General features: G+C 35.1%; 4 protein-coding genes across 6 annotated transcripts in view; 2 read left to right on the top strand and 2 right to left on the bottom strand.

Annotated features, from left to right (window-relative positions):
- LOC141395157 (uncharacterized) overlaps positions 1-18,580 on the top strand; it is a 25,171-nt gene extending 6,591 nt beyond the window's left edge. The window contains exons 1-3 of one of the 2 annotated variants that reach the window (XM_073970645.1): positions 13,633-14,068; positions 17,755-17,882; positions 18,206-18,580. In XM_073970645.1, coding sequence (XP_073826746.1) covers positions 13,958-14,068; positions 17,755-17,882; positions 18,206-18,284 — 318 coding nt within the window. In that variant the 5' untranslated portion in view covers positions 13,633-13,957 and the 3' untranslated portion in view covers positions 18,285-18,580. Of the gene's footprint in view, positions 1-13,632; positions 14,069-17,754; positions 17,883-18,205 lie in introns of those variants that run through there. The other variant, XM_073970646.1, reaches the window with a different exon arrangement.
- Positions 1-29,261, bottom strand: part of l(2)05287 (WD repeat-containing protein l(2)05287) — a 55,863-nt gene extending 26,602 nt beyond the window's left edge. The window contains exons 1-10 of one of the 2 annotated variants that reach the window (XM_073970643.1): positions 29,162-29,199; positions 28,854-29,098; positions 28,400-28,783; positions 28,221-28,328; positions 27,533-27,665; positions 27,047-27,457; positions 26,801-26,979; positions 25,577-26,730; positions 25,351-25,511; positions 25,079-25,282 (exon numbers count right to left, since the gene is read on the bottom strand). In XM_073970643.1, coding sequence (XP_073826744.1) covers positions 25,079-25,282; positions 25,351-25,511; positions 25,577-26,730; positions 26,801-26,979; positions 27,047-27,457; positions 27,533-27,665; positions 28,221-28,328; positions 28,400-28,783; positions 28,854-28,945 — 2,826 coding nt within the window. In that variant the 5' untranslated portion in view covers positions 28,946-29,098; positions 29,162-29,199. Of the gene's footprint in view, positions 1-25,078; positions 25,283-25,350; positions 25,512-25,576; positions 26,731-26,800; positions 26,980-27,046; positions 27,458-27,532; positions 27,666-28,220; positions 28,332-28,399; positions 28,784-28,853 lie in introns of both variants that reach the window. The other variant, XM_073970642.1, reaches the window with a different exon arrangement.
- Positions 29,262-36,521: 7,260 nt separating this feature from the next.
- LOC141395154 (malectin-A) lies at positions 36,522-41,704 on the top strand. The gene is made up of 2 exons (XM_073970641.1): positions 36,522-37,275; positions 40,462-41,704. Exons 1-2 carry the CDS (start codon positions 36,874-36,876, stop codon positions 41,071-41,073), a joined length of 1,014 nt encoding a protein of 337 aa, XP_073826742.1. The 5' UTR covers positions 36,522-36,873; the 3' UTR covers positions 41,074-41,704.
- A 4,563-nt stretch (positions 41,705-46,267) lies between these two features.
- Lrr47 (Leucine-rich repeat 47) lies at positions 46,268-48,147 on the bottom strand. The gene is made up of 2 exons (XM_073966281.1): positions 47,334-48,147; positions 46,268-47,270 (listed from the first exon to the last, which is right to left on the bottom strand). Exons 1-2 carry the CDS (start codon positions 47,904-47,906, stop codon positions 46,554-46,556), a joined length of 1,290 nt encoding a protein of 429 aa, XP_073822382.1. The 5' UTR covers positions 47,907-48,147; the 3' UTR covers positions 46,268-46,553.
- Positions 48,148-72,089: the final 23,942 nt, after the last annotated feature.

The raw sequence follows: 72,089 nt of genomic DNA, 5'->3' as shown, positions 1-72,089 counted from the left end.
GATGATTATAATGACAATAAAACAATTCTTTTAAAATTAATTGTAATTTACATACGGGGTCATCAATGGGGTCTGGTCGGTCGATCACACTACACTTACAGAATGGCCTGTAAACGTCCGGCGGCCACAAAAACAAAGTGTTTTCATCAGTCAGTCACAAAGTCGGGCAGTCTGTCATTAAAAGTAATTAAATCAAACAACAACATGTGTTACAATTACTCACTTTTAATTTTAAGAAATCTACTACAACAACAACAATATGAAACAATATGTTCTTGTACTGAACTAAATTCAACGGGAAATTAGTGGTCTTGAGAGAGTCAGTCTGTCACATGGATGGATGGATAGATGGATGGCGGGTTGGCTGTCTGAATGGCTGCCTGACTAGATGTTTCGGGTTGAGTAAAAATACATCACTGCTTTAACAAGCCGAATGTGGTTTTAACAGGTTTTCATTGAACACGAAAGAACGACGACGACAATGACGCTCAAAACAACAACTACTAAAATTTTGAATAATTCTTGAAACAAAAATTAATAATAATTGTTATTTTTCATGGAGCCCGCTTGTTTTTAATTTTTTTTTATTTTCAAGTAAACACTGGACAATTTCTGTTGCTGTTGTTGTTATTTTTGTTTATATTATTTGTTGATAAGTGGAAATTTTATTTTCGAAACACAGTCGGGTAGTCTGGCTTGGCATTTTCTTCATATCTCTCTCATCAATGTTGTTGCGAGTCAATCAATAATGATGTCCGCATTGATGATGTAGCCGATCTTAATTATTTTTTTATATTAAAACGGAAATGATTTGCATGCAAGAGTTGCCTTAACTTTTATTTCCTACACCCCCTAGCAAATGATTTGCCTACTTATCGTATCACCCACCGAATACTGACCACCTTCACAAGAGGTCATCTAATAATACAAAGAGAGAGCATATGCGCTATCACATCTGTTTATAAAGCTCAATTGGCAAATTTTAAGTTGTCTGTCTAAAAATAAATTGTCGATTTGGAAAGACTAGCCGAAACAAACAATGAGATACATTCACACCCCCAAAATCACCTCATGAGGTCAGACCTACATTCTATTGAATTTTTGTTTTTTTTTACATTGAATTTTTAGCAACTTTGCGTATTGTTGTTATTGTTATTAAATATCCACCAAGTGAAAGTTCTTTTCTTTATCACATTTCCTTGTGCGTTTCCCCAGTAGCTGAACCGACAATGTGACGGTTCACTCAACTCATTAATTGTGATTACGTTTGAAGATTACTCTGATCTTGAAATACAATCAACAACACATGACAAAAAAATTCCCATGGAAATCATTGAGGCTGTTTGAGGAATTTTCCAATGCAAATTCGTACGAATTGAGTAAAACAAAAATAAACAACAGGTGACTTCAATTGACAAATGGTCCAATGGACCTATTTAAAATATTGACCAATATTCAATTTTCCATTCCAATGACCAAATATCTTGGATTTTTTAAATAACATTTTTGGGGAGATCTTTCAGACTAATAATCAATAATGCATTGACCAATGGTCAATTATCCATTCATCAATGGTAATCAGTTATTTAATGGTTTATTAATCCATTAGTCAATTACTAATAGTCAATTGTCTATTGACAAATAGTCAATTATCCATTGGCCAATAGACAATTATCCATTGATATTATTTTAAAAATCCACGATTATTGCCCTGAAAGTCCCTCAAAAATATTATTTAAAAAATCCACGATTATTGCCCTGAAAGTCCCTCAAAAATATTATTTAAAAAATCCACGATTATTGCCCTGAAAGTCCCTCAAAAATATTATTTAAAAAATCCACGATTATTGCCCTGAAAGTCCCTCAAAAATATTATTTAAAAAATCCACGATTATTGCCCTGAAAGTCCCTCAAAAATATTATTTAAAAAATCCACGATTATTGCCCTGAAAGTCCCTCAAAAATATTATTTAAAAAATCCACGATTATTGCCCTGAAAGTCCCTCAAAAATATTATTTAAAAAATCCACGATTATTGCCCTGAAAGTCCCTCAAAAATATTATTTAAAAAATCCACGATTATTGCCCTGAAAGTCCCTCAAAAATATTATTTAAAAAATCCACGATTATTGCCCTGAAAGTCCCTCAAAAATATTATTTAAAAAATCCACGATTATTGCCCTGAAAGTCCCTCAAAAATATTATTTAAAAAATCCACGATTATTGCCCTGAAAGTCCCTCAAAAATATTATTTAAAAAATCCACGATTATTGCCCTGAAAGTCCCTCAAAAATATTATTTTAAAAATCCACGATTATTGCCCTGAAAGTCCCTCAAAAATATTATTTAAAAAATCCACGATTATTGCCCTGAAAGTCCCTCAAAAATATTATTTAAAAAATCCACGATTATTGCCCTGAAAGTCCCTCAAAAATATTATTTAAAAAATCCACGATTATTGCCCTGAAAGTCCCTCAAAAATATTATTTAAAAAATCCACGATTATTGCCCTGAAAGTCCCTCAAAAATATTATTTAAAAAATCCACGATTATTGCCCTGAAAGTCCCTCAAAAATATTACTTAAAAAATCCACGATTATTGCCCTGAAAGTCCCTCAAAAATATTATTTAAAAAATCCACGATTATTGCCCTGAAAGTCCCTCAAAAATATTATTTAAAAAATCCACGATTATTGCCCTGAAAGTCCCTCAAAAATATTATTTAAAAAATCCACGATTATTGCCCTGAAAGTCCCTCAAAAATATTATTTAAAAAATCCACGATTATTGCCCTGAAAGTCCCTCAAAAATATTATTTAAAAAATCCACGATTATTGCCCTGAAAGTCCCTCAAAAATATTATTTAAAAAATCCACGATTATTGCCCTGAAAGTCCCTCAAAAATATTATTTAAAAAATCCACGATTATTGCCCTGAAAGTCCCTCAAAAATATTATTTAAAAAATCCACGATTATTGCCCTGAAAGTCCCTCAAAAATATTATTTAAAAAATCCACGATTATTGCCCTGAAAGTCCCTCAAAAATATTATTTAAAAAATCCACGATTATTGCCCTGAAAGTCCCTCAAAAATATTATTTAAAAAATCCACGATTATTGCCCTGAAAGTCCCTCAAAAATATTATTTAAAAAATCCACGACTATTGCCCTGAAAGTCCCTCAAAAATATTATTTAAAAAATCCACGATTATTGCCCTGAAAGTCCCTCAAAAATATTATTTAAAAAATCCACGATTATTGTCCTGAAAGTCCCTCAAAAATATTATTTAAAAAATCCACGATTATTGCCCTGTAAGTCCCTCAAAAATATTATTTAAAAAATCCACGATAATTGCCCTGAAAGTCCCTCAAAAATATTATTTAAAAAATCCACGATTATTGCCCTGAAAGTCCCTCAAAAATATTATTTAAAAAATCCACGATTATTGCCCTGAAAGTCCCTCAAAAATATTATTTAAAAAATCCACGACTATTGCCCTGAAAGTCCCTCAAAAATATTATTTAAAAAATTCACGATTATTGCCCTGAAAGTCCCTCAAAAATATTATTTAAAAAATCCACGATTATTGTCCTGAAAGTCCCTCAAAAATATTATTTAAAAAATCCACGATTATTGCCCTGAAAGTCCCTCAAAAATATTATTTAAAAAATCCACGATTATTGCCCTGAAAGTCCCTCAAAAATATTATTTAAAAAATCCACGATTATTGCCCTGAAAGTCCCTCAAAAATATTATTTAAAAAATCCACGATTATTGCCCTGAAAGTCCCTCAAAAATATTATTTAAAAAATCCACGATTATTGCCCTGAAAGTCCCTCAAAAATATTATTTAAAAAATCCACGATTATTGCCCTGAAAGTCCCTCAAAAATATTATTTAAAAAATCCACGATTATTGCCCTGAAAGTCCCTCAAAAATATTATTTAAAAAATCCACGATTATTGCCCTGAAAGTCCCTCAAAAATATTATTTAAAAAATCCACGATTATTGCCCTGAAAGTCCCTCAAAAATATTATTTAAAAAATCCACGATTATTGCCCTGAAAGTCCCTCAAAAATATTATTTAAAAAATCCACGATTATTGCCCTGAAAGTCCCTCAAAAATATTATTTAAAAAATCCACGACTATTGCCCTGAAAGTCCCTCAAAAATATTATTTAAAAAATCCACGATTATTGCCCTGAAAGTCCCTCAAAAATATTATTTAAAAAATCCACGATTATTGCCCTGAAAGTCCCTCAAAAATATTATTTAAAAAATCCACGATTATTGCCCTGAAAGTCCCTCAAAAATATTATTTAAAAAATCCACGATTATTGCCCTGAAAGTCCCTCAAAAATATTATTTAAAAAATCCACGATTATTGCCCTGAAAGTCCCTCAAAAATATTATTTAAAAAATCCACGATTATTGCCCTGAAAGTCCCTCAAAAATATTATTTAAAAAATCCACGATTATTGCCCTGAAAGTCCCTCAAAAATATTATTTAAAAAATCCACGATTATTGCCCTGAAAGTCCCTCAAAAATATTATTTAAAAAATCCACGATTATTGCCCTGAAAGTCCCTCAAAAATATTATTTAAAAAATCCACGATTATTGCCCTGAAAGTCCCTCAAAAATATTATTTAAAAAATCCACGATTATTGCCCTGAAAGTCCCTCAAAAATATTATTTAAAAAATCCACGATTATTGCCCTGAAAGTCCCTCAAAAATATTATTTAAAAAATCCACGATTATTGCCCTGAAAGTCCCTCAAAAATATTATTTAAAAAATCCACGATTATTGCCCTGAAAGTCCCTCAAAAATATTATTTAAAAAATCCACGATTATTGTCCTGAAAGTCCCTCAAAAATATTATTTAAAAAATCCACGATTATTGCCCTGAAAGTCCCTCAAAAATATTATTTAAAAAATCCACGATTATTGCCCTGAAAGTCCCTCAAAAATATTATTTAAAAAATCCACGATTATTGCCCTGAAAGTCCCTCAAAAATATTATTTAAAAAATCCACGATTATTGCCCTGAAAGTCCCTCAAAAATATTATTTAAAAAATCCACGATTATTGCCCTGAAAGTCCCTCAAAAATATTATTTAAAAAATCCACGATTATTGCCCTGAAAGTCCCTCAAAAATATTATTTAAAAAATCCACGATTATTGCCCTGAAAGTCCCTCAAAAATATTATTTAAAAAATCCACGATTATTGCCCTGAAAGTCCCTCAAAAATATTATTTAAAAAATCCACGATTATTGCCCTGAAAGTCCCTCAAAAATATTATTTAAAAAATCCACGATTATTGCCCTGAAAGTCCCTCAAAAATATTATTTAAAAAATCCACGATTATTGCCCTGAAAGTCCCTCAAAAATATTATTTAAAAAATCCACGATTATTGCCCTGAAAGTCCCTCAAAAATATTATTTAAAAAATCCACGATTATTGCCCTGAAAGTCCCTCAAAAATATTATTTAAAAAATCCACGATTATTGCCCTGAAAGTCCCTCAAAAATATTATTTAAAAAATCCACGATTATTGCCCTGAAAGTCCCTCAAAAATATTATTTAAAAAATCCACGATTATTGCCCTGAAAGTCCCTCAAAAATATTATTTAAAAAATCCACGATTATTGCCCTGAAAGTCCCTCAAAAATATTATTTAAAAAATCCACGATTATTGCCCTGAAAGTCCCTCAAAAATATTATTTAAAAAATCCACGACTATTGCCCTGAAAGTCCCTCAAAAATATTATTTAAAAAATCCACGATTATTGTCCTGAAAGTCCCTCAAAAATATTATTTAAAAAATCCACGATTATTGCCCTGAAAGTCCCTCAAAAATATTATTTAAAAAATCCACGATTATTGCCCTGAAAGTCCCTCAAAAATATTATTTAAAAAATCCACGATTATTGCCCTGAAAGTCCCTCAAAAATATTATTTAAAAAATCCACGATTATTGCCCTGAAAGTCCCTCAAAAATATTATTTAAAAAATCCACGATTATTGCCCTGAAAGTCCCTCAAAAATATTATTTAAAAAATCCACGATTATTGCCCTGAAAGTCCCTCAAAAATATTATTTAAAAAATCCACGATTATTGCCCTGAAAGTCCCTCAAAAATATTATTTAAAAAATCCACGATTATTGCCCTGAAAGTCCCTCAAAAATATTATTTAAAAAATCCACGATTATTGCCCTGAAAGTCCCTCAAAAATATTATTTAAAAAATCCACGATTATTGCCCTGAAAGTCCCTCAAAAATATTATTTAAAAAATCCACGATTATTGCCCTGAAAGTCCCTCAAAAATATTATTTAAAAAATCCACGATTATTGCCCTGAAAGTCCCTCAAAAATATTATTTAAAAAATCCACGATTATTGCCCTGAAAGTCCCTCAAAAATATTATTTAAAAAATCCACGATTATTGCCCTGAAAGTCCCTCAAAAATATTATTTAAAAAATCCACGATTATTGCCCTGAAATTCCCTCAAAAATATTATTTAAAAAATCCACGATTATTGCCCTGAAAGTCCCTCAAAAATATTATTTAAAAAATCCACGATTATTGCCCTGAAAGTCCCTCAAAAATATTATTTAAAAAATCCACGATTATTGATTTTAAAAATCCACGATTATTGCCCTAAAAGTCCCTCAAAAATATTATTTAAAAAATCCACGATTATTGATTTTAAAAATCCACGATTATTGCCCTAAAAGTCCCTCAAAAATATTATTTTAAAAATCCACGATTATTGCCCTAAAAGTCCTCCAACAATATTATTTTAAAAATCCACCATTATTGCCCTGAAAGTCCCTCAAAAATATTATTTAAAAAATCCACGATTATTGCCCTGAAAGTCCCTCAAAAATATTATTTTAAAAATCCACGATTATTGCCCTGAAAGTCCCTCAAAAATATTATTTAAAAAATCTACGATTATTGCCCTGAAAGTCCCTCAAAAATATTATTTTAAAAATCCACGATTATTGCCCTGAAAGTCCCTCAAAAATATTATTTTAAAAATCCACGATTATTGCCCTGATAGTCCCTCAAAAATATTATTTAAAAAATCCACGATTATTGCCCTGAAAGTCCCTTAAAAATATTATTTTAAAAATCCACGATTATTGCCCTGAAAGTCCCACAAAAATATTATTTTAAAAATCCACGATTATTGCCCTGAAAGTCCCTCAAAAATATTATTTAAAAAATCCACGATTATTGCCCTGAAACTACATCAAAAATATTATTCAAACAATGCACGGTTATTGCCCTGAAGCTACCTCAAAACTATTATTTAAAAAATCCGCGATTTTTGCCCAAAAAGACCTCAAAAATGTTATTTAAAAAATCGACCATTATTGCCCTGAAGCTATCTCAAAAATATTATATAAAAAATCCTCGATTCTTTCCCTGAAGCTATCTCAAAAATATTATTTAAAAAATCCACGATTTTTTCCCTGAAGCTACCTCAAAAATATTATTTAAAAAGTCCACAGTTATTGTCCTGAAGATACCTCAAGAATATTATTTAAAAAATCTACGATAATTGGCATGAAAGACCACCGAAAATATTGTTATAAAAATCCACGACTTTTGGCTTGAATGACCCGCGAAAATATTATTTTAAAAATCCAAGATTATTGACTTAAAAGACGCCCGAAAATATTATTATAAAATATCAATCATTCCTCTTAAAATTGCCAGCAAAAATTGCATCAGAAGTTTTGCATGCAGAAAGATAACATCATCATGGGTTTTACTTGTATGTTCCAAAACTAGCTGTCTTCTGGCTGTCTGATCTACCCTGTTGTTGTTATTAAAAGATTAAAAACATAATTGCTATCCATATGCCCCACATTCATGGCAAAAAAGTAAGCGGCATTCCACACAAAATTTGTGGCGCCCCCATCTCTTATCCAATTACCCACAGAAAGGCAAAAATTAATTGAATTGTTGCGTATAAAAGAACGCGTGTTGCATATTACAACATGATAGTTTATTGGACACAAAAAAACGCTCGTAGAAAATATGATTTTACCAGCCAGACAAATTCCATAATGCTAATTGTGCTATGACAGAAGCATGTAAATCAACAATGAGAAGTGTTCCACCCGGGAATAAAGGCATAGAAATGGTGAACTATAAGAGACAGGTCAACAAAACAAAAAACAATAAGACTTGTGATAAACATGTCACTTATGTCACATGTCACTTATAACCCCAGTAGCATAAAACAAAATAACCCTTCATGGAGGTGTTGAGTGACACATTTAAAACATAACCAACTTCAACGCCACCCCACCCACCATCCCATAAAAATTCCATGTTGCAAAATGTCTGCAATTCGAGTTGCAACATAACCAAACAAATGGTATCTTTTGTCAGATGGAGGAGAGAGATTGCAAGAGCAAGAACCCTAGAGTGAGAGAGTGCAACTAGTCATAGCCGAATGTATCCCATTTCGTGTTTTTATGAAAAACAAATCTCATCTCAGATACATGTGCTGATGCACTGAATCTTTCGGATAGAACTGCTATTATTTGGTTATAAAGATGTGAGCTCGTTTTCAACAAAATACAAATAAAACGCCGGCAGCGGCACACGACTCTAGATCAATCTCCATCCCTACTCACGCAACAAAACAGAGGCCTATCAGTACAGGGGCGGAAACTGAAAGTAAAAGGGCCTGGAATAAGAAATGTTTTTAAAAACAACATTGATTACCTTTAATGGATTTCTATATACAGAAGATTTCCAAATGTCTGAATTTCAAAGAAGAACTCAAAAGGTCTTATACAGTGAGTCAATTAAGTATTTTGCCTCTTTAGAAAGTTGAAAAATGTTCAATAAAATCGTTTGAAACCATCAAATTAGTGGTCAAAAAGTCGAATATTTATGTGTAGTATGTTTGTGGGTAGTTTAGTAAGCAATATCTGCAAGAAGCGCAGCGATAGGCTTAATGGTCTTCTAGATATTGACCAAAATCTATAACAACATAAAATATTTTACCTCAAAAAAGTATTTTGCCTTTTACATATTTTTTGAGAAAAAGACATTTTTGTTACACGCTAAAGATTTTTATTGTAACCGTTGGAGATTATGACATTATGCAACTGTTTCGGCACCAGTTCTACCACCTTGCGACATGTTTACGCGGTTATTTTCTCCAATGTTCCTACATTAATTTCTTTGACAATATGTTTTATTAATTTTGGTCATTACCGACATTAATCTCTAAGAAAATCAGTGAAAGATGATTCGCCTCTACCTTCAAATCCTAACAAAAACTTAAAAAGTAAATAACAAGCTAAAAGGCATCGCGAATAGTGAAAAAAATTATACAAAAAATTATTACAATAAAAATCTTTAGCGTGTAACAAAAATGTCTTTTTCTCAAAAAATATGTAAAAGGCAAAATACTTTTTTGAGGTAAAATATTTTATGTTATTATAGATTTTGGTCAATATCTAGAAGACCATTAAGCCTATCGCTGCGTTTCTTGCAGATATTGCTTACTAAACTACCCACAAACATACTACACATAAATATTCGATTTTTGACCACTAATTTGATGGTTTCAAACGATTTTATTGAAAATTTTTCAATTTTCTAAAGAGGCAAAATACTTAATTGACTCACTGTATATGTAAATAAGAACTGAAAATGTTTTTTTTTATTTAAGTAGATTTCGAAATGTCTTCCAACAACATATCATCTTCCATAGAAAAATTCAACAGGTCTTAAGAAGATTCCCAAAAAAACAAAAAGCCCGGAAAATTCTGTTGACACAGAGGTCTAAAAATCCACGATTATTGATTGAAAGTCCTCAGAAAACGTAGTATTCTAAAAATCCACAATTATTCATTGAATGAACACCTAAAATTATTGTTTAAAAAATCCAAGATTATTCATTGAAAGACCTCCGAAAAATATTATTTAAAAATCCACAATTATTGATTGAATAATCACCGAAAAACTATTATTTAAAAAATCCACGAATAATGAATAAAGGACCTCCGAAAATTATTATTTTTAAAATCCACGATTATTGATCGAAAGACCTGCGAAAAATATTATTTTTGGGGGTCTCACAGCCAATAATCGTGGATTTTTTAAATAATATTTTTGGGGGTTTTTCAGGGTAATAATCGTTGATTCTTTAAATAATTTTTTTTCAGAGGTCTTTTAGGCATTAATCGCGAATTTTTAAAACATTTGTTTTCGGAGGTCTTTTAGGCAATTGTCGTGGATTTTAAAACAATTTTGTACGAAGGTCTCTCAGGCAAAATCGTGGATTTTTACAATAATTTTGTTCGAAGGTCTTTGAGGCAATAATTGTGGATTTTTAAATAATATTTTCGAGGGTATTTCAAGGCAATATTCATGGATTTTTAAATAATATTTCTGATGGTTTTTCAATTCAATAATTGTGGATTTTTAAAATAATAGTTCCGAGGTCTTCCAAGGCAATAATTATGGATTTTGTAAAAATTATTTACAAACGTTTTTCAAGGCGTGAATTTTTCAAATTTTATTTTCGAGGGACTTTCAAGACAATAAATGTGTATTTTTTTTAAAAATTATTTTCGAACGTTTTTCAAGGCAATAATCGTGGATTTTTTTAATAATATTTTCGAGGGTATAGAAAAAACCATCCTCAGTAAACTGAGGAAATTTTTTCTATAGAAAAAACCATCCTCAGTAAACTGAGGAAATTTTTTCTATAGAAAAAACCATCCTCAGTAAACTGAGGAAATTTTTTCTATAGAAAAAACCATCCTCAGTAAACTGAGGAAATTTTTTCTATAGAAAAAACCATCCTCAGTAAACTGAGGAAATTTTTTCTATAGAAAAAACCATCCTCAGTAAACTGAGGAAATTTTTTCTATAGAAAAAACCATCCTCAGTAAACTGAGGAAATTTTTTCTATAGAAAAAACCATCCTCAGTAAACTGAGGAAATTTTTTCTATAGAAAAAACCATCCTCAGTAAATTGAGGAAATTTTTTCTATAGAAAAAACCATCCTCAGTAAACTGAAGAAATTTTTTCTTAAAAAAAAAAACAATCCTCAGTAAGCTGAGGAAATTTTTTCTATAGAAAAAAGCCATCATCAGTAAACTGAGGAAATTTTTTCTATAGAAAAAAGCCATCATCAGTAATCTGAGGAAAATTTTTCTATAAAAAAAACCATCCTCAGTAAACTGAGGAAATTTTTTCTATAGAAAAAAACATGCTCAGTAAACTGAGGAAATTTTTTCTTTAGAAAAAACCATCCTCAGTAAACTGAGGAAATTTTTTCTATAGAAAAAACCATCCTCAGTAAACTGAGGAAATTTTTTCTATAGAAAAAACCATCCTCAGTAAACTGAGGAAATTTTTTCTATAGAAAAAACCATCCTCAGTGAACTGAGGAAATTTTTTTCTATAGTAAAATGAGGAAATTTTTTCTATAGAAAAAACCATCCTCAGTAAACTGAGGAAATTTTTTCTATAGAAAAAACCATCCGCAGTAAACTGAGGAAATTTTTTCTATAGAAAAAACCATCCGCAGTAAACTGTGGAAATTTTTTCTATAGAAAAAACCATCCGCAGTAAACTGAGGAAATTTTTTCTATAGAAAAAACCATCCTCAGTAAACTGAGGAAATTTTTTCTATAGAAAAAACCATCCTCAGTAAACTGAGGAAATTTTTTCTATAGAAAAAACCATCCTCAGTAAACTGAGGAAATTTTTTCTTAAAAAAAAAACAATCCTCAGTAAGCTGAGGAAATTTTTTCTTAAAAAAAACAATTTCCTCAGTTAGCTGAGGAAATTTTTTTCTATAGAAAAAAACATCCTCAGTAAACTGAGGAAATTTTTTCTATAGAAAAAACCATCCTCAGTAAACAGAGGAAATTTTTTTCTATATAAAAAACCATCCTCAGTAAACTGAGGAAATTTTTTCTATAGAAAAAACCATCCTCAGTAAACTGAGGAAATTTTTTCTATAGAAAAAACCATCCTCAGTAAACTGAGGAAATTTTTTCTATAGAAAAAAACCATCCTCAGTAAACTGAGGAAATTTTTTTTATAGAAAAAACCATCCTCAGTAACCTGAGGAAAATTTTTTTTCTATAGAAAAAACCATCCTCAGTAAACTGAGGACATTTTTTCGATTTTCGAGGGTGTTTCAACTTAACATTCATGGATTTTTTAAATAATATTTCCGATAGTTTTTCAAGGCAATAATCGTGGATTTTTTAAATAATATTTCCGATAGGTTTTCAAGGCAATAATCGTGGATTTTTTAAATAATATTTCCGATAGTTTTTCAAGGCAATAATCGTGGATTTTTTAAATAATATTTCCGATAGTTTTTCAAGGCAATAATCGTGGATTTTTTAAATAATATTTCCGATAGTTTTTCAAGGCAATAATCGTGGATTTTTTTAATAATATTTCCGATAGTTTTTCAAGGCAATAATCGTGGATTTTTTAAATAATATTTCCGATAGTTTTTCAAGGCAATAATCGTGGATTTTTTAAATAATATTTCCGATAGTTTTTCAAGGCAATAATCGTGGATTTTTTAAATAATATTTCCGATAGTTTTTCAAGGCAATAATCGTGGATTTTTTAAATAATATTTCCGATAGTTTTTCAAGGCAATAATCGTGGATTTTTTAAATAATATTTCGGATAGTTTTTCAAGGCAATAATCGTGGATTTTTTAAATAATATTTCCGATAGTTTTTCAAGGCAATAATCGTGGATTTTTTAAATAATATTTCCGATAGTTTTTCAAGGCAATAATCGTGGATTTTTTAAATAATATTTGCGATAGTTTTTCAAGGCAATAATCGTGGATTTTTTAAATAATATTTCCGATAGTTTTTCAAGGCAATAATCGTGGATTTTTTAAATAATATTTCCGATAGTTTTTCAAGGCAATAATCGTGGATTTTTTAAATAATATTTCCGATAGTTTTTCAAGGCAATAATCGTGGATTTTTTAAATAATATTTCCGATAGTTTTTCAAGGCAATAATCGTGGATTTTTTAAATAATATTTCCGATAGTTTTTCAAGGCAATAATCGTGGATTTTTTAAATAATATTTCCGATAGTTTTTCAAGGCAATAATCGTGGATTTTTTAAATAATATTTCCGATAGTTTTTCAAGGCAATAATCGTGGATTTTTTAAATAATATTTCCGATAGTTTTTCAAGGCAATAATCGTGGATTTTTTAAATAATATTTTCGAGGGTCTTTCAAGTCAATAATCGTGGATTTTTAATTCATATTGGTTTAAATAATATTTTTGGTATATTGCTACATTAGGGTGACCACATCAAGTCAGAATATACCACTTTAAAGCAGAATTTATATTTTAATTGTAAAATTAGGCCCCCACGAACATTGAGGCCCAGCTCATTGCTGCTAACTACTACCACAAAATGTTGATAACACTGCCACCAGCATGTTGCGTGTGTTTGGAGCACAGCATAGAACTCGTGTAGCTGCTGTATCCCAACTCGGCTGGCTGGCTGCTGCTTTACTCTTATTTTCTGTGTGTGTTTTGGGGACAATATAAAATCATCTGCCAGGAAAAATTCTCCGGTCAAACGAAAAACGAAACGGAACCTAACGCAACATAACTCTAGGCTAACGAAAATATTGCATTGTGAGCGCGTGTTATTATTTTTGTTTTAAACAACACTGCCATCCATCATCCAGCAGCTATCATAACACAAACGGGCACACAACAACCTCAAACAATAACAAATTTTACTTCCGCGTGTAAACAAAAATTGAAAAGCCGCATTAAATACTAAAAAATTTAAAATTTAAGAATAAATTAAAAACAAAACTAGAGAAGGACATTTAAAGGACTTTTTATAAGTTTTTCCAAATTACAAGAAAAAAGTTCTTAAGCAACCAACCATGTTGATGAAGTGGCTAAAAATTTTATTAAATTTATTGCTGGTTTTGTGCATCATTTCAATCCTACTGCCCCCTGCAGTTCAATGTGGACCAGTGCCAAAAGTCAATGAGGTAAAGAGAAGTCAGCGGCAGCAAATTGCAAGAAATGGTTTTGTGGCGACATTATGACTGCTAGAAATGGAAATGCAAATATTTATCTACTTATGGGATATAAGGAGTTTAAAGTGCAGGAAGATGGACGTAGTTTGCGTGAATAAAAAGGGAGATTTAAATTAGAGATATATTCATAAACTTCGATCTATAAAAGAATATTTTTGAGTTATTTTCAGAGCAATAATCGTGGATTTTTAAAATAATATTTTTGAGGGGCTTTCAAGGCAATAATCGTGGATTTTTAAAATAATATTTTTGAGGGACTTTCAGGGCAATAATCGTGGATTTTAAAATAATATTTTTGAGGGACTTTCAGGGCAATAATCGTGGATTTTTAAAATAATATTTTTGAGGGACTTTCAAGGCAATAATCGTGGATTTTTAAAATAATATTTTTGAGGGACTTTCAGGGCAATAATCGTAGATTTTTAAAATAATATTTTTGAGGGACTTTCAGGGCAATAATCGTGGATTTTTAAAATAATATTTTTGAGGGACTTTCAGGGCAATAATCGTGGATTTTTAAAATAAAAATTTTTGTGGGAGATTCAGGGCAATAATCGTGGATTTTTAAAATAATATTTTTGAGGGACTTTCAGGGCAATAATCGTGGATTTTTAAAATAATATTTTTGAGGGACTTTCAGGGCAATAATCGTGGATTTTTAAAATAATATTTTTGAGGGACTTTCAGGGCAATAATCGTGGATTTTTAAAATAATATTTTTGAGGGACTTTCAGGGCAATAATCGTGGATTTTTAAAATAAAAATTTTTGTGGGAGATTCAGGGCAATAATCGTGGATTTTTAAAATAATATTTTTGAGGGACTTTCAGGGCAATAATCGTGGATTTTTAAAATAATATTTTTGTGGGAGTTTCAGGGCAATAATAGTGGATTTTTAAAATAATATTTTTGAGGGACTTTCAGGGCAATAATCGTGGATTTTTAAAATAATATTTTTGAGGGACTTTCAGGGCAATAATCGTGGATTTTTAAAATAATATTTTTGAGGGACTTTCAGGGCAATAATCGTGGATTTTTAAAATAATATTTTTAAGGTACCTTCAGGGCAATAACCGTGGATTATAAAATAATATTTTTGAGGGACTTTCAGGGCAATAATCGTGGATTTTTAAAATAATATTTTTGAGGTACCTTCAGGGCAATAATCGTGGATTTTTAAGATAATATTTTTGAGGTACCTTCAGGGCAATAATCGTGGATTTTTAAAATAATATTTTTGAGGACCTTTCAGGGCAATAATCGTGGATTTTTAAAATAATATTTTGAGGGACTTTCAGGGCAATAAACGTGGATTTTTAAAATAATAATTTTGAGGGATTTTCAGGGCAATAATCGTTGATTTTTAAAATAATATTTTTGAGGGACTTTCAGGGGAAATAATCGTGGATTTTTAAAATAATATTTTTGAGGGACTCTCAGGGCAATAATCGTGGATTTTTAAAATATTATTTTTGAGGGACTCACAGGGCAATAATCGTGGATTTTTTAAATAATATTTTTGAGAGACTTTCAGGGCAATAATCGTGGATTTTTAAAATAATATTTTTGAGGGACTTTCAGGGCAATAATCGTGGATTTTTAAAATAATATTTTTGAGGGACTTTCAGGGCAATAATCGTGGATTTTTAAAATAATATTTTTGAGGGACTTTCAGGGCAATAATCGTGGATTTTTAAAATAATTTTTTTGAGGTACCGTCAGGGCAATAATCGTGGATTTTTAAAATAATATTTTTGAGGGACTTTCAGGGCAATAATCGTGGATTTTTAAAATATTATTTTTGAGGGACTCTCAGGGCAATAATCGTGGATTTTTAAAATAATATTTTTGAGGGACTTTCAGGGCAATAATCGTGGATTTTTAAAATAATATTTTTGAGGGACTTTCAGGGCAATAATCATGGATTTTTAAAATAATATTTTTGAGGGACTTTCAGGGCAATAATCGTGGATTTTTAAAATAATATTTTTGAGGGACTTTCAGGGCAATAATCGTGGATTTTTAAAATAATATTTTTGAGGGACTTTCAGGGCAATAATCATGGATTTTTAAAATAATATTTTTGAGGGACTTTCAGGGCAATAATCGTGGATTTTTAAAATAATATTTTTGAGGGACTTTCAGGGCAATAATCGTGGATTTTTAAAATAATATTTTTGAGGGACTTTCAGGGCAATAATCGTGGATTTTTAAAATAATATTTTTGAGGGACTTTCAGGGCAATAATCGTGGATTTTTAAAATATTTTTGAGGGACTTTCAGGGCAATAATCGTGGATTTTTCAAATATTTTTTTGAGGGACTTTCAGGGCAATAATCGTGGATTTTTAAAATAATATTTTTGAGGGACTTTCAGGGCAATAATCGTGGATTTTTAAAATAATATTTTTGAGGGACTTTCAGGGCAATAATCGTGGATTTTTAAAATATTTTTGAGGGACTTTCAGGGCAATAATCGTGGATTTTTCAAATATTTTTTTGAGGGACTTTCAGGGCAATAATCGTGGATTTTTAAAATAATATTTTTGAGGGACTTTCAGGGCAATAATCGTGGATTTTTAAAATAATATTTTTGAGGGACTTTCAGGGCAATAATATTGGATTTTTAAAATAATATTTTTAGGGACTTTCAGGGCAATAATCGTGGGTTTTTAAAATAATATTTTTGAGGTACCTTCAGGGCAATAATCGTGGATTTTTAAAATAATATTTTTGGGGGACTTTCAGGGCAATAATATTGCATTTTTAAAATAACATTTTTAGGGACTTTGAGGGTAATAATCGTGGGCTTTTAAAATAATATTTTTGAGGTACCTTCAGGGCAATAATCATGGATTTTTAAAATAATATTTTTGAGGGACTTTCAGGGCAATAATATTGGATTTTTTAAGAATATTTGTGAGGTTCTTTCAGGGCAGTAATCGTGGATTTTTAAAATATTTTTGAAATAGCTTCAAGGCAATAATCGTGTATCATTCATATAATGTACTTTTTGAAGTAGTTTAAAGAAAGGGTTTTGGTATGAATTTAAGGACAACAATCGTGAATTTTATTTTAAGAATGGACTTTCATGGCAATTTTAGTGCATATTTGGGAAGTTTTATAAATATTTTACATAATCTTTCGGGAAAAATAGTGAATTTTATTTTTGAGGTAATTTAAGGACAAATGTTAAAAAAACTTTCAATGCAACAGTCGTGGATTTTTTTAAGAATAAGAATATGTATATATATATTTTTTTAGAATATGTTTTGGGGTCTATATTCTTTATATTTTCGTTTGTTTGTTCAAAGCAAAAAAAAGTGATTTTATTTTTAAATATGTTTGAGGGCCTTTCCTTGAAATAATTGTGGATACCGTGCTTGGTTATACAGAACGTCGTCTTTATATTGCAATTCATATACGCAAACATAAATCAGTAGACGAGATAAAATTTAGTTGACCAACACGCAAATAGCAGAATTGCAAAAAAAATACTGGACGTTTTTTTTTTTTTTTTTTTTTTTTGAAAATTATTCAGTTATTCTTTTCAAGTGTCCATGCAACAATTTTTGTTAATAATATAAATAATTCATAACACCTTGTACACCTTTCCTTTCAATATCTACTCTATTTCCAGCACGAAATGTTAATGCCCAAAGTACCACAATGGCATTGTCTGCGCTATTTTAAACATGACGTTCTAATGATGCGGCGTTGTCGTCATTTGAGGGTACCAACAGCACCACGTTTGGGTGATGTGAAAAAGTGAGAATGTCATTGCCAATATTAACAATTACAAACTAATTACTAAAACATTTTCTAAAAGTCAATTTGTAATACAAAATTTATAAAAATTGTAGCAAAATTATTGAAAATATCCCCTCCAAAAGCTTAACAAAACAATTTATGAAATTCAACAAACATTTTTTAACAAAAGTCTAAAAAAACAACAAAATAATTTTTAAATTATCTTAAATTGGTAGCAAAATTCGTTTGCAAAATTCTAAATTGTATCAGTGTTAATTGTTTTTTTAATTTTACTGTCTTATGTTTATCTTCTTAATTTTTGGTTTTTCCTTTTTTTGCAGACTAAGCCAAAGTTTAAATTATAATTTTGTTAAAACATCCGATAGCAAAAAACCATCAACAAATACCAAAAACAGTTGATAAAAATGTTTCGTTTACAACTCTCAACAGACAGCCTTGTATTAAAGGACGACGAAAGAGTTTCAATGAAGAATTTTCCTTTCGAAATGCCTTTTTTGTAATTTAGAAATAGAAGCAACCACGGTATTCATATATAGATCGATCCCAAAGAAATTGTATTTGTAAAGACATGAAAACCCTTTTATGCCTTTGTACTTCATAGATTTAAGTTATTATTTGTTCCCACGTAGTTTATAAGTTTAATTAATTTATTTGATAAATAAAAAAAATAAATTATACCTTTGTGAAAAAGTAAAGATGAAATGTGTGTGTTTTTGTAGCCAGAGGCGGAGGGAGAACTCAGAGTGTTGTTCTTAAGTTCTTAACTTATCAGTACAAGAACAGCTTATGTAATTCAACGGCCCGAAATTCACTTCACCAATGAAATAAAAAAGGAATTTTTATATGGGCGCTACATTTGTTACATAATAAGCTGTGATGCCCGTCCTTCGAAATAACGGTTTCGGGTCGTTCGGTAGACAGGACAATATTCGTGAATTTTTAAAAGAATATCTAAGTGGAGGGACTTTCATGGTAATAATCTTGAATTTATGAAATAATATTTATGAAGGTCATTCTGGGCAATGATATTTGGGAGTGACTTTCAGGACAATAATCGTGGATTTGTAAAAGAATATTTATGTAGAACATTCTGAGCAAAAATCGTAGATTTTTAAAAGAATGTTTGAGAGCGATTTTTTCGGAGCAATAATTTTGGATTAATAATATTAATGTGGGACATTCTGGGCAAAAATCTTATACTTTTTAAGGAATATTTACGGGGGACTTTCAAGGCATTCTAAAAAATAAGAATATTTAGGAGAGAATTTAGCGTAGTAATCCTAAAAGAATATTTAGAAGTGACCTTCCGGACAATAATCCATGAGTCTTTAAAGTATATTTATTAGGGACTTTCGGACAATAATAATTGACTCTTAAAAGAATATTTATGAAGACAGTGCGGAGCAATAATTTTGGATTTTTTAAAGAATATCTAGGAAAGATTTTCAGGACAATAATCGTGAATTTTTAAGATATATTAAACATTTAAGTGGGACTTTGAAGAGAATATTTACGAAGGACTTTCAGGGCAATAACAGAAGATTTTAAGGAGAATATTTAGGGGCGACTTTCAGGGCAATGATCGCGGATTTTTAATGGAATATTTAGAAGTGTACTTAATTTGTCACTTCCACACCGCTCTCAAATTTCAGTGAGATTAAATAGATGGTGGGAGTTGTTGTTGCTGTAGCAGCATATAAACCTACGTAGAAGAGTAGGTTTAATGCTGGGTTGGCAGCTGCTGCCCGAAACGCTATGGTTCCGGGTCAATCCGGTACGAAAGAAACCGCTGCCGTGGGAGTTTGTGTATTTCAGTTGTTTTTCTGGACATGTCCAGGGTGTTGCTTTACCACCCCTAACAATATCAGGGTGATTATAAATATACACTCCCCGTGAGTTTTGTCTTTCTGCCGTTTCAACATAAAGGAAACAAGTAAAAAAGTGTCAGTCGGCTTTGCCGACAGATATATACCCTCAGCCAATGTGAAACTTTCACCTACGGACAGATCGAATGTATTTAAGGTCTCTTCAGAATTTTGTGGCCCTATTTGGATATTTCAACTTACCGACAAAAATGTGGATTAGGAATTAACTGCACTAAGATACAAATACTGAACTTTTGTGGGAGAGGTACCCTTAGGGAGGACCGATATGGGCCATTTTATAAGTTAAACTAAATTTTGACAAAATATTAGGAGATCCAAAGTTTGGACCAAATTGGTTGCCCGCCCCATTCAAGTGATGTTGTCCTAGAGTTTTAGTGACATTTTTAAATATTAGGGAGAACTACCGGAAGTTGTTGATCGGTATTGCCACATGAAACTTAGTTTGGATATAATATGACGAAGACCAAATGTTGGACCAAATCGGTTGAACAGTTCGAGAATTATCGTGCTCTCCCTCAGCCACATATGGTGACATAAGGATTTTTTACATCTTTCGGGGTGTTTTCCTAAGAAATATGAACTTGCCCCTGAAACAACTTTTACCGTCGTAATGGAGGTAGCGAATGCAAACCGCTTCAACAAAAATCAAAGTGATTCGAGAGCAGGTCTTAAAGTGAACTTATCCGAAATTTTGTGTGAGAGGTACCAGAAGGATTAGACAAATATAGTCAATATTCAAACCTGATCTATATCTAGTAGATATATTAGGATGTACAAAGTATGGATTACATCGGTAAATCCCTTCAACAGTTATCGTGCGCACAATTTTTCCGAACATTTTTGAACTTTTGTGGGGGAGGTACCTGAAGGAGTGGGCCGATATGGCTTATCTTCGAATTTAAACTATGTTTGGACAAAATATTACGAAGACCAAATTTTGGACCGAATCTGCAGATCCCTTCGTGAGTTATCATGCGCTCCATCCACTACACACGGTGTTATAGGGGTTTTTTCATCTTTCAGCCTATTTTCTCAGGAAGTATGGACTTGCCCCTGATGAAACTTGTACCGTCGTATGGGGGGCAATGAATACAACTTGTTGCAACAAAAATCAAAGCGTTTCGAGAGAAGGTCCTAATCTGAACTTATCCGAAATTTTGTGTGGGAAGTACCCGAAGGAGTGGACCGATTGAGTCCATTTTGGAACCTCATCTAAGTGTAGTAGAAATTTTACGATGTGCAAAGTTTGGATCAAATTGGTTGCTTCCTTCAAGAGTTATCGTGCGCACAAATTTTCCGAACATTTTCGAACTTTTGTGGGGGAGATACCGGAAGGAGTGGACCTATATGGCCTATATTTGAACTTAAACTAAGTTTGGACAAAATATTACGAAAGCCAACTTTTGGATCGAATCGGTTAATCCGTTCGAGAGTTATCTTACGCTCCAGACAGACAGACGGACGGACATTGCTCAATCGACTCCAAATTGTCTGAAACACATTTGGTCCAAACATACTTGGGGTCTAAAACCATTATTTCGATGAGGCAGATTTTGCCCGTATGAAAGTGTACATACCCTCGTTAGCATAAATTCTGAGGGTATAAAAAGTGAGAAAACTTACGGGGAGTAGATATACATAATAGGGCTGTAAACCTTTCTAGCTATTGAATTGGATTATATGAGTTTAAAGAACATTTTGGCCACAACGATGTAGGAAACTAAGCCACTTATCAATCACACGGCGACGGGTAATTTGTACCGAATTGACCCTAAACCAAAAGCGTTTCGACCAGCGGCTACCAACCTAACATCAAACATATGCTGCTACAACAACAACCCCCAGAACACTTGGGAAGCTCATAATAATAATTGTTCCGCAAACATCCCAGACGGGACAAGGGAGATTTCCTTCATATCAATAAGTGCACCCCGATTCATATTAGCTCATATTACAGTTTATCGCCGAGTCCGAACGGCGTATTCTAAGACACCCTTTGTAGAGAAGTTTGACTTGGGTGAAATACTCAGAAAATGTCGCCAACATTACTGAGGTGTATTTTGCCACCGTTGAAAATTAGATGTTGCCTAGCCGGAGAATCGAAACCACGACCTTCTGCTTGCAAGGCGGGTGTGCATACCATTGCACCACGGTGGCACCCCTTGGGAAGCTCATATCGACCAATAATACTTCTGTCACCCGTAGTCAAAATAATAGAGGCGATAATATTACCCTCTCTTCCGAGCAAGAAGGAGTACGGTCACAGTACTTATAGAGTTTAGCTCCAGCATAATTGAAGGACAAAACAGTCAAAGACATCACAAAAGAAGAATTCTTGTGGCATTGGATCTGTCGAAAGCATTCTATACGGTTTGTCATATCACTCTTTTAAATGGTGTTATGGAGACAACACTCCCTAACAGCCTTAAAAGATGGTTGACTTTCTATATGGCCGATAGACAATCTTATGTGGAATTCAGAGGACACCGATCCCCAAGGAGGTGTTCTATCTTCCCTATTGTTCAACTTATACTTACCACCACCCCCTCACATAAAACTAGTGTCATTCGCAGATGACTGCACAGTTATCTCAACTGGCAGGGACATCAATGCATTAGAGAAAAACCTCAATAACTACCTCCCATCGCTCTAAAGCCTACAGCTACTATAATAACGTCTTGGACAAAAGAAGTGAACCTAAAATTTAACATCTTTTTTGGCAATCAAAACATCCCAACGACTAAAAACACCAAAACTTTGGTGTCACATTTGACAATCTACCCTTTTTCAGTAAACACGCTGAGACAGTAGATGGAAATGCGGGGAAACGTAACAAAACCCTCATGGTGTTAGCTGGTAGTACATGGCAGAAAGATAAGAAATATATTCTCACTACTATACGGGACCAATCTGGACCAAGCATTAGCGACACACAATAGAGGAATCTCCAAACAATACAAAATAAAGCTATAATAGCCACTGGTTGCCACACAAAGGCATCCGAGAAACATCTCCACCACGACACTAAGATGCTACCAGTTAAAGAGCCTATGCTTTTACGTAGGTTTCATGTTGCTACAACAACAACAACAAACCATCTGAGCTGCAAAAATGCTCAATTCAATGAAAACACAGTAAAACCCAATCCTTCGAATGTTTGGGAAAGGATTTTCTGAGAGACCATGACTGCTGCAGACGAACACTATATACCCAAAGTTAAATTAACCCGCCTACATCAACGGCGGCAAAATATCCCTCAGCGAAAAGTATGGCACCAATTCCTGAGTATCTTAGCCATGTAGAACTTCTCAACAAATGGTGTAAACAGTAGGTCCCATATCATTGAGCTAATATGAATCGGGGAGCAGTCAGTGATATGAGAGCAGTCTCTTTGGATACATTTTCATTGCAGAGACAGCGAACTAACAAAAAGGTGTGATGAAATTCGACATAGCAACCCAAATAACCCGAGTTTTGGAACTGAAATGGAGGCCAATCGATTGCTAGGTGCAAATAGGCGGAACAGTTGGAAATATTGTAACATTAAAGCCACAAACTGGGAAAAAGGTGTCATAGGACTAGAATCACGTTCGGCGACGTCACGTTGGCTGATTCGAAAAGGTGACCAAACTAGGACACGGCGAAGAGAAGAGTATGAACCACCACAATTTACAATGGATGATGTTGCGAATGTCATCAGAAACTCTAAATCATCCAAAGTGTTGGACCCTGATGGAACCTCCATGGTAATGCGGAAACAGCTGGATGAACCGGGAGTCGAGAGAATCTCACTAAAGTTCTTAAACTAGAAAATTTGTAAGGTGGTCCCGCTATTAAGCCAGGCAAGGTTAATCGTACAGACCCTATTTGGCCTTTGTCGTCGTAGCAAAGACTCTTGAGGCTTTACTCCTCCCCAGCTTCGTTCCCGAAGTCAGACAAAATGACAGGGTGATACCGCTATTAAGCCAGGTAAGGATGTTAGCAAAGGTTAATCGTACAGACCACTATGTGGCCTTTGTCGCAAAGACTCTTGAGACTTTACTCCTCCCCAGCATCAGAAATAGCTATCCAGTAGCAGATCATCAGTATAAGTTCCGTAAGTAAGCAACACAGCGCTGCACTCCATCTCCACACATATTAGTGGCGCTTAACGTATCAAAAGCCTTAGATACTTTCAAGCACTACATCAATCAATTGTAACAATCAATTGGAACAAGAAGTCCAAACCCCTCTGAGTGAAACAGGGTGTTCCCCATAGGTGGGATGATATCTCCGGAACTGTGACATTGAGATCGCAACGTATGTGGATGATTGTACGATCAAGTACATTCCCTGATGTTATTTTTGAAAGGCTGAACTCCTTACTGATTCTACCAGGATTATGGAAATATCCGCAACTGGTGAGGTAAGGACAGAGTTGAATGTCATGGTCGATGGTAGCAGAATTCCAACCACTAACTACCCCAAGATACTAGGCGTCACATTCGATAGCTATCTGCGATGTAGAAATAAGGCCATCCAGTCTCTAGACGGCAGCACTTGGGGTGCAGATAAAGAATCCTTGTTGACCAAACATAACGCGAGTTTATGTGATACGCAAGGAATAATATTCAAACTTGTCAGAATGCCGCCCTGAGAACAGCAACAGGTTGCCCCCTCATGTAGATAATGGTCCACTGAAGATTCTACTAGTACAGCAACACAATGAGATGCTTTCGTTGCAGTACTTGCTTGGGTGTAACCGTGAGAGCCATACCAATCACCATATGGTGGGTAAGAACAGATAGCTTTGTTGTTACATCCCATCAAAGAAGCCACATTCCCAGAATTGGAGATAGTTTTACAGCCAGATTAAGCAGGAACACGAAAATAAAAACATATCAAATATTGTTACAACAACAACCATTCACAGGGACATCCAATTTAATTTCGGTTTATTTTGGTCTACTCTACCGTCTTTCTAGTGGAGTCATTATTATTATTCATTCTGATTTCACGACTTAGCCAATACAATTGTTGTAAAACAATTCATGCAACTATGTCGATATCAGATCACAACTGGTAAAGCTTATGATTTATACGGCGCCCATTAGCCCACTGTTTTCGGAACTTCGAGCTTTGGCTATTGAAGTTCAAATTATGTAGACAATATTCGTGCAGAAATATTCAATAAAGGCTCACATTTTCGTCCATTGTAACTTTCCATCCCGGTTTCGAGGTTCTTTGATTTAATTTTTATCACGTGTTTTTCAACCAATTTTTTACTATATAGAGTTCTTTCATATAGTCTAAATTAATTCGACTTACCGCCTTCACAGCTGTCTTATCAGAATTTCCCAAAACCAGAGGACCTGATTGTCGATTAGTGACACTTTGTGTCTCCGTAACAGATTTTACTGCAAATGTTCCAAAGGTTGACAAATGTGCTGATGCAGATGCAGCCTTGGTAAAAACAACTGGTGGAGGAATATCCAAATGTTTTTCTGTGGGTGAGCACAAATAAAGGATTTTCTAAAAAAAAGCAAAAACAAAATTTTTAAAATACATATCAAAACAATTATGCAATTTTTACGATTTACCTGGTCTTCAGTTAAAAAGTATAAAGTAGATTGAGCCTGCCAATCTAAATTAATAGAACGTTGTTTGGGATAACGTCTGGGTATCCATGCCATGCCATACAATTGAGGCATATTGCGGCGTTGATAAATCGGCAGAGGAACATTTGGTTGGAAAATGTGTACTGTGAGAGATAAACGTTTATTATACAAAAGTTATGGAAATCATATTCACTAAAAAAGGGCTTACATTCATCATTGTTGGTAACAACCGACATAAGATTTGTTTGAGCATCGAAGGATACATGTTTTGCACTCAATTTCAAGACGGATTGTAGACGCAATGTCAACAAATTCCATATAAGAATACGGCGTTCGGTACATACTGCCACCAAGTGGCCATATTCTCCAGCAGCAAATTGTACATGCCTGATTTCGGCAATTGTGGGTTTGGGTGCTTCAGTTATAGGTTGCTTCTTTGCAGCAATTGGTTCTGCAGCCTTCTTTACTTGGGCATTTTGATTTAAATTTAATAGACTCAATAGAGGTACCAAATTATTGGTAACAGCAACATCATAATTACGCTGACGTTTTGTGTGTTGTTGCAAACGATATTTAGCCTTAAAACGTTCACATTTAGCCATGCGATGTACATCTTCATGCAGCGATTGGAAACGTTTATGCTTCTTATGTTGATTAACAGAATTGTTTAGATATCCTATAACTTTGGAAGCTATTTGGGGATGAACCTTACAGCCAATACCCAATTTTTGATAAATCATAACCTTTTGGAAAAGATTTAATTCATGCATTTGTAAAATTCTTAAATACAAGGCCATCTTTTGTTTATCATCTAATTTGGTAGAAGATTTAAGATTCTTATCTGATTTCACAGATTTTCTATTATCTTCAACAGTTTTCTGTAGCTCCTTTATCAAGGTTTCCTCATTCATTTCCAACAGATTTGAAAATAGTTTCATTAGCTTATCACGTTTTTCTTTTAGATCAACTTTGGAACCATTGACATTTTTCGTTGGTATACGTATCTGGGCCTTGGTAATAACACCATCCATACCATTGGCTCCTGTTAGAGCTGCCTTTAGTTTCAAATCTTCTGATTTATAAATACACAAGGTGTTGCCATAGCCAGCAGCAAGTAATGAACCATCCTGGGAAAATGATATTGATTCTACTGGTAGATTCCGATAAGAGGTTTGGGCTATACAAAACCATGATTTGCCTTCTTTATAAATGCTATCCGAATCATCCAAGCACCACATTTTTATGACATTATCTTCACCCACTGTGGCACACAGTAAATTATCCACTTGGTAGTCATTGGAGAATTCGATGGCCTTAAAACCACCTTCATGGGGCAATTCAATGTTGGTATTTAAGGCATAACTGAAATAGGGTATTAAAAAAAGATGCTACTTTTCTTTCCAATTTTAGGAAGTTCCTTTAAATTTCTTACCGTTGTGTCTCTTCTTGATATTTCCAAAATTTCAAGCGCAACTCAGGCAAATGTTCGTTATCATTGAATACTTCACCTGTAGCCAACCAGTCGATGTTGAAGGCAGCCTTTGTTACACGGATGTCATAGAGGATACGATCACTTTCCGTGGACAACAGATTTTGATTGACAATATTCAACTGAAATATGATGAAAAATACCAATTACAATTGTTCCAATTTTAAAATCAATCATTTTGTAGCTTACATTATATAGAAAACTCTTGGTATAGGTATTATAAAATTGCAAGGAACCTGTCCGACCATTCAATACCAAAGTATTAGTGCGTGGATTTAAACGCAGGCCCACGGGGAATTTGCTATTTCCTGTTTTATCATCCACAATATAGGTGAACTCTTGAAGATTACTTAAAATCTTATTCTCACTGCCCACAAATTGAACACCGTTATCCACAGTGCATACAGCAATTTGTGCATTATCAGGACTAACAACAAGGTGCTGTATCTTCGATGTCAGACGTGGTAAAAATTGACGATATTCAGGATTTTGTACATTCCACTTGACGAGTACAGCTTCTTCACCACTGCTATAGAAATTTGCACCAGACACTGTGAAGTAGATGCTGGTGATTTTTGTGTGATGCCAATGGTAGAGGGACTAGAAGGAGAATGGGAGGAGGGAAAATAATTAATAAGCCAAACAAGAATCCAATGTAAAATCTGATAGACTTACTGTTTTAACATCATGTTGACTGGTAAACTCACGCCACAGAAACACTTTACCAGTTTCGTCACCGGTGGCAAAACATTCTTCTGAGGGATGTTTTTGAAGGACGGTGATAGGTACTTTGTGGGCATTCATAAACCTAAAATATCCAACCAACAATTTTTTAGGAGTGATTCAATTCTCAAATGTATACCACAAGGCATCTATAGAGACGCCTTAAAGGCCATCTATAGAGACTCCTTTCAGGATGTCGAATGAGACGCCTTGAGGGAGGTCTAAAGAGACGCTTTAAGGACGTCTAAAGAGATACTCTTAAGGACGTCTAAAGATACGCCTTTAAGGAAATCTATAGATACACCTTCAAAGACGTCCATAGAGACTCCTTTAAAGAGAGGAGACACCCTTAAGGACGTCTATAGAGAGACGCCCTCAAGGACGTATATAGGGAGACACCCTTAAGGACGTCTATAGAGAGATGCCTTTAAGGACGTCTATAGGGAGACGCCCTTAAGGAAGTCTATAGAGAGACGCCTTTAAGGACGTCTATAGGGAGGCACCCTTAAGGACGTCTATAGAGACGTCTATGCATACCCCTTAAAGGCCGTCTACAGAGACGCCTTAAAGGCCGTCTATAGAGACGCCTTAAATGCCGTCTAAAGAGTCGGCTTTATGTTTAAAAAGTTGTAGTACTCACCTCTTCCATGTCCAATTCTTATAGTTGACAAAATATACATAATAACCCTGGACTATAACCAAATTAGGGAAGTTTTTATTATCCACAACCATTAAAGTTTTCTTCGCGCTACTGAAAATTTAACATAAAATCGTACATTAAATCCATTTTAATTACTCTACCAACATTCAACTACTCACAGTAATTGCAATTTCATTGGTGCTGGTATAAATTTACCATCTGCGCGATCCACCAAGCGCCAGTGGACCATATTTTTTTGTCCTTTTATACACATAAAGGCATATGGCAGTTGGGAATTACCCCATAAATTTAAAACTTGAAAGTTTGTAACAACACCACCAAGGCTCTCCAAATTAACGTTGACAGTGCTTTTCAATTCTCCAGTTTTCCATTCCCATGTTAATATTTCACCCGTTTGACTACAGGCAACAATAATATCTTCATTATCCAGTTCATAGCCATAGTCGGCCAATGTACTGGTGGCTCCTTCTAGTTTGCGTACCAATTGTCCCGAGATTGTGGAATAAACATTAATGTATTTTCCCGACAGGAAGAGTAGATGCCTGCAAATGAAAATACATCAATGACATTTGTTGCGATGTTATAATGCATGAAATGACATGTCGCACTTACTCCCCCGTACTGCCATAGATAGGTGGCTTCTCGATTATATTACCACCAGTCAGTTGTTCGAACTGCAAACGATCCTCTTTTTCAAAATTCATTGTTTCTCTTCCTGACAATCAATTGGCTGTTTTGTTTTTGCTTTTATCTTTGCCTTGCACTGTTCCAAGGCGATTTTAGTGTGTATTTTGAAGTGTTGTCCAACTTTAGATAATTAATAGATTATTTATAACATGGACTTAAGTTAAAAAGTACTAAAATTTAATTTATTTATTAAATTTTAATGAAATAATTGAAATAATGGCACTTCCACGTACCACGTGCTGATGTATAAATGAAATGCTATAAATGCTCTGCCCACGATACGGCATCACTGAAAGGAATAAGGGGGGATAGTAAGGAAGGACGATAAAGACCATAATCAAAACAAAAAAGCAGATTACTATTAGTGTTCTGAAGGTTGAAAAAGCGACCAGTCCTCTACAAATCGTTTATGAATTGAAAATATATGATAGGGCGGAGATGCCACACGTTTTCACTTTGTTTGGTTCACATTAGAATAGCGTATTAACTAGATAAAAATGAATAAGACATGAAAACTAAATTGATTTATTAGGCCTGTTCGATAACTTCGCAAGTAAAAAGTATTTGCAAGTTCTTGCAAATACTTGCAACACCTCCCAGTCTTCTTTCACTGAACAAGTTTGTTATCGAACAGCATTTTGTAAAAGTTTGTACAAATTTGTACAAACTTTTGAGTTATCGTACAGACCTATTATTTATTGTAGAAAAAAGAAATTAAAAAATACGTGTTTTGACAGCGTTATCAGATTGGGAAATTTATTTTTGGAAATGGGGACAAAAATCGATTTAGGAATTTTGGGAAAATTGGAAAAAATTTTTTTTGCCAAAAATTATGTCCATAAACTCATCGATAATAGATGAAGACGTTAATAAGGCGATTTCATCGAAACGTATACCGAAAATGCCGTCTATTATATATGAATGTATCCACAACAATATCGTTGATTTTAAAAATAAGGTGATGAGTTACTCTTCAAAATATCCGGTGTGGATGTTCCCAAAAAAATCATGTGATATATCGTTATCATTTTTCAAAAAGGATAACACACCCAACGAAGTATACGTATCACATTTTCAACAACTAATCATCCTGCACGCCGATTGGTCAACACTTTTTACTGATGCTTCAAAGAATGATTTTACAACCGCTTATGCAGTTGTAAATAATGCTGGTAATATACTTGCATCTAAAATTACATCTAACTACTGCTCTATTTTTACCGCAAAAGTAGCAGGAATTCTACAAGCTATCACTATAGCAAAACAATTTAAAGGAAAAACGATGATTCTTACCGACAGTTTATCCGCTATAAAATCAAAACTGAATATTTTAAACATCAAATGGGCCGGCATCAACAAAATAAGGGACTTACTTACGTCCAACATCAATAAAATAAAACTAATTTGGATTCCCGGACATGTTGGTTTACCTGGTAACATGGTACAATAATACAGGTAGCATTATCATGCCAGCTGATGGTAACATAATGTGTCAATTGCATTGAATTGATGTCAAATTTTGACATCTTATGTTGCCAACAATTGCCGATGCGGCTACCTGTGTATTTGTACCATGCCTGGTAATATGCATGCCGACGCTGCTGCAAAGTTAGCATGCAATTCTCCATTGTTCTTTGATAATATTATCGAAAATCTTGATCTCAAAGCAAACATCTTAGTCCATCTTCATGAAAAACACTCTGCAAATATGAACAGTTTTAAACATCACCACTATAGTGATATAAACCCACAAAACCAAGCAGCAGTGTATCCTACGAACACTGAGAAAAAGAAAGTCAAGATTTTTCCCCGTTTACGCATGGGACATACAATTCTAACACATCAACATCTAATTAATAAGAATATGGATAATAAATGTCCCAAATGCTGCGCTGTTGCAGACGTCAAACACATTCTTCAGTCTTGCACATGGCACAATTACCCAGGTAGTGGCATCGTAAAATTTTGAATATGTTATGTCAAAATTTTATTTATGTTGTTGGGGAAAATACAACAAAAATAATTTTTGTATAAAGGGATTTGACATTTCATATTCGATCAGCTGGTGTGATACCACTACCTGGTAGTTCTGCCATGGTCTTGCAGTAATCTATCCCAACAACAACGCATACTTTTGCAAAGCAGAGGTGTTGAATTACTTAAAACCATTAATCATCAAAATGTAAACTCAATATTTATGTACATAAAACGAAACAACCTAATTATTTAAAAAAATATATGTATATAATTTATCATTAATTTTACCAAGCATGAGCTGATGGCCTTTGTAGCTAATGCTCCTGTACTCCTTGTAATTATCCTTATATTAACTATAAGTATAATTGTAAATAAATAAATAAATATTTTTTTGATAACATAAGGGATAAAATACATACATAACCAGCAAAAAAGTTTGGAAGTAGTGCAATGCAGAGTTATGATTTCAATACATCTTTCGATGCAGTCCACACGGAGTTATGAAAATGCACTGCGCTCGATACATTTTGGAAGCACTCGATCCCTGCAGTCGCAGTCTTTTTTTCTGAACACAAGAAAGAGTGTTAAAATTCTAAGAATTTGTTTTATAAAAAATAAAGAAATACCAGTCGTGTTCCTTTACGTGCCTGAGGTTACCAATTTTTACCACTTTTTACCCGCAAAGTGTTCCCCTACTTTCAAAAGCTTACAATTTATATGATAGCAGTTCACCACATTTACCATTTCTTGCCACTGTTACCATTTTTAAAAGTAAAGGAACAGACCAACAAACTAAAGTTGATAATATTGCTGTAATTCACGAGACGCAAATTATTTTTGAAGTGGAGTTGGAGTTTTTTGGAAATCTGAACTGAAGTAGGAGGAAAAATGAAAAACCATATGGATGATGAGGCAATATCAATTTCGATGTGATAAAAAGCAGAGTAGAGGAAGTAAATTTAGCTACGATCAAATTTAATGGAGAGTTTTTATAACTTGCGTTAATGTAATAAAGTTAATATTCTTGTTTTACACGAATAAACAATGTATTTTATTTATTTTGCGATATTTTCCATGGCTTGCATTTTATAACATCTTTAGACTGCATTCAAATTCAATCCAAAACACTACATCAAATGCTGTGATTTGGATCGAAAATGGAGTGCATCCTAGCTGCGCGCTCTCTTGTAAAATTCATAGGAAAAGATGCACTCCAGCGGTAATTGTTCTAGTGATTTTACTGTATCCGCGGATGCAAACTTTTTGCTGGGTATGTATTTCTGTTCCAGAACTTGCAAGAATCTTCAAATATGTATTTACTGCTATAACCATTTTCCCCTTATGTTATCGAAAAAAGTAAAAATTAGCAGATTCTTGTAGTTCTGAAACGGACCAAATGTTATCGTAGTAAAAAGTTGTAGATTCTTGGAACAGAGCAATTATTTCAAGTCATGGTACAATCATTACAAGGTAGGGCACAGCAAACATCTGATTACAATTTTTTCCTGAGGTCCTCCTATTGTGTCAAAACAGTTTTGACAGAGTTGACAAACGACAAAATAAATTTATTCAAAATCAAATTGGATACAAACGAAAATAAATATAGAAAATGTACAATTTTGAAAACAGTTACTTTCATTAAACAATTGGGTCAGATGAGTGGAATATGCTGTGGCTCTGTTTTGTGAGTGCAGCTTCTGTCTAACTTCCGTGTTGTGTCTGTTCGTATTTTATTTGCAACCTTTAAACGGATACGAAGCACGTACCTTTGCTGCAACAATATGGTGATCCGAGTCCATGTTAGCTCCTCGGAACGATGATTGGCGAGACTCTTAAATCTGGTACTGCTGAGTACCATGTTTTTTGCGTCTGCAAAGTCTATCAACTAGATTCCTTTCTCAGAAGTTTCACTGGGGAAACTGAATTTTCGGACTGCTGGGCCAAAGTTATTCTCCTTTGCAATTTCGGCGTTAAAATCGCATAAAATAAATGTAATGTCGTGGGCAGGACAACAGTCATGCTTTTCTTCTTAGCGCTCATAAAAAATATCTTTGGTCTGTTCGTCCTTGTCCTCTGTGGATGCATGAGCACAAATAAAACTGATGCTGAAAAATGTTGCTTCTATGCGAATTGTAGCAAGTCTTTCAATCACTGGTGTAAAGCTGGATACCAGGGCCCTTTAGGTGTTGTTGTGACACTTTCCCAATCCATCGTATTTCCTGTATGGCAGTAATATAGGTCTTGTATTTTTCAAGACCTGCCAAAGAGTAAACTGCACTTTCTATAAAAAGTCCGAACATTACAAATGCAGATTCGCTGTTTATGATCCATAAAACATTTCCTAGTACGATCTTTTGGAGGGATGGGTGTTGAACATTGGGCTAATACAATGCCCAACACAAATTTTCAACGTTCTTTTGAGTAAACATGTTAGCTCACACCCCTTAACGGATGTTAAAGGTACAATCATTACAAGGTAGGGCACAGCAAACATCTGATTACAATTTTTTCCTGAGGTCCTCCTATTGTGTCAAAACAGTTTTGACAGAGTTGACAAACGACAAAATAAATTTATTCAAAATCAAATTGGATACAAACGAAAATAAATATAGAAAATGTACAATTTTGAAAACAGTTACTTTCATTAAACAATTGGGTCAGATGAGTGGAATATGCTGTGGCTCTGTTTTGTGAGTGCAGCTTCTGTCTAACTTCCGTGTTGTGTCTGTTCGTATTTTATTTGCAACCTTTAAACGGATACGAAGCACGTACCTTTGCTGCAACAATATGGTGATCCGAGTCCATGTTAGCTCCTCGGAACGATGATTGGCGAGACTCTTAAATCTGGTACTGCTGAGTACCATGTTTTTTGCGTCTGCAAAGTCTATCAACTAGATTCCTTTCTCAGAAGTTTCACTGGGGAAACTGAATTTTCGGACTGCTGGGCCAAAGTTATTCTCCTTTGCAATTTCGGCGTTAAAATCGCATAAAATAAATGTAATGTCGTGGGCAGGACAACAGTCATGCTTTCTTCTTAGCGCTCATAAAAAATATCTTTGGTCTGTTCGTCCTTGTCCTCTGTGGATGCATGAGCACAAATAAAACTGATGCTGAAAAATGTTGCTTCTATGCGAATTGTAGCAAGTCTTTCAATCACTGGTGTAAAGCTGGATACCAGGGCCCTTTAGGTGTTGTTGTGACACTTTCCCAATCCATCGTATTTCCTGTATGGCAGTAATATAGGTCTTGTATTTTTCAAGATCTGCCAAAGAGTAAACTGCACTTTCTATAAAAAGTCCGAACATTACAAATGCAGATTCGCTGTTTATGATCCATAAAACATTTCCTAGTACGATCTTTTGGAGGGATGGGTGTTGAACATTGGGCTAATACAATGCCCAACACAAATTTTCAACGTTCTTTTGAGTAAACATGTTAGCTCACACCCCTTAACGGATGTTAAAGGTACAATCATTACAAGGTAGGGCACAGCAAACATCTGATTACAATTTTTTCCTGAGGTCCTCCTATTGTGTCAAAACAGTTTTGACAGAGTTGACAAACGACAAAATAAATTTATTCAAAATCAAATTGGATACAAACGAAAATAAATATAGAAAATGTACAATTTTGAAAACAGTTACTTTCATTAAACAATTGGGTCAGATGAGTGGAATATGCTGTGGCTCTGTTTTGTGAGTGCAGCTTCTGTCTAACTTCCGTGTTGTGTCTGTTCGTATTTTATTTGCAACCTTTAAACGGATACGAAGCACGTACCTTTGCTGCAACAATATGGTGATCCGAGCCCATGTTAGCTCCTCGGAACGATGATTGGCGAGACTCTTAAATCTGGTACTGCTGAGTACCATGTTTTTTGCGTCTGCAAAGTCTATCAACTAGATTCCTTTCTCAGAAGTTTCACTGGGGAAACTGAATTTTCGGACTGCTGGGCCAAAGTTATTCTCCTTTGCAATTTCGGCGTTAAAATCGCATAAAATAAATGTAATGTCGTGGGCAGGACAACAGTCATGCTTTTCTTCTTAGCGCTCATAAAAAATATCTTTGGTCTGTTCGTCCTTGTCCTCTGTGGATGCATGGGCACAAATAAAACTGATGCTGAAAAATGTTGCTTCTATGCGAATTGTAGCAAGTCTTTCAATCACTGGTGTAAAGCTGGATACCAGGGCCCTTTAGGTGTTGTTGTGACACTTTCCCAATCCATCGTATTTCCTGTATGGCAGTAATATAGGTCTTGTATTTTTCAAGACCTGCCAAAGAGTAAACTGCACTTTCTATAAAAAGTCCGAACATTACAAATGCAGATTCGCTGTTTATGATCCATAAAACATTTCCTAGTACGATCTTTTGGAGGGATGGGTGTTGAACATTGGGCTAATACAATGCCCAACACAAATTTTCAACGTTCTTTTGAGTAAACATGTTAGCTCACTCCCCTTAACGGATGTTAAAGGTAGCTCCCAAGGTGGCACCACGGTGAGCTTAGTATCCACTAGGCCGGGCCGAACGTTTATATCCTCCACCATCAAGTTTTCTGAACTAAAATCTGCTGGTAGCATTATATGAGGGCTATACTATAAGGTGGACTTTATAAACAACTTTTGGTAGAAATGTGTTTTAACCTCTGCAAATACAAAATCCCAAATTACAACGCCAAATTGGGCTAATAGATACATGCTAGAAAGCGACAATTCGTGTTATATGGGACTGTACCTAAACGTGGATATACATATATACATAACATATTTCAATTTAAATATTTGACAATATTTCAAATAAACAAAACCTGTTGCATTTGATATTAGTCATTTGAAGTTATAAGCAAACCGGCATCAGAGTTGTTTTTTTATAATTTCATGAACCTGTCCAACCTTCTAATAATTGGACCATGATTTCAAGTAATAGTTGGACTATGTTTTCATTTACGAAATCCACTCGATTTCATCTGTCAATTCCTTTGTGTATACGTCAAATGAAAACTCATCTGAAATCGATTGGATTTCATTTGACGTTTGAGCAATGGAATTGACAGCTGAAATCGAGTGGATTTCGTAAATGTAAACATAGTTTTGGTCTGTTCCAGAACTGCAAGAATCTACTAATTTTTACTGTTTATTCCGATAACATAAAGGAAAAATTGTTATCGTAGTAAAAATTAGTAGATTCTTGCAGGTTGTGGAACAGAGCAAGTATAAAAGATGAAGACATTGAACAAATATTTGCTCAGTTCCTCTACGTGCAAGAAACTTCAAGTTGTACCACTTTTTACTCGAAAAGCGTTCTTTTACTTCGGAAACCATACAATTCATATGGGAGCAGTTCACAACATTTACTGCTTTTGCCGGTTTTACCATTTTCAAAAGTAAAGGAACAGACCAAAAGCCGTCGTGTCGATTTTCCTATCCCTATGAAACATGTTTTTAATTTATAATTATATATAATTATATATAATTTATATAATTATATATAATTATATATAATTTATATAATTATATATAATCCATTTATTGGGACTAGGCGGGCCTTTTTTCGACCTTCGTATCCCTTATCTGCTTTTTTGTTTTGATTATGGTCCTTACAATTCCCCTTATTCGTTTCAGAAATGCCATATCGTATAAGAAAGAAACGACATTTTACCCGTGTGTTTACCATTCTGTCAATTTTGTGTGTGTAAACAAACATTTTTCAATTTGCTGAAAAAAAGGAAAAAAGAGTCAGTGAGGTGTACAGCTAATAAAATAATTTAAAATTCCATTGAATTTTGCAGACATTCAGAGAAAACTGCAATAAAAAAGTATACGTCCTATTACCCTACATTTGCCGATAGGATAAAAATAGCCAGTTGTCACAGGCTACTACACGAAGACGGACACTCAACAGAACAACAATAAGGAAATAAGGGCAGCTTTTAGAAATTGCAAGAAATACATTTAAAAATAAACTTATAGCAATGGGTTTTGCCACATCATCGACAAAAATATCAAGAAAATATTTTCTATCGGTCTACGTAGCTGTTATTTTACTGATAAGCTATAACATTTTGTGTCCAGGTGTTGAGGCAGCAGCTAATAACGATTTACAGGTCATTTATGCCATTAATGCAGGTGGCTATGATCATACTGATAAGTATGGCATTCTCTATGAAGCTGATCCCTTGAATGTGGGCACTGCTTCAGATTATGGTAATCATTTGCTAATAATAGGACGTGTACCTGAACAGGATGAGGTACTGTATCGCACTGAACGTTATCATACATCAACATTTGGTTATGACCTACCATTAGAGGGAGATGGTACCTACGCTTTGCTTTTGAAATTCTGTGAAGTCTATTTCAATGAACCCAATAAGAAGGTAAGTGGAAAATATTTGAATTTAATTTTCTAAATTGCTATCTCATAGGTGTATTAAAATATGCCTTAGTAATGTTATATTTGAAAATGGGACACATTGTTATCTATGAAATATGCATATGTGTGGTGTTATTGCGGTCAAACAAATACATGTGAGGAATTAAGGGGCCGATAAAATAAAAATAAGTGGAATTTTAGCTATTCCAATTGAGTGATTCATATATTTTGGTTTGAACATATTGAAATTAAAATCTATCCATTTTTCCAATGTATTGATATTTGGACGTTGAAAGCACGCCAAAGTCAAAAGGACATATTTGTTAGCTGGTTTCCTCCCCTATTAATCACTTAAAACAACTCACAGCAACTAAACGCTCACTACTAGCCATTTGTTGTTGTTGTGCTTTTAGTAAAACAACACAATCTGAAATAGTAATCTATTAACAATTATGTAGTAGCATGACCACAAACCTTTAATACCGTTTTTATTGGTCACAATAGGGTTGAATGCCGCGAGTGCTAAACTCGCCATAAGGGAATAGAAATTAATGTTTTTCCCCTTAATTTGGTTTAAAATAACATTGTTTTGTGTAGTGAAATGTAATGATGTATTGAATCGTGATTTCGATTTGGTCAAATGCGTAGTTATGACCTTTGAAGTGATCAGCGCTGTTACAGACCCATCAATATTCCGACTTTACACATGCGAGTTTTAACTTCTCTCCCCCTGAAGATGAAGAGGCGAGACGGCTGAAAAGTCCAGCCGTGGATTGTTTAGAGCTTTTGTGTTATAATAATATATTGTTGCAATCAGAATCAGAAGTAGTCCTTTGATGAAATTCTCAAAACTCTTTACTGCACTTTTGTCCTGGAAGCAATTTTTAAGAGAGAGGAGAGAGAGTTTGATAGAATTGCTGATCTGGGGGTTCTCTCTTACATCGTTGGACATCTCTCTCTCTAGATCATGAATATCCATCTTGACATGCCTAGGTGAGGGAGTCCTATCCACCATACGATAGCAAAACTCCATCAAGTACTGCAACGAGAGCATGTCATTGTGTTGCCGTACTGAAAGCATCTTCATCTTCTCATGCATGTCGCAGTTCTCAGGGCATTGTGACAGGTTTTACATTTTTACATTATCTATTTTCTATCGCATTAAATGTGGTCAACAAGGTTTCTTTATCTGCACCGCAAGTGCTGCCGGCTTGAGGACCTTGTTCGTACTACTACATGCGGCTTACAAGAACATGCTGTCGAATGTGATCCTTAGAACTTTGGGGTAGTTTGTGGTCGGAATTCTTCTACATTCCATTTACCATGACATTCAATGCCGTGTGGACCGGGCGGGATACAGGAGGTGAGGTAGACATTAAACTGTTCCAAAGTTCTGACCCCACTTTGGGGAGCTCCCTGTTTCACTCTACAGTGTTTTGACTTCTTCACACTTATAATTTCTTATCTAACGTTTCAAATCTGACGGGAAGGTAGTCTACTTGACGTCCTCAAACAACGTGGAGTGCTTGACAGCATCAAAAGTTTTTGATAAGTGGAGCGCCACCATCATTGTTCTATCGCACGGCTTGCTCTGGTTGAGTCCTCGACTAATATGTCTGGAGCATACAGCGCTGTTGTCTGCTATGCTGCTTACGGAATCCATGTTGGTTATCGGCAACTGGATAGCCATTTCTGACGCTAGGAAGGAGTAAAGCCTCAATAGTCTTTGACACAGGCGACAAGAGCGAAATCCGTCTGTACGATCCACCTTTGCTGGCATTCTTGCCTGGCTTCAGTAGCCGGACAAATTCTCCCATTTTCAAGACTTCAGGAACGATGTGGGTGGCTAGCGACAGCTTGAGAACTTTAGTGAGATACTCGACACCCGGCTCATCTAGCTGTTTCAGCATTACCATCCAACGCTTTGGATGATTTAGAGTTCTTGGTGACATTCGCGATATCATCCTTTGTAAATTTTAGTGGTTCATCCTCGGCATGGCAATCAACGGGTGCTCGACAAACTGCGCAAATAATTTGTGCACCTCTTCAGATCCGTCAGCGTAACGTCGCCGTCTTCCTTCTTTCCAGGGTTCGAGAACGACTTAACCGTTGCCCACAATTCACTTATTCCGGCCCTAATGTTGTCTCCCTTCACATGGTTTAACCACTTGTTCCGCTTATGCTCACCGGCCACCTTCTAACTTCCAGTATCAGCTCCCTGACTCTGGGGTTGGTAAAACTTATCACCCTCATTCATTACCCACTTCGGGTATTCGTCTAACATGTTTACGACGGGTTGTAAGGTGACTTCATTTGTCAGACCCGGTGACGCGATGGTTGTATTTGGCGAACTGCGACACTCTCCGCTAATTCTGGCAGTGTCTTCCTTAAAAAAGCCTATATCTTGGAGTACAGTTATTTATCGGCGGGATGTATACGTTCAGGAACTCTACCTTTGCAGTTCCACACCTGACTGCTATCCGCATACAAAAAAGGATGAATTATCAGGGATTGGATTCCGGCTGCTGTTTGAGGGACTGTGTCCACGCAGCAACATAGTCCTTGTTGTAGTCCCTCACATGAGTCCAGAACAACAGCTGAGATGCACCCACTCCTGGCATTTATTGGATCTCACCGAATTTTGAGTGTGATGGATGCGGATGTGACAAACTGAGCACATCGATATTGGTATTGGGTTTTCCACCGTCCAGCACGAACCACGACAGCTGCTGGCCGGAACACTGGTGTTGTGTGGTTCCGATTCAATATGGTATCGAAGAACGCACCACCGTGGGATTGATGCTTGTACAGTTAGTTTTGGCTTCCGATAGAATCTTTGTCTCATTCATAGTTCTCTGCGTTGCTAGTCAAAGAGGTTTTCCCTTTCTCGGGACGGAACTGGGATTCTTGGGTCATAATGGATGTTTTTTTTTTTTAAATTCACGTTTTAAAACATGAGGACGCTGCTATTTTTCTAAAATCCACGTCCGTCATACTCTTGAGTCCCCCTATAAAATTTAGACCTATTTCTAAAAATTTCCGAGTCTTTAATTCTTGTTTTCTCCCCTCTTCGAACGCTAAATACTCCTTGAGACTTAAATATTAGGAAAAGTGCCCGTTTAGTCAAGATCTAACCGAAATTTTAATCCATTTGCCTTAACTTCTTTAAAACCTTCTACTTTCTTTGCAGGTTTTTGATGTCGTTCTCAATCGTCAACATGAAATTGTCTCGAATTTGGATATTTTCGCACAAGTAGGTCGAGGTACTGCCCATGATGAATACGTGTTCTTTACGGTGTCACGTGGTAAACTGCATTACAAAGATGAAGTATCGGATATACGCAACAACGTCATACGTTTAGAATTTATTAAGGGTGCCTATGACAATCCCAAAATTAACGCCTTTGCTCTATTCAAAGGGGATGTTGAAAGAATACCCCGCCTGCCGGCTATGCAAAATGAAGCTGGATTTAATAGCGACGATTTTGAAGAGAAGAAACAAGACATCAGTGGTAAAAAGATGAAAACTGTTACCAAGAATCGATTGGAAGATGAAGAAGATCTAATGGATGCTGATGAGGATGAAGATAATATTATCGATGATGAAGAAGATGACATGGATAGTTTCGATAATGATGCTGGTGATGATATGGATAGTGTGGCAAGAGAACGTCGAAATACTAAAACAAGCGGACCACGTCATCCCGATCCATATGCCTCTGAAGACTCCATGATAATGATGCCAATCATTGTGGCAATAGGATGTTTCATACCCTTGCTGTTTTGTTTGTGTAAATTATGAGCACTTGTCGATAGCATTTATGCAAAACTTACATGGATTCCCTGCATTGCCATTGTGCCGTCGTTGTCATAAACCTCCTCTAGTAGTTGTTCCGGCAGAGAGTTTTGGTTTTTTCTTTATAAGAGCTGTGTTTTTTTTCTTTTTGAGTTTGGTATTGTAATTTATTTGTACATGAATTTGATTTCTTTGTTTTGTTTTTTGTTGTGTTCACAATGATCTTTTTTTCTACGGCATTTTCTTTTCGTAACAAAAGTACTTATAGCATTTATATTTAATATATTTTAAAATATATTTTTTGAGTTTATCATTTTTTTACTATTATTGAAAATAAGTTCCTTGCTTTAAGTTAATTTTGGTTGTATATGCTTGTGGTGTATTCCAATTGAATTGAAGCACTTTGTTTTAAAAGCACTTTAATTTCGTTCCTTGGTTTGCGCTTAATGTGAAATCTAGTACATGACATTACTTTTTTTATATATATACATAAAATATATATTAACAAATTATATGCTGAGAATTTTTAAAAAAAATATTGTATGAAAAACAAAAATGTTTTGTTTAAATTTAGCTAAAACAAATTGACAAAAAATGAGAAATATTAAAATAAAATGTTGACTTAGTAATGGCAAAATTTATTGTGATTTTATTTTTTTCTTTGATGCAGCCGTTTCACTTGGAGACCGATGGTCAGAAATGACACCATCTGTAACGATATGGGATTTACATAAGTTGGTTTGGATGGGCTGCTGGTCAACTCCACAAATTACTTTTAAAATTATCCTTTTTTGGTGGTGGATATTTTAATTTTTTTGGTGTCATTCAGGGCAATAATGGTGGATTTTTGAAAGAATATTTTTGGTGGTCTTTCTGAGCAATAATCGTGGATTTTTAACAAAATATTTTTCCTATTATTTCAGGCCAATAATCATTACTTTATAAACTAATATTGTCGGGGGTCTTTAAATCAATAATCGTGAATTTTTAAAATAATATTTTCAGGTGTCTTTCAAGTAAATAATCCTAGATTTTAAAAATAATATTTTCGGGAAACTTTCAGGGCAGTAATCGTGGATTTTTTAAATAATATTTTCGAGGGTCTTTCAAGGCAATAATCGTGGATTTTGAAATTAATATTTTTCGGGGACCTTTAGACCAATTATCGTGGATTTTAAAATTAATATTTTTCGGATAACTTTAGGCGGATTTTGAAAATTCAATTTTTCGTGGTTGTTTTATTTTAGTTAGTTAAGTTTGTTTGCCGCATAATGGGCCCATGTTTTCAGGCAGCTCCATTATTCCCAGTGTAGTTGAGCGAGCTAAAACTACTCTGGTTTGTCGTGGCAACTGACACTCTTCAGTTGTGATAAATGGGGGATGTTCTCCGAGAGCCACATTTACACGATTGTTGTTTATATGAAATCTGCGATTGCATCTGTGGAAATGATATTCAAACTTCTCTCTTGTAACGTTGGGGAGCCCTATCCACAATAAACAAGGTGATTGTGAATGTAGACTCCCCGTGAGCTTTGCTTTTCTGCCGCGTCAACTAAAATGAGAAAGTGAGAAAACTCACGAAACTAGTCTCAGCATTAAGTGTCAGGCAACTCGCAGTGCCCTACGGCTGCATGAACAAAATCTCTGGCGCGGTTGTGCCTATGTGTATGGATGTATCCTGAACAAATCAGGTATAAATGTGAACCAACGCGGGAAACTGAGCGACTATATATCAGCAGTCCTGAAATTTGACGTCGTTATACCTAGTAGAGAGTCTCTACTAGAGACGACTGGGACCGCAGTAACCCCAGTCTGGACGGTCTGGCTTTTTATACAGACGGTTCCAAAATTGAGGAAGGTACCGGGGCTGGCGTCTACTGTGAAAGGCTATCTGTGTCTTCCAGGCTGAAATCTTCGCGATTTTGAAGGCAGCGGAATTGATAACAAGTTTGGATGCAGTAATCTTTGAACCGGTGACTATCTCTGTGGATAGTCAAGCGACTCTTAAAGCCATCAAATCCTGCAACATCAAATCCGATGTCGTCTTTAAGTGTAGATCAGCCTTGGGAACGCTAACTAACGGCTTTCGGCTATGCTGGGTACCAGGACACCGCGACTATCTGGGTAATGAAAGAGCAGATGAATTAGCTGGACGAGGATCGCAGTCTACAGATCTAGCTATCGCTGACTCCATCAAACCACCCATTTGTCATTTCTTCCAAAAAATTGAAGCGTTCTCTGACGAAAGAGCCAGTGAATTATGGCATAATGAACCTAGGTGCATTGTGGCAAGATCCATATGGCCGTCTCTGTCAGTCAAAAGAACGAAATCTCTGTTGAACCTGAGTAAAGCTGAAGTTAGAGTAACGACGGGAGTCATCACTGGACACTGCTATATCAGGGCCTTTACCATCAAATGGGATGAGGATGTTACTGACTACTGTAGACTCTGTGCGGAGACGATAGATCACCTATTGTGTCGTTGACCAGCCCTGGCTCGTAGACGACATAGGTTAGTAGGTGTTCACTTTCCACCGTGTCTAACTTTCTACTCAACTGTGGAACCTGCTGTGATCTACAACATCATAAAAAATCTGAAGTGGCTGGGACAGCACAACCTGAACGCGTAAATGATGTTTCTATTATTCTGCCTACCATCAAAATAAAACTTTCTTCCTTCTCTAAGACTATTCCTCCTCTCTTAAACGTTCTTGTAATTTATTTGTTCTTTACTTTTTAATAACTTCCTCTTTTTATTTCTTCCCGCTCTCCTCTCTTTTCCATCTCCTATTTTCTGTACAGCATTTTCCTCTTTTTCTACTGGATGATCACAATGGACCGGAAGGTCTCCGAGTGACGCAGTCACTAGTTAGTGGCTCTACATCCCCAAACCTAAACCTACCACAGACCACCTCTTAAGGCAATCCCACGGCAGCGGGTTCTTTCGTACTGGATTGGCCCGAAACCTTAGACCTATGCTTCTCACGGTGCTCTTGAAAAAATTTTAAATGGAAGGTGCTTACACCTCGGAAATTTTTGCCGATTCTGAAACTACAATGTTTATAGATGAGAACAATCAAAAAACAAAAAAAATCGCTGGAGCGCTTTTTAAATAAATCGCGATTTAAGTTGACATTTTTAGGGGTTGTTTAGGTTTTCGCGATTTTGCTTAGAAACCACATTTCCTATCAAAATGCGACTAAAACAAATGTTGTAGATATGAAAATTCTCTAAAAGATTGACCTTTCTGATATTCTCATGGGTTTTACCGTTTTTGAGATATAGAAGTTCAAATTGGGACAATTCAAATTCAATTCTGTATCGCCCCCTTATAAAACAATGTCATGACTGCAAATTCCCAACTTAAACTTATATATCTAAAAAAATGTTACAACTAAGGATACGTTACTTAAGCCAGTCTTGTAGAGAATTTTCACAGCTTTAAGATTTTCTCAGGTCCCATATCGATTAGACTTACCGTATTCAAGCAAATTCGCGAAACCCTAACAAAAAAAACTAAACATGTAAACTGAGCTTCCTTATCTCAAAAATGGTACAAGCTGGGAACAAATGATAAAGTCAATCCTCTAGAGAATTTTGACAGCTACGACATTTTCTTTAGCTCTATTTCGATTGGACTTGCGGTTTTCAAGCAAAATCGTAAAAACCTAAAAAACACGTAAAAATGTGAATTTTGACCGCGATTTATTTAAAAATCCCTACAGCGATTTTTTCTTGTTTTTGGATTTTTCTCATCTATGAACACTGCTGATTCAGAATTCACAAAAACTTTCCGTGTGTAAGCGGTTATCATCAAAAGTTAGTTAAGGCGCACCCTACATGACATTGTTTTATAAGGGGGCGATACAGTCAGTGCATTATCCCAAGTTGAACTTCTATATCTCAAAAATGGTAAAAAATACGAAAATACCAGAAAGGTCGATCTTGTAGAGAATTTTCATAGCTACAATATTTGTTTTAGTCCCATTTTGATAGGAAATGCGGTTTCTAAGCAAAATCGCGAAAACCTAAACAACCCCTAAAAATGTCAACTTAAATCGCGATTTATTTAAAAAGCGCTCCAGCGATTTTTTTTGTTTTTTGATTGTTCTCATCTATGAACATTGTAGTTTCAGAATCCGCAAAAACTTCCGAGGTGTAAGCACCTTCCATTTAAAATTGTTTCAAGAGCACCGTGTTCTACGAATGTAGGTTTGTATGCTGCTACAACAACAACTTCATAAGTTGTCAACAAGGTTTCTTTGTCTGCATCCCAAGTACTGGAGAACCTTGTTCCTACATCTTAGCTTGTCGCAGATAGCTATGGCATGCGCGTACGACATGGATATACCGTCAAATGTGACCCCTACATTCTTAGGGTAGTTAGTGGTCGGAGTTCTGTTGCCATCGACAATGACATTTAACTCTGTTCTCACTTCTGGTAAGATCAGTCAAATAGGAGTTAAGCCTTTTCCAGATGACACTAGGGAAAGTAACCCGACATACAATCATGCGCATATGTAACAATCGCATACCGCCTGCAGAGGTTGCAATACAGGAGAGGTAGATGTTAAACAGTTCCAGAGATATCACTCCACCTTGAAGAAATTTCTGTTTCACTCATCGAGGCTTCGACTTCTGGTTCCTGAGTGACACCACTGGCACACATTGACCAGTCGATTATTGCCTTCCAAAAGCGTCATAAGGTTGGGCCTATAACCTGGGGTATAACTATTAATAGGAGAAATGTATACGTTAATCATCTATACTTCGGTTGTTCTACACCTGACTGCTACCCCCATACACTACAAAATGGGCTCGGGATTTCTCCATTCCGGGATAGGCTGCTACCAATATAAAAACTATAAAAATACATACCTATGTACAATGAGGTGGCAAATCCTGAACGGAACGCTAACATAGTGCTTGGGTCGATTTGGTGTCGAATAACTCGCCACATGGGATTGATTGTGACATTGTCGTCAATAAGTGAAAAATTTAACACGTGACCAAAGTCAGTATGCCAATAGCTTACGTATGTAACTTCAGAAGACTGAAGACCCGTAGACATCGCTTTTATAAGTGTAACAGGGACATATATTACTTAAAATGTAATAGTGAAGAGGGAGGGGCAACTAAATTAAATTAGTTCTCAACTATTTCGCCCTCTTTTTTCTGTAAATAAATTTCAATATCATCCTTGAAAAAGTGTTTTTCTTGATTTCTTTTATTTTTTCTTTTCTATTTATAAAATATTCTTAGTTTGAGGAGGGGAATCCAGCTGTATCCTACAACAATTGAGACAATTGGAAAATAAAACAAAGTACACAAATAGAGAAGAGAATAGAACTAACAATAATAATGATGACGATCGATGAAAACTTAAATTAAATGAATTGTGAAAATAATGTTAAGAAAAAAACAAAATATTATGATCAAATTCTTAAATAGTCTAATGCTTGGCCTACAAATGCCATAGGCCAACACTATGTGGCTAAAATTTGTTTACGTCCAGCACACTGGGGACCACATAGGACAATATCAGCATATATCAGACGATCTCGACTAAAAACTAAATTTTTAACATTTTCAAATGTTGCCATGGCTGCTCTTTCTAATATCGCATCACCATAACACAGTTTTCCGCAGGCACATTTTGGTGCTTCCGATAGAACGTCAACTAAAATCCATGGTAATGTCGCCGATGAATAAGGCAGTTTATGTTGTGAAACCGATCGCGCAGCTAATAACCACAAAGGAGTACTATTGTATAAACTTTGTACAGCAGAATTGGAGTTTGAGGATGACGACGATGTTGATGATTTTGCATCCAAATCATATTCTTTAAGTTGTTGGAAATTATTACCCCAAACATCTAACATTTCCAAGGGGATATTATTAAAGGCCGCCGGTAATGATTCCAATTTGTTTATGGACAGATGGACAAAACGTAAATTCTTCATGCGTCGTATACCTTGGGGGATTCGTGTCAGTTGATTGTTGTTCAATTTTAAGGTGACTAGTTTTTCGTATTTAATCAGTGGCGGAGGAAAATATTCCAATTTATTGGCAGACAAGTCAAGGTCTTTTAAAGAACTTTGCAGGGTTTTACCCTTTAACCATTGCCATGAATTTTTATCGCCCAAATTGTTATTACTTAAATTCAGCTCTACCAGAGCCACACGACCCAATTCATTTGGTATCTGAAATATGAAAAACATGGAAATCAATAAGAAGGATTTTCTAAAGATGTCACCTAAACTTACCTTTTCAATAGTATTGTAGCTCAAGTTCAGTGATGTCAAATTCCTCAGCGAACACATATCATAGGTGACCTTACACAATTTAATTCCCGTTATGGTCAAAGACTTCAGAGTCCTTGGAAATCCCTTTGTGGGATAATCACCACGATTTGTTATATTCATCTTGGTTTGTGGCTGAGACTTCTGTGGTATTGCTGTTGCCGAGGCGATATTCATACGTAAATTAATCGAATCTTTACCCTCCAAGCCCAGCTTGAGAGTCTGCAGGAATCCCTTCAATTGTATTGGATCACATTTGATCATAAGATTTTCTGCTGGCTGTTTAAAACTGATTGTGGCCTTTCCATCTTTTAGAAATTTGGTAAACATCTTCTCGATATTATTTTTCACTTTATAGCGGGTGCCATTTTTATCTTGTGGTGTAAATAAGATGATTTCCAAATCTTTGTTATTCTCGCCATTCTGATCCTTTGCTGTGGTATGATAGCCAACAGCGAGAGTAGCTTTTACCATTCGAGGCGTTTTATTGGCCTGGGTTAGACGATTTTGCACTTGGGTCTCACAGAGAATTTTCATTTTGTTCAGTGTCCGTTGTTGCCTTGTCCTCTACAGGAAATGTTGTTGACATTTATCGGTACACAGGTGCGCGTCGTATTTATAATAAGGAAGGATGTAACTCTTTTAATTTCTTTATATTTTCTGATGTTTTTGGTAACAATAGCGCTTTGTCTTTTCACAAAAAAAGGAGGGCAATGTTTTGTTTGTATTGCGAATATAACAAAGTTCACAAAGTTCCTTTGCAGAAACGCACCCACTCAACAGCTGTTTTTGTGTTTATTTACCATGATTGTCAAACTTTAGTACTGTGTGAGTTGATGGGCAAATTGTTGCAACACTTTTCAAACTGTATCGTGCTACTTGAACTTAACTGTTGTTTTGTTTGATTTTGTTCAGTCTTGTCAGTTGAAAAGAAAAATGTTGGTGATCGATGGCGATTGAAAGAAAAATGTTGTGAAATACTTTAAAATAAATTACATAAACAAATTAAAATATAAGAAAAGTCACAAGTGCGATCTCATTTAAAAATATGAAAGAATAATAATAATAAGAATAATATTAAAAACACACGAAGTAAACATGTTTTTGATAGCGGAAGAGAAGTGTTCAAATCATTGAAATAAACAAAAATCCTTGAAATAAATGGAAAACTGCAACCTTGAAAGGGTGGATGAATATTAAAATACACGTACTACAGGTAGGTACATCTTTTATTTTTATTGTAATCTTCATGGTCTTTTATCATCAAAAGGAAATTTTCACGATTTCTACCACATATGGCATGGTCGTTACAAAGTTAGTTATGTTTGTATGAGGGATGTTATTTATATTGAAGTTCGATTCTTGTGTTATTGGGAATCCTTAGGACTCAGATAGTATTTTTAAATTGCGATAGCCCTTAATTACAGTTGTATGTATTTTTATTCGCACTGTTATTTCTGTCCGTTTAATTGCTGGGCATGTTACATGCACAAAGTTAACATGCCCAGCAAACCAAAATCGGAAGAAACATCAGAGTTCCGACCGAATTCGGTCCGAAGGTCGGATGAAACGTCCGATCCGAACTTTGACCGAAAGTCATATGCCGTGGTTCACGTGTTCTCTGCCCGAAATTCGGATGAAAATCGGGTGTTTTAGCCGACTTTCGGACCGAATTCGGTCCAAACTCTGATGAACTATCGTATAAATTTCTGATTTATTTACCGACTTTCGGACAGATATCGGTCGGAATTCGGAAGTAAAATCTTATGAAATTCGAAAGTGTTTGCCCACTTTCTGACCGAATTTGGTCCGAAGTCAGATGAATTATCGTCTGAACTTCTGATTTATTTACCAGTATTTGTTTTTATGTTAAAAACTCTCCGATTTTTTTTTTAATTTTTTTCCAGATGTAGATATTGTTGCTCTGATCGTGGGAATGTATAATTTTCTTGGGGGACGGACCCGGTGATTGAACCCGAAAGTCCTGGTACAAAACCGGGGTTAGACTCCGCTCTACTGAACCTATTGCTACAAAATGGGTATCAATGGAAATCTTATCCTATCCTTGGGGGACAGTACCGTTTACCCAGTTTTTGAAAAACACATATAGCACCATTTTGGAAAGGTTAAAGTTCGAGCTATAATCTGACATACATTAAGTGGGTGCCCATCCTTCAATCCTATTTAGGGTTTCATGGAAAAATCTGGGTCCAAAATTGAAAATGTTTGGGTTATATCACCTGACCACCTGAAAGTATAGCCGGGTCTAACCCGGGTTTTGTACCCGGATTTCGGGTCCGTGATTAGCGCAACAATATCTACCTCTGGAAAAAAATTTCAGAAAAATCGGGAATTTTTACTAGACTAGAGTTAAGCCTAAAGGTGTTAAATGCGCGACTTGGGGGAAAAACAAACTGTGGAGAAAAAAAAATTTGGAATTTGGAATGTGTGACTAAACTCGGTCTATAAATAAACAAATGTTCCAAATTTTATTGAAATAGATTTAGATTTGGATATAGCTCCCATATATATTTTCCATAGTTGTGCAGACAAAAAAACATTTTTAATTATTTTTTTTAAGGATAACAAGTAAGAAAGTATCTGAGATATACCCTCAGCCACGTACCCGAAGAAAACAAGTTAACACAATACTGCTGTAGTTTTTTTAGCTGTTGGGAAAATTTTCCAGGATGGAAATGGACGCAACAAACTTCATGTGGCAACAAAATTCAGAATGATCCAAGACGAGTGCATTTTTTCCAAACTTTGGGTAGGGTGTACCCGTAGGAGTAATCCGATGTAGTACATATTCAGAACTAATAAAATTTATAGAAAACTAGCGGACCCGGCGAACTTCGTCTCGCTATTAAGGAATAAAATTTCATACAAAAACTCAATTTTCGATTTTTCCAATTTTCCGACTTTTCCAGAGGGATTTTCCAAAATTTTCTTCCGTAAAGACCTTCTCCTCGAAAATGCGAATAACTGACAAAAAATTTTACAGAAATCGGCCTAGCCGTTCTCATTTTATGAATTACTATACATTTTTTACACCATTTTTATATATATAGATATTTTTTTCTTTATTAGTCTATGGATATTTTCCTTAGAGACTATATAATTGAAAATGTTGTACTTAATTTTCTGAATTTAAATATATTACAATTTCACTTTTCAATTTAAAGGGTTATTTTACACATTAGCCAGTTTAGGTGGTGCCGGTAGGATTTTCAGGACCTTTTTGGGTCATTATCTCAGGAAGTATGAACTTGCCCACGAAAAAAAAAATTACAACGTCGTAACAGGTGCCGCAAGTGCAACCTGCTGCATCACCAATAATAAGATCAAAGAGGAGTTGTTAAACTATACTTTTTCCAAATTTTGTGTGGGAGGTACCCAAATGAGTGGACCGATATAGTCCATAATAGAACCCGATCTATGCCTGAAAGTAATATTACTTTTGGCTCAATTGGTTACTCCCTCCAGAGTTATCATGCCCACAATCTTGACGAACAATTTCTGTCTGTCTGGGACAAAATATTGAAAGACCCAAAAATTGAACCAAATATTTTTGTTTGCAGTTTTCGTGCTGATTTCTGAGGAAGTATGGACTTGCTCCTGAAAAAAATTGTATAGTCGTAATGAGGGTAGTGAGCACAAGTGGCTGAAACAAACATCAAGGCCTTTCGAGAGCAGGCCTTAAACTGCACTTAAGCAAAATTTTGTGTGGGAGATACCCGAAAGAGTGAACCAATAGGGTTCATATTGGAACCTCATCTATGTCTAGTAGAAATGTCACGATGTGCAAAGTATGGACTAATTCGGTTACTCCTTCAAGAGTTATCGTGCGGACATTTCCGAACATTTTTGAACTTTTGTGGGGGAGGTACTTGAAGGAGTGGACCGATATGGCCCATCATCGAACTTGAATCAAATCTGGACAAAATATTTCGATACCCAAATTTGAACCGAATCCATTGATTCGTTCGAGAGTTATCGTGCGCACCAGCCAGCCAGACAGACGGACATTGCAAGATCGACTCAAAATTGTCTGAAACGGAAATCGTACAAACATACTTGGGGTCTAAAACCATTATTTCCGTGAGGCACATTTTTTGTATCCAAGTATATATACCCTCTTTAGCCTAAAGGCTGAGGGTATAATAACGGCATACAAAAATGTCGAAAGGAGTTTATGATATGCTCTTTCAGATGAAAAATATCTACTTAAAAACATTTTTTTTTCGGAGCAGGTTGAATGTTTGGACTGCATTCGGATCGATCATAAAAACCGCATTTTTAAAAGCGTTTTGCGGTGCCAAACATCGCTCGAAAACGAATTGGCCGATCTTCCTATATGTCAGTGGGCGTTTTAAGAACCTAAATAGATTAAAAAGATATTTTCCGAAAAAAATTGTGAACTGAGAAAGTCGAAATTACGATTTTAACACAAAATTACCACCTTTTTCCGAAAAAGGAAAAAATCTGCCTCTCTTAAAGACAATATAATTAAGCTCACCAAAATATACATATGAAGAGGGGTCCATTCCAGGGTTTAAAAGCCAGCATCTAAAAACATTAGCACTAGCTGTACACTTCAACTGCTACACAATATTCACACACACGGCTAAATAAGCAACCGAACGCATATTTATTTTTGTACATTTTTGCTTATTTCGTTTTTTACGCCTAATCTTTTTTTCGTTAGGCATAATCGACAACCACGCTTCATATTTAGCAGTCGGCTGACCATTTGTCGCAGCGAATTAGCCAAAGAGGGTGTTTTTAATAACTAGGGTTGCCAAGGCAGTAATAAAAAAGGTGTCATTTAATGTCAAAATGCCCCCATCATATAGTATAACCTAAAGAATACTAATTATTAAATAAAAAAATATATTTTGAACGGCTTCACCAAAAATTCACATGACCTTTGAACGAAAAAGTGGAATTAATTATATCGTGATTTTAAATGCATTACACTGGTAACCCTGATCTCCAAAACTATTGTTTGCTGAAAACATGGCTTAGCCGTTGAAACTTCTTTGCTTATTCTCTTTTCTGATATGTGTTGATCATGTGTGCTGCAAAATATGAGTATGCGTGTGCGACGCTTTTTTATTATAGCAACAATATCAAATAGCATCAGCATCGCTAGCAATATTTTTGTGAAATTTATTGCTACATGTTGCCATTGTTCATTGTTGCTAAACATATTTCGAAGAAATTTTAGCAGGCAAAGCTGCAAATATTCGGTGCTTTTGCTAATATGGCGTTAGCATTTTAAACCCTGGTCCATTCGTTTTCGAGCTATCGTTTACACCGATTTTAAAAATACCGTTTCCAGAAAAACGCGAGCAACTTAAACTCCTCTACACACAAAGCACAACGGGTTCTTCACTTTGAACGGTCCTATCTCAGCGAATTTTGCTACGATTGACTTGAATATACACCTTGTATGTCCGGTTTCCGTGACATTTTGAATGTGTGACGGAACTAGTTATAGAAATAACTGCACCAAACTATATTGAAATCGGTGGAGATTCGGATATAATAGCCTGTTATATTATAGCTTTTAACCTTCTTTATGAGAAACTATCTGACGTATACACATCTCCAGTTCCAGGAAAAAGGCTGTTTCGATGGAATGTAACTACCGATCCACTGGAGTTAGGCGAGTAGGTTTGGCAGGTCAGTTGAAAAGGTGTAGTGTTTTGTGCGGGCTCATGCCGCATGCTGGGCAGATGCTTTGCGCGGTGCGATCGATCTTTGCACAATAAGAATTTAGGCTACTGCAATATCCTGAGCGTACTTGAGCCAAAACTACTCTGATTTGTCGTGGCAGCTGACGCTCAAAAGATTCATTCGCACTATATTTGCCTATGGCCTTAGCAACTGCGTCCGTGTGAATGGCATTTAAACCTGCTTGATGTGCCTGTTGATCTAGGGGTTCTCTCCTTTATCGGTGGACATTTTCCTCTAGAGCGTGGATATACTTCATGATGTGCATCGGTTAAATGAGAGTTCAGTCTCTCACAGATGTCATCAGGGTAGGTACCTGACGACAGGATCGTACAATCATCCGCATACGTTACGATCTGGATGCCGTATGAAGGGGGGCGAAATACAGGAGAGGTACATACATGTTAAACAGTTCCGAAGATATAAACCCAGCTTGGGGAAATTCCTGCTTCACTCAACGGGGTTTGGACTTTTTGTTCCTGAATTCAACGTACGACTGGCGTCCATACATATAATCGATTATCCAACGTTTCAAGCTTGGCCGGAGGGTTGTCTTCTTCTGTGCTGGTTATGGCACCCATGCTGATGATCGGCAACTTGATTCTGACGCTGGGAACGAATAAAGCCTCAAGGTTCTTTGCTACGGGCACCTGAATGCTACCCCCATGCATTCCTTGTATGGGTCATTAGAGACATGCTCAAGCGAGATAAGTCTGTATTGAACAGACTGGTGCAATAGGAAAGTTAATCCCCCACCTCCACTTGTGGTGCGATACTTCCTTAGTACATTGTAATCATCACAACGATGTAAGCTGCAGTTCTTGTTGTAACTCCTACAGGTAGAATTGTATCGGAATCTGTATATTTAGGGGTAGTTTACACTATATGTAAATGTCATATGACATGAATTTTTCCATCGTTATATATTCCCTAATATGTGCAATATTGGAGATTTTCCTTACGCCATTTACTCTATGGGTCCACATCAGCAAAAATTTAAAAAAACTACGTCTCCACATTGCCTCCGTGGGTAGATATGTAATGTTTTTTTATTTTTCGTGTCATATGACATTGATAGATAGTGTAAACTACCTCTTAGCTGAACGTTGACTTCCTTTGTCCACGAAGTCAGGATAGTAGCTGAGAGCTTAGGGGCGCATAGCTGCAAATTTCTATCTTCAACAAGTAAAAAAGTATCAGTCGGCTTCGCCGACAGAGATATACCCTCAGCATGAGCAAATTGAAACACTTTTTTCACAAAAAAACTTATGTAGTTAGGGGGTTTCAAAATTTTGGTCGTATGAACCGACAAAAATGTTGATTAGGATTAAAGTTCAAAATTTTTGCGGAAAAGGTACTTAAAGGAATGGACCGACATAGACCATGGGGGTGCCATAGGGGGTTTTTACACCCTTCGGGCTGTTTTCTCAAGAAGTATGGACTTGCCCCTGAAATAACTTTTACCATCGTAATTGAGGCAGCGAATGTAAGTTGCGTCAACAAAAATCGAAGTGATTCAATAGCAGGTCTTAAAGTGAACTTGATCGAACCTGATCCATATCTGGTAGATATTATGAGAATGTGTAAAGTGTGGACCAAATCGGTCACTCCCATCAAGAGTTATCGTGCGCACAATTTTTCCGAATATTTTTGAACTTTTGTGGGGTAGGTACCTGAAGGAGTGGACCGATATGGTTTATCTACGAACTTAAACTAAGTTTGGAAACAATATTACGAAGGCCACATTTTGGCCGGAATCGGCATTTCTGTTCTAGAATTATCTTGCGCTTCCACCCATAAACATGGTGTCATAGGGTTTGTTTTTCAACTCTCAGGCTATTTTTCAGGAAGTATGTACTTGCCCCTGAGGAAACTTGTACCTTCGTATAGGGGACAGTGAATACAAGATGTTAAAACAAAAACCAAGGCGATTCGTGAGCAGGTCCTAAACTGAACTTTTCCAAAATTTTGTGTGGGAGGTACTCAAAGGAGTTTACCGATTGAGTCCATATTGGAACCTCATCTAAGTCTGGTAGAAATTGCATAATGTGCGAAGTAATGACCAAATCGGTAACTTCCTTCAAGAGTTATCGTACGCACAAATTTTCCGAACATTTTCGAACTTTTGTGGGGGAGGTACCGGAAGGAGAGGGCCGATATAATCCATCTTTGAACTTGGACTAAGTTCGGACAAAATATTACGAAAGCCAAATTTTGGATCGAATCGGCAGATCCGTTCGAGGGTTATCTTGCGCTCCAACCATTACACACGGTGTCATAGGGCTCTTTGTAACTTTCAGGCTATTTCCTCAGGAAGTATGGACTTGCCGCTAATGAAACTTACACCGTCGTATAGAGGGCAGCGAATACAACTTGCGTAAACAAAAATCAAAGCGATTCGAGACCAGGTCCTAAACTGAACTTTTCCGAAATTTTGTGTGGGAGGTACCCGAAGGAGTAGACCGATTGAGTCCATATTGAAACCTCATCTAAGTTTGGTAGAAATTACACGATGTGCAAAGTATGGACCAAATCGGTTATTCCCTACAAGAGTTATCGTGCGCACAAGTTTTGCGACATTTGAACATTTTTGGGGGAGGTACCTGAAGGAGTGGACCTATATGGCCCATCTTCGAACTTAAATCGAATCTGGACAAAATAATTCGATACCCAAAATTTGAACCGAATCGATTGATCCGTTCGAGAGTTATCGTGCGCACCAGCCAGACAGACAGACGGACAGACAGACAGACGGACGGACATTGCTAGATCTACTCAAAATTGTCTGAAACGGATATCGTACAAACATACTTGGGGTCTAAAACCATTATTTCGATGAGGCACATTTTTGGTCGTATCAAAGTGTAAATACCCTCTTTAGCCTAAAGGCTAAGGGTATAAAAACGTCTTAAAGGGAGGGGAGGTAATTATTTAGGTTAGCTTCTATGTCTTGGATTTTCCTGCCGATAGAAATAACTGTGCAATCGTCATTGGGGGGCCTTCGGCACGTAGAAGTTGAAAAGCAGTGGGGATAGTACGCCCCTCCTGAGGTATCCCCTGCTTGTTTTTCCTTGTGTCCTCGGAATTCCACGTAGGACTGTCTTCCAGCCATGGAGTTTACCAACCATCTCTTGAGGTAGTTATAGGAGAGAAGTTTCCATAATGTCCCTCAGGAGTATGGTGTGGTTTACCGTATCAAAGGACAGGTCGTTATTTTGTATGGTCTTTTGCTATTTATTCCTTCCTCAGGACTATTGTCGTGCTTCTTTTAGCTCTGAAGCCACGTTTGTGATCGGCCAGGCGGAAGTGCTTAGTGAAGTACGGAAGGCGGATGGACTCGAGGATCTTCACGACAGGAGATAGGAGGCTAATGGGTCGGGATGAGCTTCCTATGTGCGCAGGCCTAGTCCCTTACGTGGACAACTCCAGAGCAACCCTTTATATGCACCCACTCCTGACATCTATTTCATCTCACCGAAGGTTGAATGTGGGTGAATATGCGCATGTGACAAACCGAGCGCAAATATATTGGTCCTGGATTTTTCTCCGTCCTGGCCCGGACCAAAATAATCTAGATCAGGCATTTCGGGATATGCTGCAGCCAACACAGAAAAACGAAACAAATAGAAACATAAGTATACTGAGGTCCAGCCACTTGCCGGAACATTGATGTTGTGTGATTCCGGATCAATCCGGTACGAGAGAACCTACTGTCGTGGTATTGTTTGAAACCCAGTTTGTTTATTAAATCTGGTCATGTATAAACGTACTACAACTCTCATATATGTTTAAAATATTCACATATTCACAGTGGTGTAGGGTATCATATGGTCGGTCCCGTCCTACTTTGATCCTTTCCTTGCTTTTTTTAATAATGTATTTGCGTGGGTAATTTTTCGTAGTAACAGTTTTGTACCAATAATGTAATTGACAAACAGGAGAATGACTGACAACTCCTCCTTTACAATAAACAACTGCACTGTTATTGAATGCCACTTACTAACTCGTAATACAACTTAAGATATGTGTTTACTTTTAAATGTGAAAATGATTTTGTTGATACCCAAAAAACCCTTTTGGCTTTTCAACTACAAATGAACAAATATTTGGTGGAGAATAACTACAACTGATACTCAAAGTAAATATTTTAAATGGTTATCTTTTTCTGTTCGCATCCCTTTTCCTTCTGTCTGATACAGATATTTGTGTTTTTCTTTGCTATTGTATGCTCTTTGATACCCACAGCAATGACATTGACAGTCAAAATAGAAACCAACAAATATAGAAAAAACAAATCAAGATATGTATGAACGATTTGCCAAGTTCCCTTTAACCCTTTAAGCTTTTTACCAATATTCTTACAATAAAAAGGGACTCTTTTTGCTATCGCAAAAAAGGTGGGGGTACAAGGGACTTTGTTATTGTTGTTATAATAATATTTGCAAGTGGATGTGGGTAAATGGTATGCTTGAATGGGAAAATGAGGGCAAATAGATTTTTGACATATGTTTTGCTGTTCCTTGGTTGAATAGATTTTATTCAATGTCAATGTGCCAATGGGGCATATTTTTATTTTGCTATAGATAAGGGCCCCATATTAAAGGGCATTTAAATAGTGAAAACTTTAATATGCTACAGAACCTAATGAAGTGACAAATGGCATAGTGTGTCAATAATCAAAAACATAGAAATAGTTTTTGAATGTAATTCGAAGCACTAAATGATGGTTGAAGCATTCCAAACTATGTGCTAGAGGTGTCTAAATGAGAAAAGTTATTCACAAAGAATGTTTTCAATCAATATTTCTTTGCATCAGTGATTGCATCTACATGAATACTTTTCATTTTGTCAGATGGGCTTGTTGAACTTTCGGATATTTTTTTTTAAATTGGATCACTCCTCCTAGATCATGAATATATTTCTTGATACACAACGTCGAAGTGTCCTATCTAGGAGAATACCTTGGAACATCTAGACACCTGCGGCAACAAAATCTTCCTAAGGTAGATCAAGTTAGAATATGGACTTTATCCACTCCACTCCTTTGGGTACTTCATTAAAATAAGTTCAACAATATTATTTTAAGTGCTTTTTGAGGATTGTTTTGAAATAATTACCGTAGGGTTTTATACACTCAACCTTTAGCCTAACGAGGGTATATTAACTAGAGCGGACAAAAAAAACTACAACGTTTTTTATACTCTCAGCATTTATCCACTACTTCAGATACCTCAACCACAAAAGTTGGAAAATGTTCGGAAAAATTGGGCAAACGATAACTCTTGAAGCGAGTAACCGATTTGGTCCATACTTTGTACATCGTGAAATTTCTACCAACATGGACCTATCGGTCCACTCCCTCAGATACCTGTCACACAAAATTTCGGAAAAGTTCAGTTTAGGACCTGCTCTCGAATCGCTCTGATATTTTTTGTAACAACTTGTATTCACTGCCCCCATTACGACGGCTCAAGTTTTAACAGGAGCACGTCCATACTTCCTGCGAAAATAGTTAGAAAGGTTTAAAAAGCCCCTATGGCACCATTTGTAGTGGTTGGAGAGCACGATAACGCTCGGAACGGATCAGCTGATTCGGTCTAAAATTTGGCGTTCATAATATTTTATCCGAACTTAGTTTAAGTTTGAAGATAGATCATATAGGTCCACTCCTTCAGGTACGTCCCCCACAAAAGTTTAAAAATATTCGGAAAAATTGTACGCACGATAATCCTTGAAGGGAGTAACCGATTTAGTCCATACTTTTCATATTGTAATATCTCTACGGAACATATTTCAGGTTCGAATATGTGCTATATAGGTTCATTCCTTCGAGTACTTCCCACACAAAATTTGTGAAGAGTGCAGTTTAAGGCCTACTCTCAAATCGTTTTGCTTCTTTTTGGTAACAATTTTTATTCGCTACGTTTTTTTAGGGGAAAGTCCATACTTCCTGAGAAAATAGTTCGAAATGTTTAAAATAGCCCTATGGCACAATGTGTAGTGGCTGGAGCGCATGATAACTCTCGAAAGGATCAGCCGAATCGGTCCGAAATTTGGACTTCGAATCTCTTTGCTTTTTGTAGTAACAAATTGTATTCGCTTTTCCCATTACGACGGTACATGTTGTTTCAGGACAAGACCTTACTTCTTCAGATAATGCCCCAAAAGATCCAAAAAAGCCTCGAAGGGAGAAACCAATAGAAACCAAATATAGACGTCATTGTATTGTGTGTTACTTCTTTAGGTCCGAGGCTGAAGGTATGTACATATATCCCTGTCGGCAAGCCGACTGATACTTTTTTACTTGTTTTTGAAACGCCTAGCCCCTACTTTTCCCATTTGATGTAAAAACCTAACCCAGCAAAAATACTCATTACAAAATCCCCTACTAACCCAGTGTTTTAACAAGGCCATGTCGCGCGATATAAGTAGTTATTTTTTGACCACTTAAATAAGTAGTTACTAAAAGTCGTGACTACTTATATATGTAGTCAAAAAATAACTACACATTTCGAGCGACATGCACGAAAATTCTCTAAAATAATCATTTATGGTCCATTCGATGAACAATTTTTACCAGTCTATTGTTGTGACTAAAAAACGAATCCTACAAAAAATCGGATAGGAGTTTGGTATAGCCTCGATATGCCGATTTTAGGTATTTTGGGCCCTATATTGCTACACTGAAATCTAATCCGATTTTTACAGTTCTTTGTAGGATTCGTTCCTTAGCCACAACAATGAAGTAGTAATAAAACTTTTATCGATTAGACCATAAATGCAGATTTTAGAGAATTTTCGTGAAAATACACCTTTGGTCACATACAAATTACTATGAAAACACGGGTTAACGTTAACCGATCACCCTAAAATCTCATATATAAGGTTTTTGGATCAAATGAAAAAAATAGGCGCTTCAAAAAAAAAAAAAAAAAAAAAAATCGTTTTTTGGGCCACCCTAATATACTCTTTCATACGACCAAAATATGCCTCATCGAAACAATGGTTGTAGACCCCAAGACGAAATACGTTTCAGACGATTTGGAGTCGATTTAGCCATGTCCGCCTGGCTGGCTGGAGCGCACGATAACTCTTGAATGGATCAACGATTCCATCTGAAATTTGACAGTCGTACTATTTTGTCCAAACTTAGATCAAGTTCGAAGGTGGGCCATATTGGTCCACTCCTGCGGGTACCTCCCCCATAAAAGTTCAAAATTTTTCGCTAGAAATGTGTAAATGGATGGGAAAAGTACAATTTAAAATCTCTCGAATCTTTTTGATTTTTTTTGCAACATGTTGTACTCGAGACCACCCCTATTACGATGGTAAACCTTTTTGGATAGACAAATCCATACTTTCTTAGAAAATGACCCGAAAGCTGTAAAAACAAGTAAGAAAGTATCAGTCAGCTGAGCCGACAGAGATATACCCTCAGCCACTTACCCGAAGAAAAAAAGTTAACACAATACTTCTGTAGGGTTTTTAGCTGTTGGGAAAATTTTTCAGGATGGAAAGGGCCGCAAAAAACTACATGTTGCAACAAAATTCAGAATGATCCAAGACGAGTGCATTTTTTCCAAACTTTGGGTAGGGTGTACCCATAGGAGTGATCCGATGCAGTACATATTCGGACCTAATACAATTTTTTTTCTTTATTAGTCTATGGATATTTTCCGTACTATATAATTAAATATGTTGTACTTAATTTTCTGAATTTAATTATATTACAATTTTACTTTTCAATTTACAAAGTTTGAGCTAAATCTCTCTTAAAGGGTTATTTTACACATTAGCCAGTTTAGGTGGTGCCGGTAGGATTTTCTGGACCTTTTTGGGTCATTATCTCTGGAAGTATGGACTTTCCCACGAAAAAAAAATTACAACGTCGTAACAGGGGCCGCAATTGCAACCTGCTGAGTCATAAATTAATAAGATCGGAGAGGAGTTGTTAAACTATACTTTCTCCAAATTTTGTGTGGGAGGTACTCAAAAGAGTGGACCGATATAGTCCATATTAGAACTCGATCTATGCCTGAAAGTAATATTACCAATAGCAAAGTTTGGCTCAATGCGGTTATTCCCTCCTAGAGTTATCATGCCCACAATCTTGGCGAAAAATTTTGAACCTTTGTGGGGGAGGTACCGGAAGGAGTGGACGGATATGGTCTATCTTCGAATTTAAACTAAGTTTGGACAAAATATTGAAAGACCCAAAATTTTAACCAAATATGTTGATCCGTTCGAGAGTTATCGTGCACTCCAACTACGACACATGGTATTATATGGGTTGTTTGCAGTTTTCGTGGTGATTTCTGAGGATATATGGACTTGCTCCTGAAAAAAATTATATCGTCGTAATGGGTGTAGTGAATACAAGTGGCTGCAACAAAAATCAAAGCGATTCGTGAGCAGGCCTTAAACTGCACTTAAGCAAAATTTTGTGTGGGAGGTACCCGAAAGAGTGAACCAATAGGGTACATATTGGAACCTCATCTATGTCTGGTAGAAATGTCACGATGTGCAAAGTATGGACTAATTCGGTTACTCCCTTCAAGAGTTATCGTGCGGACAATTTTTCCGAACATTTTTGAACTTTTGTGGGGAGGTACCTGAAGGAGTGGACCGATATGGCCCATCTTCGAACTTAAATCAAATCTGGACAAAATATTTCGATACCCAAAATTTGAACCGAATCGATTGATCCGTTCGAGAGTTATCGTGCGCACCAGCCAGCCAGACAGACAGACAGACGGACAGACAGACAGACAGACAGACAGACGGACGGACATTGCTAGATCGACTCAAAATTGTCTGAAACGGATATCGTACAAACATACTTGGGGTCTAAAACCATTATTTCGATGAGGCACATTTTTGGCCGTATCAAAGTGTAAATACCCTCTTTAGCCTAAAGGCTGAGGGTATAAAAAATTCTACGGCCACCATGTGTAGTGAATGGTGCAACTCTCGAACCGGATACTACGTTGTTCCAAACTTGTATATCGTAACATTTCATCAAATATTGGGGTAAACTTCGAAGATGGGGCTAATCGGGTGTACCGGTACCCCTTAATACAAATCTAAAATGTTAGATCTTTACCTAATTAATTGCGTGTGTGTTCAAAAAGAGGTAAAAACAAAATACATGTATTTCAAATTGAAAAGCCGTTCGAACTGGTCGATCCATATCATTGAGCTAATACCCAGCAAAATGTTCGATGCCAGATATGCCATTCAATCATGGGTGCAAGTGAGCTGGCATGTCATCTTTTTAGCATCTTCATCGATGAATTTTATATGAGCGTGGACCCCAAAAGATGCTATTCATTTTTGGATATAAAGCATGTCATTTACACCAATGCTTTGACATGTTATTTTCACCAATGCTTTGGCATGTCATTTCCACCAACCCTTTGCAATGACATTATCATTACGACGAGAGTTTTAACAACGTTGGTTGTGAGTCTCCGACAACATCAAGCCTATTGTAACTAATTAATCTTATATATATAGAAAAAATTTTATAAATAACAAGTAGGAAAAGAGTTAAGTTCGGTCGGGCCGAACTTTTTATACCCTCCACCACACATTTCAGCCTTTTCGGTGGATTAATGTGGCCACAACGTTCAAAATACCGAAAATCGGAAGGTACTGTTCTATGGGGGCTATATGATGGCGTGGACCTATACCTACGATTTTCTGGGGGAAAGTTTTATACCCCAAACGAATACTAAATACCAAATTTCAGCCATCTCGGTGGGATAATGAGGCAAAAACCTTCAAAATACCGAAAATCGGGAGATATCGTCCTATGGGGGCTATATCAAAACGTGGACCTATATAAACATTTTATGGTAGAAATGCTTCTTAGCCTCTGGAAATGCAAAATACAAAGTTACAACCGATTCTGTTGTCAAATGGGACTAATACATTCAAAATATATTAAAATGACGCATACTTTATATGGGGCGTTATATGGGGGTAATACCAAAACGTGGACCTATCTATATAAACCAACTTTGGTAGGAATGTTTTTTAGCCTCTGGAGATACAAAATACCAAATTACAACCAATTCGGTGGTAAAATGGGACAAATATCTTAAAAATTCCTTAAAACGACTACGCGTCATTTTGTATGGGGGCTATACGAAAGCGTGGACCTACATAGCCCGCTTTCAATACCAAAAGTCCTACGTACATATAATAGATTTTCCCAAAATTTCATCCACCTACGTCAATCCGTTCGGACGCTAGAGTAATTTCCACAGACGGACAGACGGACGGACATGGCTATATCGATGTAGAATTGCACGCTGATCAAGAATATATATAGTATGTTGGGTCTACAATGATTATTTCGAGTAGTTACAAACTTAATATACCCCCATCCTATGGTGGAGGGTATAAAAACACAAAATTCATCTCATTGGATCGAGGAATGGGTTCAGATGCTGATGAAAAGATCGGATCTTTCACGACTTCGTTTGAGCCAATGCAAAAGATGCAATGAAATCACGTCATCGCATGGAACCCCTTCCTTCAAATTTTGCTGGGTATGTATCCCTTGTCCTTTCGAGGATTTGATTCAACTTAGATCAAGGTTGACGAATGACTTGGTCGGACAGGTTCCCAATTATTATAGCCTTATAGTCATGTGATCCTTATTACAACGTAGTAATTTTGTTGTTGTAAATAACATATATTCCGTGATAAGGGCCCCGAAAATGTATATAATTGTTCCACAAACATCCTTCTCTCATATCAATGAGTGCAACCCTATTCATATTAGCTCAATGATATGGGATCTACTGTTTATTTCCGAGTCCGAACGGCGTGTCTTAAGGCACCACTTGGGGAGAAGTTTTACATGGCTGAAATACTCAGGAAATGTCGCCAACATTACTGAGGGGTGAACAAGAAACGTTCACTGGGAATCTCTAAATGACAAATTATACCTAATTCGATCTACAAATGTAGCTAAAAACGTCCAAATACTTGAAATCGGCCGGTACCGTTATATGGGGGCTATACCAAAACGTGGACCTATCTTGACAATTTTCAGTGAAGAAGTTTCTAGTCCATTAAGAACCTAAAATGTTAAATTTCAACTAGTTTGGTCAAAAAATGTAGATAAAATCCTCAAAATACCTTAAATAGGGTGGTACCGTTATATGGGGGCTATATCAAAACGTGGACCTATATAGCCCATCATCGAACTTGATCTGCCTATGGAAAAAGACACTCGGGTGCAAATTTTTAGCGTTCTATCTCAACTATTGCGGACACTACAGTGATTAAAACAGGCAGACATGTCTAGATCGTCTTAGAATTTTATCCTGATCAATAATATATAGGGTCGCAAATGATTAGTTCGATGTGTTACAATCAGAAAAACAAACTTTATATACCATCCATGGTGGATGGTATAAACAGGAAAACAGGATTTCCAGTAGCCGGTCGTGGAGCTAGGTCTAGGCCCTAGACTCTAGGGCCCTTTATAAACAATCAGCTGCCGCAACAAAATTATGTTAACACTATGCAACACTGAAAATGCAAACAACTTCTAGCATGGATTTTTTGAAAGTACATATTTAGACTACAAAAACCCTAGTTGGGTTTTATCCTGTCAGATCCAGTTCGGATTTTATGGCCTCATCTAAACCGGGCTAAATCTTCACTTTTTTGCATTTATCAGGCCTTTATCTCAGAAACGAATAGGAATTTGGCCTTGCTGTCTTTAGCAATATTGTAGCCCTAAACTAGTAGAACTTATCTCTTGAAGAAAACACATAAGAAAAACTCCATCTAGGGCATCAAAATCTATAAAATATAGAAAATTTTACATAATTGCTGAAATTCTGGTCAGTATCGGCTAAACTATTGGGAGTTGAACCAAGTAACCTTTTGCAAAAATCTTCCAAATAAAGTTCTCAACAATTCTTTAGAACATTCTGAAACTCTAAAATGCTTACTTCATGTTGTTTCAGCGGTATATTGCATCATAACTTTTACAACACGTATTTCAAACACAGTTCACACCAACAGTTTATTCTCGCATTTCGGATCTCACCACATTATTGACATTTTTATTAAATCGTCGTTGAAAAATGTACTGAAAACAACGGCGTAGAGGCATTTTACAACAATGACATGTTCTGAAGAGTTGCGTATTACATTCTAGGGAATATTTTTCTATCAGAAAATATTCAGAAAAAATTAACGGTTTTGGAGATACGGTGCGAAATGTATAAAAATTGTGGACTTTTTGCATATATTTTGAAATTTGAGGCAATAAATGTAGTTTTTCGAGTTCATTATTTCTCCAAATATTTTATTCTTATCCTTATCTACAAATTTGCTTCAGAGGTCAGAAGAAGATTCGCATTGGTTTCAGAGATATAGCCCCGAATTTCTTTAAAAACTCAATATTTAACCATGTATAGATGGGACCATAAAATCCGAGCTGGATCTGACACAAGAAAACCCAACTAAGGTTTCTTGTCGTTTGGGTCTGTGCATTCAAAAAATCCTCAGTTCGAAGTGTTTGCACAAGATTACCTTAAAAATGTTGCACAGTGTAATACAATGACGCGTTGCATTTGTAATAGCGGCATAACAATGGTGCCTGTCATATTGTAAGAGGTCAACAAGGTTTATTTTCTGTACCAAACTTGTTAAAATATTCCTAAATCAAAACTGTTGTCTGCTGCAAAATCTTTAAAATGAAAATTGTTGAATAAATACAATCCTTGAAATGACAGAAATGGACTCCATTATACAGTAGTTCATAATGTCAGCGTATTTGTCACTTCCGGTTTACAAACTGTGTATGTCTTTTGACCACATTTATGTCTTTTGCGGAAATATGTCAGAAACAAATCCATATAGCCGTAGTATTGCTACAACAAAAAACGATTCTTACATGGTACACAACAAAAAGCCATTGTCCGGAAAAAAAACAAAACTACAGATATAACCACATAAACGTAACTATGGATGTTATTAATGAGATGTGTTTGAACTTTAGGGTTGAACGACAAGTGTACGTTTTCCCCACAACGATGAAAAGTAATATAAATGTACACTGGTAAGCATAATATTTTACCTCGGTACTCGAACCACTCGAATTAGAGTCCTTATACATCTGATATATTGTTTGTTCTGAAAATATCCAACTAGTCAATTGTTTAAATTATCGTTAATTGGTAAGATTTTTTTTAATCCACGTTAATTGGTCAAATTTTTTTAAATCCTCGTTAATTGGTCAGATTTTTTTTTAAATCCACGTTACTTGGTCAGAATTTTTTTAAATCCAGAAAAATATGTTGTTATTTAAAAAAAAATATTTAAAAAATTCTTGTTAAAGAAAATCCTTGTTTATTTTTTAAAAATCCACGTTAATTAGCCAGAAAATATGTTATTATTAAAAAAAAAGCCTTTTTTATAATCCTAGTTTATAGGTAAAAAAATATTTAAAAAAATCCTTGTTTATAGGTCAGGAAAATATTTAAAAGAAAAAAAAATTAAAATTATCCTTGTTTATAGTTCAGAAAAATATTAAAAAAATCCTAGTTTATAGGTCAGAAAAATATTAAAAAAAATCCTTGTTTAAAGATCAGAAAATTTAAAAAATATCCTTTTTATAGGTCAGAAAAATATTTAAAAAATCCTAGTTTATAGGTAAAAAATATTTAAAAAAATCCTTGTTTATAGGTCAGAAAAATATTTAAAAATCCTTGTTTATAGATCAGAAATTTTTTAAAAAATATCCTTTTTATAGGTCAGAAAAATATTTAAAAATCCTAGTTTATAGGTCAGAACATTTGTTAAAAAATTAAAAAAATTTAAAAATATCCTTGTTTAAGGTCAGAAAAATATTTAAAAAATCCTTGTTTATAGGTCAGAAAAATATTTAAAAGAAAAAAATTTAAAAATATCCTTGTTTATAGTTCAGAAAAATATTTAAAAAATCCTAGTTTATAGGTCAGAAAAATATTTAAAAACCCTTGTTTAAAGATCAGAAAATTTAAAAAAATATCCTTTTTGCTGGTCAGAAAAATATTTAAAAAATCCTAGTTTATAGGTAAAAAATATTTAAAAAAATCCTTGTTTATAGGTCAGAAAAATATTTAAAAGAAAAAAATAAAAATATCCTTGTTTATAGTTCAGAAAAATATTTAAAAAATCTTAGTTTATAGGTAAAAAAATATTTAAAAAATCCTTGTTTATAGGTCAGAAAAATATTTAAAAAGAAAAAAAATTAAAATATCCTTGTTTATAGTTCAGAAAAATATTTAAAAAATGCTAGTTTATAGGTCAGAAAAATATTTAAAAAAATCCTTGTTTAAAATTTAAAAAAAATATTCTTTTTATAGGTCAGAAAAATATTTAAAAAAATATTAAAACAAATTCTTGTTTATAGGTCAGAAAAATATATAAAAGAAAAAAAATTAAAAATATCCTTTTTTATAGTTCAGAAAAATATTTAAAAAATCCTAGTTTACAGGTCAGAAAAATATTTAAAAAATCCTTGTTTAAAGATCTGAAAATTTTAAAAAATATCCTAGTTTATCCTAGTTTATAGGTAAAAAATATGTAAATAAAAAACTTGTTTATAGGTCAGAAAAATATTTAAAAATCCTTGTTTATAGATCAGAAATTTTTTAAAAAATATCCTTTTTATAGGTCAGAAAAATTTTGATTTTTCAAAAATCAAAATTGTAACAGCTATCCCAATTAAATAAACGCCACCAATGTTCTAGGTCAGAAAAATATTTAAAAAATCCTAGTTTATAGGTAAAAAAATATTAAAAAAAATTCTTGTTTATAGGTCAAAAAAAATATTTAAAAGAAAAAAAAATTAAAAATATCCTTGTTTATAGTTCAGAAAAATATTTAAAAAATCCTAGTTTACAGGTCAGAAAAATATTTAAAAATCCTTGTTTAAAGATCTGAAAATTTTAAAAAATATCCTTTTTATAGGTCAGAAAAATATTTAAAAAATCCTAGTTTATAGGTAAAAAAATATTTAAAAAAAGTCTTGTTTATAGGTCAGAAAAATATTTAAAAATCCTTGTTTATAGATCAGAATTTTTTTAAAAAATTTGTTAAAAAATTAAAAAAATTTAAAAATATCCTTGTTTAAGGTAAGAAAAATATTTAAAAAAATCATTGTTTATAGGTCAGAAAAATATTTAAAAGAAAAAAATTTAAAAATATCCTTGTTTATAGTTCAGAAAAATTTTTAAAAAATCCTTGTTTAAAGATCAGAAAATTTAAAAAAATATCCTTTTTATAGGTCAGAAAAATATTTAAAAAATCCTAGTTTATAGTTAAAAAATATTTAAAAAAATCTTTGTTTATAGGTCAGAAAAATATTTAAAAGAAAAAAATAAAAATATCCTTTTTGCTGTTTTGTTTGGCTTTCAGGTCAGAAATTGAAAAACAAAAGATTTTTTGTTTTTAATTTTTATTTATTTTTCCAATATTTCGATCATCGTCGATGATCATCATCAGGGATTTCTTTAATTTAAAATGAAAAACAACATTTAGTTATAAAAATTTTTATAAACAAAAATATGTAAGAATTAATTACATTTTGTATTTCTCTGGTTTTACTAATTGCCACTAGACATTCTCACTTGATTACAACTGATTTTCGACTAACCAAAGTTCTTATGTTTCTCAATAATGTTTCGATATATTTGAGCACAGTGCTCTGTGTCTATCTTGTAGTTCATTCGGTTTTGCACAGGTACATTTATTATGTGGAGCATTTCCAACATGTATCTTCGTCTGCCATTCGTTTCTTGGGTTAGAATATAAACACTCTTGAAATTTGGTGTGTGCCCAGTTTGTGCACAATGTTCTGCAAGGGCCGTCTTCTGTTCCAATGGCTTATTTTTGGATTTTTGATCTGATTTGTGACCACTTAAATTTGTTTTTAGCTTATTTTTCGTTGTGCCAACGTACACTTTTTGGCACGTGCTTGACGAGTCCCCATTGCACTTAATTTTGTAGACAACATGGGATTTATCTTCAACAGGTGTTTTTGATTTTGTTCGACTAAAGAACTTATTATTTGTATTGCTACTCCTTAGCGCCAGTTGGTATCGGTCCTTGTCGTAGAGATTTGAGTGCGAAAATCTTTCGGAAAACCCGGGTATATATGTAAGGCTCTTGAAAATCTTCACCTCTTTCTGTTCGTTGTTGATAGCGATGATGGATGTTACGTGTTTAATCAGTTCGTTGATAGTTTTGTTGGGGAAATCATTTTTCCTGAGGATTTGTTTTATCCTGGTTTTGTTTTTTGAATGGAAGACTTGGTCACTGATGCTTAGGACCCTACGTATGAAGTTTGACGCTGTGTTTATTTTGATTCTCCTAGGATGCTTTGAATGGTAATTGATTAATCTGCCTAATGAAGATGGTTTTTGGTACCAATCTAGTAACAGTCGTTTATCTTTTCTATGTATGATAGAATCTAGGTATGGTAGTTGATTATCGGATTCACACTCCATTGTGAACCGTAACTGTTTGTTGTATGAGTTTAACGCTTTTATAGTGTTGTCAACCTGATCCTTCTTCACTGTACAAAATATGTCATCAACATATTTTGTAAATAACCTTGGTTTGAAAGGCAATTTCTCCATCGTTTCATCAAGAAGTGTTTCCATGACAATGTCCGCAATGATTGGGGAAATCGGCGATCCCATTGGCATACCCTTTAATTGTTCGAAAAACTTATCATTGTAAAGAAAATATCTCGAGTCTTTGATACACAAGCTCAGAGTTTCTATAAAAATAGTCTGTGGAATTTTTGTATGCGCCTGTATTATGTTCCATTTTTCTTTTATGGTGTTAATCGCCAGGTTTATTGGGACACTGAGAAACAAGGATATCACGTCGAAAGATATCAAAACTTCGTCGTCATCAATGTATTGATTAGTGACTCTAGATTTGAACTCAATTGCATCCTTGATATTGTACTTGGATTCCCTAGTTAAAACTTTAAGAATTGTTCCTATATATTTGGAGAGTGCATATGTCGGTGAGTTTACAAAGGAGCATATAGGACGTAACGGTGTACCGTCCTTATGGATTTTAGGAAGTCCGTATATCTTTGGGGGTACAGAGTTTTTATTTATTAGTCTGGTTTTATCCATTTCGTCAATTATATGTAAATTCATGTGGAAGTTATACATGAGTTTATCAAGATATACGGACTTCCTAAAATCCATAAGGAAGGTACACCGTTACGTCCTATATGCTCCTTTGTAAACTCACCGACATATGCACTCTCCAAATATATAGGAACATTTCTTAAAGTTTTAACTAGGGAATCCAAGTACAATATCAAGGATGCAATTGAGTTCAAATCTAGAGTCAATAATCAATACATTGATGACGACGAAGTTTTGATATCTTTCGACGTGATATCCTTGTTTCCCAGTGTCCCAATAAACCTGGCGATTAACACCATAAAAGAAAAATGGAACATAATACAGGCGCATACAAAAATTCCACAGACTATTTTTATAAAAACTCTGAGCTTGTGGATCAAAGACTCGAGATATTTTCTTTACAATGATAAGTTTTTCGAACAATTAAAGGGTATGCCAATGGGATCGCCGATTTCCCCTATCATTGCGGACATTGTCTTGGAAACACTTCTTGATGTAACGATGGAGAAATTGCCTTTCAAACCAAGGTTATTAACCAAATATGTTGATGACATATTTTGTATAGTGAAGAAGGATCAGGTTGACAACACTATAAAAGCGTTAAACTCATACAACAAACAGTTACGGTTCACAATGGAGTGTGAATCCGATAATCAACTACCATACCTAGATTCTATCATACATAGAAAAGATAAACGACTGTTACTAGATTGGTACCAAAAACCATCTTCATCAGGCAGATTAAGCAATTACCATTCAAAGCATCCTAGGAGAATCAAAATAAACACAGCGTCAAACTTCATACGTAGGGTCTTAAGCATCAGTGACCAAGTCTTCCATTCAAAAAACAAAACCAGGATAAAACAAATCCTCAGGAAAAATGATTTCCCCAACAAAACTATCAACGAACTGATTAAACACGTAACATCCACCATCGCTATCAACAACAAACAGAAAGAGCAGAAGATTTTTAAGAACCCATATACCCGGGTTTTCCGAAAGATTTTCGCACTCAAATCTCTACGACTGGCGCTAAGGAGTTGCAATACCAATAACACTGTGCAGCAGCATTTTTGGGGGGTGAAAAATTTCTTTTGAATATGAAAGTACTTGATGAGTATACTAAGAACCCAAAAGGAAATTTTCGCCATAGGTCAAGTTTCTGATATATCGCGCGATCAAGTTTTTGATTTTTTCCCTATAATACTTGGTAAAATAGCTCCATATCTCTATTTGGCGTTGTTGTAGCTTCATTTTGAGGTGAGATGTCTAGCGAAATGAATTCTTTCTTGACAAACTATACATACCTACATGACAAAAAACAAGCGAAATTTGATCGCGCCATTACTCAGAAGTTTGACCTACGGCGTAACTGTCCTTCCGCGTTCGTATTATTATATTCATCGACTTTCATCGCCAAAAAGAATTGTTCGCCCCCCAGCCTTTGATCTCCATATTTGCGCGTTTTGATATTTTTCCTTAAAAACGGTTTAAGAAATCGGTTTTTTTGTTCTAGAACTGCAACTAACAAAGTTTTCAGAAACGAATTAATTTAATTTGATTGACAACTCTATAAGCTTTTTAACGGTATACATATAAGTTTAATCGGTTACTTAAAACCGATTCAAAAATCCGTTTTAATGTCTGAATATCCGGATCAAAAATTGAGATAACCGGATCTATCCTCCAAGAAAATTTGTTATTAACGTGTTCACCATTACAAGAGCTATTTGTGGTAAATATTTCAGAAGCACCCCATATGTCTACATAAGCAATAACCAACTGTTATGTCTAC

Source organism: Musca autumnalis, unplaced genomic scaffold (genome assembly GCF_047663935.1).
Source record: "Musca autumnalis isolate F117 unplaced genomic scaffold, ASM4766393v1 scaffold_2, whole genome shotgun sequence".
In the NCBI taxonomy this organism is placed as follows: Eukaryota; Metazoa; Arthropoda; class Insecta; order Diptera; family Muscidae; genus Musca; species Musca autumnalis.
This window is presented reverse-complemented; position numbering and strand designations above follow the sequence as displayed.

Excerpts from the sequence above, each read along its gene's own strand:
- LOC141395154 (XM_073970641.1), top strand. The coding sequence starts at position 36,874 with ATGGGTTTTGCCACATCATCGACAAAAATATCAAGAAAATATTTTCTA. Across the intron at positions 37,276-40,461 it reads TCAATGAACCCAATAAGAAG|GTTTTTGATGTCGTTCTCAA; the intron begins GTAAGTGGAAAA and ends CTTTCTTTGCAG.
- Lrr47 (XM_073966281.1), bottom strand. The coding sequence starts at position 47,906 with ATGAAAATTCTCTGTGAGACCCAAGTGCAAAATCGTCTAACCCAGGCC. Across the intron at positions 47,271-47,333 it reads GCTACAATACTATTGAAAAG|ATACCAAATGAATTGGGTCG; the intron begins GTAAGTTTAGGT and ends TTCATATTTCAG.